The 61,182-nt window shown below is 32.3% G+C and overlaps 2 protein-coding genes and 2 pseudogenes across 2 annotated transcripts; all 4 read right to left on the minus strand.

The window, feature by feature from the left end:
* Positions 1 to 4,714: 4,714 nt before the first annotated feature.
* LOC121391920 (receptor-type tyrosine-protein phosphatase eta-like) lies at positions 4,715 to 5,904 on the minus strand. Its single transcript, XM_041523378.1, has 3 exons — positions 5,748 to 5,904; positions 5,387 to 5,544; positions 4,715 to 4,813 (listed from the first exon to the last, which is right to left on the minus strand). The coding sequence occupies exons 1-3, from the start codon at positions 5,902 to 5,904 to the stop codon at positions 4,715 to 4,717; spliced, it is 414 nt and encodes a 137-aa protein (XP_041379312.1).
* A 20,687-nt stretch (positions 5,905 to 26,591) lies between these two features.
* Positions 26,592 to 36,457, minus strand: LOC121391921 (receptor-type tyrosine-protein phosphatase S-like). Its single transcript, XM_041523379.1, has 5 exons — positions 36,415 to 36,457; positions 33,934 to 34,007; positions 33,336 to 33,519; positions 26,817 to 26,908; positions 26,592 to 26,756 (listed from the first exon to the last, which is right to left on the minus strand). The coding sequence occupies exons 1-5, from the start codon at positions 36,455 to 36,457 to the stop codon at positions 26,592 to 26,594; spliced, it is 558 nt and encodes a 185-aa protein (XP_041379313.1).
* A 3,493-nt stretch (positions 36,458 to 39,950) lies between these two features.
* Positions 39,951 to 51,286, minus strand: LOC121391922 (annotated as a pseudogene).
* Positions 51,287 to 51,825: 539 nt separating this feature from the next.
* LOC121391923 lies at positions 51,826 to 55,982 on the minus strand (annotated as a pseudogene).
* Positions 55,983 to 61,182: the final 5,200 nt, after the last annotated feature.

Below are 61,182 nucleotides of genomic sequence, written 5' to 3' on the forward strand. Positions count from 1 at the left end.
TTTGTTTATGTTGAGAATGTCTCCTTTATAATATTCAAATTAATGTTAATATAATATCTGTTCTTACCTTAAAACATATACTAGTAATATTAGTATTAGTATTACAAATAGTACTACAAGTATAGCAGCAATAGCTCCTCCTACTATTCAGCATAATATCTAATAATAATATACATTTGAAAAATGAAGCATATGATAAATATTTGATTACTATTCTGTTTAGAAGTTGATGGTGTTAATACAATTGATGATGTTGGTACTAATGAATGGAGTGGTTGGTACAGTTGATGAAGACACTACTGAATGAAATCTAACTTTTTTGTTCATAAAGAGTGACAATGTACTTACCAGTTCCAATCTGTACTTCAACAGGATCACTAAAGGGACCTCTTCCAATAGAGTTCACACCAGCTACACTTATGTTATATACATTACCAAATACTAGATCATTCACAATGACATATCTCTCACTACTAGTCAGGTTGTATGTCAGACTATTGTTACTAATCATCACAATATACTGAATGATTCTACCATTACGTAGATGACAATCAACCTCTTCCCATGTGATTCTGTTTGATATCAAACTAACAGATGAAACCTTGATCAACTTTGGTGATCCCATAGGTTCTATATGTTTCATAAGTTTCTATTAAAACATTAAAAGTATTATTTACCTGTTGGTTCTGTTTCACCTAATATCATTACTGGACTAGACTCTCCTAATATATTACCAGCTCTCACTGTAATGGTATAGTTCATACCACTGAACAATTCTCTTAATATATACTGAATGTTATAGTGGACTGATGAGGAGTAACAGAGATTAATGTCACATTAACTGATGATAATCAGGACAAGATGGAATATAGGAAATGTTGTAGTATGTTACATAGTTACCATCTTCACTACTGGGACTAGTCCAATTCACTCTAATAGTAGTGGTTGAGACATCACTCACTGACAGATTAGTTACTGGTGTAGGAAAACTAGACAATGAAATAAAGTCACATTGTGTTATAGATTAGAAACTGAGTAGAAAAAAAATTATTATCACTTATCATTAAAATTGATAATGCAGTTACCAGTTCCAATCTGTACTTCAATAGGATCACTGAAGGGACCTCTTCCAATAGAGTTCACACCAGCTACACTCATGTTATATACATTACCAAATACTAGATCATTCACAATGACATATCTCTCACTACTGGTCAGGTTGTATGTCATACTATTGTTACTAATCATCACAATATACTCAATGATTCTACCATTACGTAGATGACAATCAACCTCTTCCCATGTGATATTGTTTGATGTCAAACTAACAGATGAAACCTTTGATCAACTTTGGTGATCCCATAGGTTCTAAAATTATTTCATAAGTTTCTATAAAAACAATAAAAGTATTATTTACCTGTTGCTGCGTCTGTTTCACCTAATATCATTACTGGACTAGACTCTCCTAGTATATTACCAGCTCTCACTGTGATGATATAGTTCATACCACTAAACAATTCTCTTAATATATAACTGAATGTTGTAGTGGACTGATGAGGAGTAACAGAGACCAATGTCACATTTACTGATGAGAACTCAGGACAAGATGGACTATAGGAAATGTTATAGTATGTTACATAGTTACCATCTTCACTACTGGAACTAGTCCAATTCACTCTAATAGTAGTGGTTGAGATATCACTCACTGAGAGATTAGTTACTGGTGTAGGAACTAGACAATCAAATAGAGTCACATTGTGTTTATACAAATATTAACTCACCATCAAACCTTAACAATCTTTGTGTACTATTAATTGAAGGAAGATCTTTATATGAGTACACACTGATCTCATAATATCTACTTAATATTAGTCCATTGATTAGAACTTCATCTTCTCTAGTAGATAATATCTTGTTGGTACTTACTCCAGTAGTAGAGTTAATGACAATCACATATCCAGTAGTCTGTGATGACATAGTCCAGTTGACTTTGATACTACTCTCATTTAAAATATATGCCATCACATTAGATGGAGGACCACTGGGAACTAGAAAATTGTAAGCTTAGTTTAGATGAACAACTAAATTTTACATACCTTCTAATATCACAGTGTCACTGTAGCTTACTCCTTTATACATTGCTATACAGGTAACATTAACTGACACTCCCAGTGGATCAGGATATACCAGTAGTGTGTTGTTGTATATGAGGAGATCAGAATTAATTGATGTATACATTGAGTTGTACTTCATCACTCCATTCACTAACCAGTAAACATCAGTAGTAACATTGACAGTAGTTGTGATACAGCTAACAGTGTTTTGAAGTGCAGTAGTTAACAAATTCCAACTAATAGATGATATACCTATAGTTATAAATTATTGAAATAATAATACACCAAAATCTATACCTGTAGTTAGATTTATATTAGTTTGTACACTGATTACATTACTAGCAGGTCCCAGTATATCTTGATAGGCTCTGACTGTGATGTTATAAGTTGTTTCTGGTATCAGTCCCTTCAGTGTAATCTCATTCTGACTACCTCCCTTTACCTGTTGTGTCACAGTATGTGTGTCACTAGTGGCATTGACTACATATCATCAGCATCTGATGGAACAGGTGTCCAACTGACAGTGATAGTGGTAGCTGTCTTGTTGACAAGAGTAGGAAGAGAGGGAATGAATCCTGGAGCTAAGGGGATTACATATGACATCATGTAACTATAGTAGTAAAAGTACTTACCAGTTACTGTAAGATAACGATTTCTTGTAATGTCTGCAGCTGCTACATTACACCTATATACATGATCACCATTATTGTTTGATTGACTATTGATCACATCTGTACTCCAAGTAACATCAAGTGTATGAAAATGTGTTTCATTTTGACTAAAAAGGGTCTGTCTGGAACTGACAACACAACTGTATCCATTTGGTGGTGATGCACAATTTAATATATTATTATTGTAGTACCACTGAATTGTAGGAAATGGCCATCCAGTATATACACATTGAAGTGTGTATTGTTGTGGAACGACTGTTATATTAGAAGGAACTTCAACAACACTGAAGTCTGCGATCTCTACATGTCCTATAGTAAATCAGTAACAAGTGACAGTGTGTACTAGTACAATGAGATATAACTTACTGAATATATGAACAGTGATAATGTTGGTAGTAGGATCAGAACAATTACTGGGTAGACAACATTTAAAATCATCACCACCCAAAATCAGATTCATGAAAATTATCAGCACCAGGTCTGTATACAGTGATGTTAGCTGGAGTATCAGATTTAATACAGCGGAGAGGATTAGTTCTATTACTGTATCCACAGTTGACAGGTTGTCCATTAGGATTAACCCACTCTCCTCCAGACAAAGTGGAATTAGGTAACACACATTGGAGTGGTGAATAGTTAGTTTGTCCTGGTGTGATGTAATTATGATTGATGTAGGAGCCATTAGGATAACAATCTCCATTGAACATCAGGTAGATACCTAGAACATTGTTAATAAATGATGTACTACACATCGATTCACTTACCTGAGTCTGGTGGACAGTTACTAATAACTTCACTCACACCATAACAAGAAGATAGTAGCCAATAGTAGTACAGACATTGTCTCACCAGCTTTTTTCTCTCTTAACTTTCCAGTAAAAAATGGATGAACAAATGATGACATAATTATGAGTAATGATGATGACGTCACTTCGTTAATCATATTAACTATTGGAACAAAATATAAACTTCCTGTTGGACTCTAGAAGCTTGGAGTTAATTGGCTACGAAAATAGAGTCAGTATCTAAATAATTGCCTCAGTATAATATAGTGTGGTTTTATTGAATACCATTAACTATATATAGATCATTTAACATCAAATGTTGGTTATCTGACTGACAAAATACATCTAATAGACAAACATATATTTTAGTGATTGCTATTACAATGGAGTTGTAATAAATAGAGAATGGGGGGGTTAGAGAGACTGGAAAACGACAACTACTGAACTCATAACTGACATAACCGATAGCTTTAATATGGAAAATGAATTATTTTATACATACATACATACATATTTTTAACCTATTCATCTATTACACATTTTCAATATATATATAAAACTTTGAAAAGGACACTAACTATTATCTGTCTAGCTGGTAGAAGTACATCGTATCAAAGATTACAATATTATTCTTACAATAACTTTATTAAACCTGACATTATTATTTCTGTTCAATTTATTAATTATGAACTATAAACAGAGGGATATATACATAGTATTTGTAAGAATATACAGCAATAGCAGCTCAATACAGCTATAGTAACTAAACTACTACTATATTTATGACATTAACATTATAATGATTGTTTATATATACTGTTATTGAAAGTTAGCATATGTACTGTTCATTGCTAGATATATCTTGATGACATCATAAATGGAAGTATATTGTTCCTGTACAAGACAAAATGAGACATCAGTCTATTATTAATAAAATACTCTATTATTACCAGTGTAGTCACAGCTCTGGTTTTCTTCTTTTAACAGCTTTGATCACTTGAAATACATCTATTACACCTTCTGTCTACATTGTTCTAGAGCAATACTTACTGAACAGTATACTCCACAACGACTCACTGTGTCACTAGAGAGAGGAAGAGAGTAACTATTACTATGTGTACAGTCTATGTACTGCAGTGTACAACTATTGGTCCTCCTCCAATATTCTGTTGTCTTCTAATGACTTCCTCAATGACTTGGAGGATAGTTTTAGGTTTTCTAACATGTCCATCTTCAGACCAATCTGTCATTTGAAATTGTACAACATTCAATGAGATTGTCTATCTTTACATGAATGAATCTCTCTGTGCATCAATTATGCCTTTTTTTTAAGAAATGCTTTCAACAAAATATTCTCCAAATTTAAGAGATGACATAGTATAGATAATATGTGGTGACAATATTTAAAAAAGATGCATGAAATATAACCGTGTGCCTCACGAAGTGTAAACAAGGATCTCTCAGCTTTAAATAAATAATAAGTACATATAAAAATATGATCAGGTAAATAATATTCTTGTAAGTACTCATTGGAACGGTTCTTGTCATTAGGAGTTCTTGCTGTAGTACAATAAACATCATCAGGATTAGGAGTCACTTGATACAAGAGATTGAATTGTGACTCAAAACCTGTCTGGTGTGTTCTAGGATCATACTCTTTAAAGTTTCTATAGTTCAGACTGATACTTGTCTGTGGAATCTCTGTCTCTCCACAAATTACTCTTTCTAGTACAGCATCATGAATAAAAGCATATTGATCCTATGAAGGGTATATCATTGTATTAAGGGACACTTCAACATTAACACAATGACTTACTGCTGTCTGGACCATCTGCATTCTCTGTTCTCTAAGTCTCTTGATAATACCAGCAATATCTACTACTCCGTCTTTACTAGCTTGTTCCAGAGCTATATCCACAGCAATAAATGTACCAGTACGACCTACACCAGCACTACAGTGGACTAAGATGGGACCTTTAGATGGGAGACTATCTATTAGTCACTCATTTGTGATGGCTTATTAGAGGGGTAGCATAGTCAGGTACTCCATGATCAGGGCCAGGAGGTAAGATGATATTGTGTTATGTTATGAGTAACATTAGATCCATCCTCTATCTAATATTAATAAAATAATAATCTAATACTCTCTTAAGATCATTTAACCTTTATGTTCATACTTTGAATATCAAAATCTGGTAAAACCTGTTCATCCACTAGTGTGACAATAAAAGGTCCAAATACCATATATGACTCAGGCCAATATTGTTCACACTTAGTCTTAGATCCCTCCTTAAGATTGGTTACTATGACAATGGCATTGGGGTCTCTTGCCATGTTTTCTTCAGTGGTCCTGTACAAATATTATTTATATTTTATGATAATGTTATTAATACTTACCTTGTGCAATTACAAAATTCTTGGAATGCCCATAACCCTATAAGGAAAGACAATGTAAACATTTGTAATATACATGTGATTGTAGTTATGATAAGGTACATCATCAAAGTGTATAATAGGATTCTTTGTTAACATACATCAACATAGCTGGCATTAACATAATCTTTGCTGTGTTTTTCAAACTTAGGGCCAGTTGGAGTAAATTCTATTTTCATCATCTGTATTGACATTAAAAGTCATATATCAATAATATTATATAATAAAGTACGTACAAGGTGTTATGTTTTTGAATCGATTATAAGGTTTGTTCACATCACTAAAAACCTACAGTACATGGCTTGTCTTCTCCTGTGTACAGTGCCTAAATATACAATAACAGTTATCTAGTTTAAACATCACTCCTTACTTTATATTGTTCACTAAAAGCTGCATTGCCATCACTATGACAACTGGCTACATGAGTACCAAGATTGTCAAGTGATATGGCAAGAGACGGAGGGATTTTAAGATCAAAAGGACATGGAGAGAAGGAGGGGTAGCATAGATGGAAGATGAACCTTTTTCTGTCACATTAGCATATGTTGGTTCACTAGTTATGACTGCATATTTATCATCAGTGGTATGTGAATTGGTCATATTTGTCATTGCTTCATACTCTATAGTAGTTAATGACAATTTATAATATAATAATTAATGTATATGTATAGAAGATTATTACCTGGTTCAGTTGATTGTACTTTCTTTTCTAAGAGTGGAAAATCATTTTGTTGTCTGCTCTTCTTAAAATTAACTATTCTTTTTTGTTTTTGTCGAGAATATCTCCTTTATGATAACTCAAATTAATGTTAATATAATATCTGTTCTTACTTTAAAACTATACTAGTAATATTAGTATTAGTATTATAACTAGTACTACAAGTATAGCAGCAATAGCTCCTCCTACTATTCCAGTATTAATATCTAATAATAAATATATATTGAAAATAAATCATATGATAAATATCTGATTACAATTCTGTTTAGAAGTTGATGGTGTTAATACATTTGATGATGTTGTTGTTACTACTGAATGGAGTGTTGGTACAGCTGATTACTAATTTACATATCGTGGATGGAACTGATAGTGTTATATTATCAGTTACTGTAATCATCCTCACACTGATACCAGGAGCTAGTCCAGATGTTGATGTAGTAAATAAATATACAGATATTAAATAAATCAAATTAAACAATTCTCTTAATTTATAGCTAAATGTCATAGTGGACTGATGAGGAGTAACAGAGACCCAATGTCACATTAACTTATGATATAATATTGTATGTTTTTCCAGTTTTGTAATGGATGACAAAAATGTCCAACTTGATTAATGAATAACTGGAAAATAACTTGATAATGAGCAAATTTATAGACATTACAATACCTAATGAAAGCTGATTGCATTACTAAGAGGTCCTAGTATATCTTGATAGGCTCTGACTGTTGATGTTATATCAGTCCTTCAGTGTTATCTCATTCTCACTACCTCCCTTTACCTGTTGTGTCACAGTGTGTGTGTGTGTCACTAGTCACATTGACTACATATCCATCATTATCAGATGAAACAGGTGTCCAACTGACAGTGATAGTGGTAGCTGTCTTGTTGACAAGATAGGAAGAGAGGGAGTGAATCCTGGAGCTAAAAGGGCTACGTATGACATCATGTAAGTATAATGTTGAAATTACTTACCAAAATTGCAAAGTGATTGGAATCAAAATTAAATTCAGTATTCTCATAATACCACTTGAACTCTCAATACCATCAATTATATACACAGTGAAGTGTGTATTGTTGTGGAACAACTGTCATATTAGAAGAAAACCCAACAACACTGAAGTCTATGATCTCTACATGTCTATAGTAGATCAGTAACAAATGACAGTAGATCAGTAACAAATGACGGTGTGTACTAGTACAATGAGATATAACTTACTGAATATATGAACAGTGATGATGTTGGTAGTAGGACCAGAACAATTACTAGGTAGACAACACTTAAACATATCACCACCTATACTCTGTAAACCACTTATACTGACTTCATAAATTCATGTCAGATTGAGAACACTAATGAACCCAACAATAAAAATTCTATCATTTCTTTCATGAATAGCACCTGTAGTTAATAATAATATAATAATATTAAGTTATTACATCATGTACACCACTTAAATGGTCCTTGTTTAGAAGGTAGTTTACAAGGATCAGGTTCTAAATACATTAGTAATAAATACTGTAATGTACTGTACTCTTCTCTTACTAGGACAATCTCTGAGATAAACACAACTATTATTTAATTCATTAATAACTTGACCTTGTGGATAAACTACAACCTGGTAGATTGTTAATGATACAATGTAAGTGAAGATTACTACATGGCCTAGACAACTACAACATGGTTCTTCATATATTTGACCAACAATATCACCAATCTATATACAAAAATACTTACAATATTAACTTATAACATATAAAATACCTGTAACAATATAAACAATATAAACATTACATTGATCTTAGTTGATGTAATAATATGTGTACCAATTATTGGGTACTGGATCACATGATGGACATGGACACTGATCTTTATAAACACATCTCTTATTTGTAGTATCAACTATAGAAATGAAATAGTCAAATAATAGTTGAGTTACTTCATTGGAGTATTAAATATTAGGAAGACAGCAGTCTTTACTTTGGTAGTATGAGCTATGTAAATGTCTCCACAATTATATCATTATAGATCTACACTTTGTAATACAGCTGGTTTATTAGAAGAACAATCAACTATATAATGAGAATATTAATATGTTATAATGAGCAATATTGTAACTTTAAATCATTAATCATAAACCTGACATACTATATCAAGATGACCAGGACATGATCACTATGACAACTCATTAAAGAACTGTTAATACAGCCTATATGTAATGATTTGAAAAATATTTTTTTTTATTTGTTATTATTATTATTAATGTCACACACAGAAGACTCCCCAGCCACCAATATGGCTGAATTCATTTGATAAAAATGATAGTGAGTTTGTCTGTGTGGGGAAGTGAGTAAAAGGATGGTACTTTGGAAATGATTGTATTGTAAAGTTTGAGTCGTATGTTATTGTACTTTGGACAGAACAGGACAAAACAAGGTACATCTTCCACTGAATTTGTTTACAAAGGGTACATAGTCTATCCTTTAGAAGTAGCTTAGGTACATGAAAATGCCCCCTCTCAACTGCTAGGGCAGACACCCCCATGTATGGCCACCATAGTCTAATGTCTCTTCACGGTCATGTTGGCAAGCACATAACACCTGTTGTAGTTGTCTATATATTACTAACTTACCTCCTGTCTCAGATGAAGGGGAAACTAAAGGTTTATTTAGTTGAGACTGCCAGTCCTCATTGGCTATAGTGTGTATTATATTATGTAGTTCTTAAGGTATTGGGTTTATGCTATTATTATATCCTCTTATTTTACACATTAATTTCATGCAATGCCAAGACCAAGTGTGTTTTTCCTAAATTACCTAAGTCAGTAGATTGTTTGAATAGACTCTGTAGTAAAAGGTTACATGTATTACTTTCTAATATGTATAAAGAGCTTAAGAATGATATTCATTTGTCTACAATGGGTGGGAAGCCATCCCATTTCTCCTGTTTAAAGCACTAGGGGCATGGTCTTATTACATCCTAAGAAGAAGCGCATTGAATTTGTTTTGTACAATGGTTAACTGGGGATTCTTGGTAACTCCATATACAAGCACCGTAGTCTAATATTGGAGTTACTAATGATTTATATAACAATGTACATGTCCTGATAAAAAAAGCCTTTAGAACGTGCACAAACTCCTGCCAGAGCTTTCCTGGCTGATCTTGCAGTATGTTCTAAAGTTTGTTTACAGTCCAAATTTTCATTTAAACCATATTCCTAAGTATTTATATTCATTACAATAGTCTATGATAGTACTATTACAAGCAAAGGGAAAAGATGATCTGGCTCTTCTTTTTGGTCTAATATGTAGTACTTTAGTTTTATTGATGTTCATAGCTAATGATTCTTGTTCACCCATGTAGCTAATATGCTGTTGTAAATCATTTTCATTATTGGGCAAACAGTGCAATATCATCAGCATACAGAAGGATACACATAACTATGTCCTCTCTGTATTTACTCCTAAATTTAAATTTTAAACATAGGGAACAGGTCATTAATATAAATTAAAAAGTCCTGGTAATAGGAGGTGTAATATATTGTAATTGTATTTTACTGAGCACTTACTTATGTGTATAAATTATATCTTTTTGTTAGGTTTGATTTTCTGTGCATTTGTTAATAGGTGCGCTGCTATATTTCTTTGTGTTATAGGTGACAATGTTAGTTGTGTTAATACTCTTTTTTATGCTATGTGTTACTTTTTAGTTACACCTTTCTTTGGTGAGTTTTTTTCTATTTAAACTTGCTTGCTGTTGTTATGATAGAGAGAGATTTATTTTCAAATTATATTTTGTGAATTCAGTGGTTTAAGTTACCACAGGAGGCAAACCCTGTTTGACACCCTATTTACTGTAAACCACTCAGTGCCAGTACCATTTATTTCTAAACAATAATTTTACTAAAAATAGAACAACATTAACTTGAGATTAGTCAGCAATTCAGTTATAAAATACGAATGAAGTTTGTAGTAATCATTATGACTAAGGTATGTGTTTGTTATAAAGGATTATAGTACAACACAATTTGAATTAAAACACTACTATTGTTATAATCATATTGTATGTAATCTATAAGTCTCTATTTATAAAGACATAAAGATATGATATTATAATTTGGATATACTACAACTATTGATACACTCTTTTAAAAACCAATTGTGTTTGTATTTTCAAAAACATTCTCTGTAAAAAAAAAAATTGGCATTGTCTTGAGGTAGAGTTATAAAAACCATTATGAGTGCCTCCCATTATAAAGTTTGTTGATGAGGGGAAGTTTACCAAGTCAAGTCATATACATACCTTCAAAACAGTTTTTGATGCTTTCTTTGATAGTAAAAAAAACAATTTTTAAAAATGTTTTTACTTGTTACAAAAATATTATTTTTTAAATAACAATAACAAAATATACTACTAATAAACTACAATATTTGTTTTAAGATACATTAACTAAAATAACTCTGTATAAAACTAAACATAACAATTAAAACATGTTACTGATATATTACATACACTTATATACACTGGTATCTACTGATAGTTGACACTCACCATAAATATCATTCAGTTGGTTTAGACTGATTGTAGACTGTAGGGCTCACAGACTTTCATTTCAATATCTTCAATCAGGGTCTATAGATAGACAGTATATTTGTTAACAAGATAACAGAAATATGACAACTTACCTACTGTTTGTTTCTTTAACTGTATGTTATTAAAATGATTTGAGTCTGTAAAAGTGAAAATTCTTAATAACTGTAAACATTATAACACAAACTAATAGAATATGGACAACATAATATGTTTGTTCCTTTAATTGTATTAGTTCCCAATGTTTTTCAATCTGCAAAAGTGAAATTGATAACTAATAAATTATATCTTTCACATACTGTCTGATATATAATAATAGTAGTATAATGAAGATGAAAACAAGTTATCACTACAATCAACAGTATACCAACTAGTACACCCAGTACAGTAATCGTACTAGTGGTAGAATGAAATGACTGTAGAGACATCATAAACATAGTGATTATTTCTGAAATTCTACATACCTTTAACAGTAGCACCTAATGTTGGTTGAGGAGATATTATTGACACAATAGTAGCAACTGGTAAAGCTGACGAAGACACTAATGAATACATTTTTACTAACTTACATATTATTGGAGGTTCTGAAAGTGTCATATCCAATTACTGTTTGTAGTCCATAACCATTAACAATGTAACCATGTACACCAAACCAGATACAGCTGTTACCTATCTGATCACTTATAGTCACATTTATACTACTGTATTAGTTTTCATCATTGAATTAAACTCATTCACTAGGAAAACAACTACCATTAGACTGATGAGTAGTGTACCCTATCTCATATGTGATAATAGGATAGTCCTACAGGAATATAACTAGGTACATTCCATGAGATAACAGCCCATGTAGTAGACATCAAACTGGATAGTGTACTAACTGGACCAGGAACTGAGACAAAGTATAATTGTTGTTCACTAGAACTGACAATGTACTTACCAGTTCCAATTTGTACTTCAATAAGAGCACTGAAGGACCTCTTCCAATAGAGTTCACACCAGCTACACTCATGTTATATACATTACCAAATACTAGATCATTCACAATGACATATCTCTCACTACTTGTCAGGTTGTATGTCATACTATTGTTACTAATCATCACAATATACTTAATGATTTACCATTACGTAGATGACAACCAACTAAAACTACTAGACAATCAAATAAAGTCACATTGTGTTTATACAAATATCAACTCACCATCAAACTTTAACAATCTTTGTATACTATTAATTGAAAGAAGATCTTTATATGAGTACACACTGATCTCATAATATCTACTCAATGTTAGTCATTGATTAAAACTTCATCTTCTCTATAGATAATATCTTGTTGGTACCTACTCCAGTAGTAGAGTTAATGACAATCACATATCCAGTAGTTTGTGATGACATAGTCCAATTGACTTTGATACTATTCTCATTTAAAATATATACCGTCACATTAAATGGAGGACTACTGGGAACTAGAAAAGAGTAAACCTTGTTAAGATGAACAACTAAAGTTTCACATACCTATAATATCACAGTGTCGCTGTAGGTTTGCTCCTTTGTACTTGCTATACAGTAACATTAACTGACACTCCCAGTGGATCAGGATTACCAGTAGTGTGTTGTTGTATATGGGAGTTCAGAATCAAGTAATGTATACATTGAGTTGTACTTCATCACCCAGATGACATATTCATTTGTGTTTCTAGTACTTGTATAGTTTTACATCATTGGATTAATCATCATTAAAATCATCATACTCATCACATTGATAACTATGTACCACTAAGGAAGATTAGAAAGACCTATGTAGATATAAAATATACACATAGGTAGTACTATTGTCTATCCCCTGACTGGGACAAATCAGGAAAGGAAATTCATCAGGGTGGTATAAATTTCAGCATAAAATATAGTTTCTAATTTTGTATTGAATTGAAAGTAAAACATCAATACAAATATAAACTAACACAGTTCATTCTTAGACTAACTAATAATTACCTCAGTATAATATAATGTGATGGTTATTGAGTAAACTAAAAGTTAGATCATTTAGCATCAAATGTTTGTTATCTGATGATAATATAACTATGGACTACAGATATGTTAGTGACTGGTATTACAATAGAGTGTTGGTAAGTGGAAAAGGAGTTTAAATGTCTTTTGAAAGTGGTGACATAGGTGATTAGAAGGCTTAATAGAAGGATATAGTTCATAATATAATCAAATACTATGCAATAAATATCATTCACATATCATATAAACTACAGTTACTACATACATAAAAATAGCTAGCTTTATTTTTTCTCAAAGTATTTCAAATACAAATACAAATACTTCCTGTTTCAAAACTTCAAAATACAAATACAAATACAAATACTCAAAAAAAGTATTTAAAACGTACAGCTAAATACAATACTCATGTATTTGACCCCACCCTCTACATACATTAAAATAGCTAACTTTATAAAACCTGACATTATGACTTCTGTTCAATTTTTAATTATGAACTAAAACCGAGCGATATATACATAGTATTGTAAGACATATACAGCAATAGCAGCTCAATACAGCTATAGTAATTAGACTACTATTATATTATGACATATTAACAATATAATGACTGTTTTTATATACTGTTATTGAAAGTTAGCATATGTACTGTTCATTGCCAGATATATCTTGATGACATCATAAATGGAAATATATTGTTCCTGTACAAAAAATAACATGAGATATCAGTCTATTATTAATAAAATACTCTATTATTACCAGTGTAGTCACAGCTCCTGGTTTTGCTTCTTTTACAGCTATTGATCACTTAATACATCTATTACACTTTCTGGTCTTACATTGTTCTAGAGCAATACTACGAACATGGTATACTCCACAAGACTCACTGTGTCACTAGAGAAGAGGACAGTAACTATTTTATTATGTTACGTCTATGTACCTGCAGTGTACAACTATTGGTCCTCCTCCAATCTTTCTGTTGGTCTTCTAATGACCTCTCAATGACTTGGAGGATAGTTTGAGGTTTTCTGATACGTCCATCTTTAGGCCAATCAGTTACTTGAAACTGTACTACATTCCAAGGTCACTTGTGTCCTTTAGACTAACATTAATGATCCTCTCATATGTCCAGTATGCCTTTTTTCAGAATGGTGTTTCAACAAACATATTCTCCAATTTAAGTTAATTCAGAGTTGACCAATATTGTACAGGACTCCTATGTTATATAAATTTAATAAATATGGTTATTATAAGTTACCTCTCCATTCTCTTCTAATTCACCATAACATCACAATAGCGACACTTTATAATCCATTATCATCTTCCAAAAGTCTCTGCTAGTGTTCTCCATTGGACTCTGAGCTATAATAAATGCTTTCTTCTCACGATAACCCTATGTAATAACACAGTAAAGATAATATGTAGGTAACAATGAACTAACATTTCAAAAAGATGCGTGAACATAACCATGTGCCTCACGAAGTGTAAACAAGGACTCTCAGCTTTAAATAAATAATAAGTACACATAAAGATATAATCAGGTAAATAATATTCTCACGTGGTAAGTACTCATTGGAACGTTCTTTTTCTTTATGAGTTCTTGCTGTAGTACAATAAACATCATCAGGATTAGGAGTCACTTGATACAAGAAGATTGAACTGTGACTCAAGATGCTGTCTGATGTGTTCTAGGATCATACTCTTTAAGTTTCTTCAATTCAGACTGGTACTCGTCTGTTTGGAATCTCTGTCTCTCCACAAATTACTCTTTCTAGTACAGCATCATGAACAAAAAGCATATTGATCCTAATAAGGGTAAAATCTTTATTGTATTAAGGACATCTCTTTAATTATAAACAATGACTACCACTGTCTGTACCATCTGCATTCTCTGTTCTCTAAGTCTATGATTAATACCAGCAATATCTACTACTTCTCTCTTTACTAGCTTGTTCCAAAGCTATTGGTCACATGGCAATAAATGTACCAGCCGTACGACCTACACCAGCACTACAGTGGACCTAAGATGGGACCTTTAGATGAAGACCATGTATTAGTGACCACGTTTGTGAAGGCTCATTAGAGGGGTTAGCATAGTCAGGTGTACTCCATGATCGGCAGGAAGTAAGATGATATTGTGTTATGTATGAGTCACATTAGATCATCTTTTAGCTATTGAATATAATAATCAACTGATTTATTATTATTATAAACATGGATAGATTCATCTAATAAATTAATTTTATGATTTATTATTATTATAATCTTACTTTTAACTTGAAGACTCCGAATAGTGAAATCTGGTAAACCTGTTCATCCAGTAAGTGGACAGTAAAAACTCCAAAACTCACATCTTCTTTATAAGAACTGGGCCAATATTGTTCACATTTACTTTTAGATCCTTCCATAGATTAGTTATCATGACAATTGTTTGAGGTCTCTCTTGCCCATACTAGACACCAAAAATCAATCAATGTCTTCTTCATTGGTCCTGTAGCAATAGGTTGATATTTTAAACATATACATTTTTTATGTTACCTTGTGCGCTATAAACATCTTAGGATGACAATATCCCTATTATCACGACAAAGTATACGAAAAGTATTTAATACAACATCTTACATTTATATAGCTTGCATTGACGTACTCTCTCTGGCTATAATTACCCAAGTTAAGATCAGTTTGGAGTACAATCTCTTGTCATCATCTGTGTTAATGTAAGTAAGTAATTAAGTGTAGTTTGAGAGAATACATACAAGGTATGATATGTTTTTGAATCGATTAAATGGTTTGTTGTTGTCACTAAAACCTACAGTATATAGGGTTTATCTTCTCCTGTGTACAACCAACTAAATAAACAAAGTATGAAAAACAATAACAATCATTAGATGTATTTGATAACAAAGCTAATGGAATCATATATTATTATTACCTTGTATTGTTCACTAAAAGCTGCATTACCATCACTATGACAACTGGCTACATAGTACCAAGATCATCAAGTGATATGGGGTAGAGTAGGAGGGATCTGAGGATCATAACCAGAAAACTTTTATAAACTGAAGAAGAGACATTGTTAAAACATCATAAGTTGAAGTATTCTCAGTTATATTTGTATAGTCAATGATAGAGTCAGGAATAGAAGGACTTAGTGGTTCCATATTAGTAGCAAAATCATATACTAATTAAATACTAAGATCATTATTACATTATAGTATGACTTACCAGGTTCATTCTTTACTATTTCGTAAGTGGGTACTTTTGTTGTTGATTGATATTAAGATTTTTACTATAACCAATACTGCTGTGTCTATAATACATGTGATATTACTCTGTTGTTAAATGTATATATATTAAGTTTACCTTAATACACACTGTAACAGTTATGACAATCAATATTACCATTATCACTAAAGAAATAGTCACAAATAATACCTCCTGCTATAGCTTCACTTATTATCATCTAAATACGTCAAAGTAGAAATGTTAATATACTGGTAAGAGATTTCAATCATAATTTACTTGGTTTACCTATTGGTGGTACTGTACTTAAGAAAAGGAGAAAATAATAATATTAGCATAACTAAAGAGTTTACCTGTCTCATCTAGTGTTTGATTAGCAATTATTGTCCATAGTCCATAATAAAACATTAATAGTGTAACCACCACGTACACCAAACAGATAACAGGTGTTACCTTATCATATAACTTATGTTCACATTCCACCACTTGTATTAGTTTTTATCATGATTAAACTCATCACTAGGAGAACAACTACCAGACTGATGAGTATGTACCCTATCTCATATGTGATAATAGGATGAGGTCTACAGGAATATAAATAGGTACACTCCATGAGATAACAGCCCATGTAGTAGACATCAAAACTGGATTAATGTGACAATTTGAACTATAAGAGGCCATGTTTATGAAAAAATGATACTTCATACCAATTCACAAAGACTGACAAATACTTACCATTCCCATCTGTACTTCAATAGGATCCGAAGGACCTCTTCCAATAGAGTTCACGCCAGTACACTCATGTTATATACATTCCAAATACTAGATCATTCACAATGACATATTTGTCAATACTGGTCAGTTTGGTATGTCATACTATTGTTACTAATTCATCACAATATACTCAATGATTCTACCATTACGTAGATTGACAATCAACCTCTTCCCATGTGATTTTGTTTGATGTCTTATTTAATTGAAAAACAATAATTGATGTAGGTGATCCTCCTGGACCTGTGAATTATTGTCAAACATTACACCAGTCATATTGTCATGTAAATTACTTGATGTTGGGTCTGTTTTCACCTAATATCATCAGAGGACTAGACTCTCCTAGTATATTACCAGCTCTCACTGTGATGGTATAGTTGGTACCACTAAATAATTCTCTTAATACATAACTGAATGTGTGTAGTGAATGATGAGGAGTAACGAGACCAATGTCCACATTTACTGATAGAACTGAGGACAAGATTGACTATAGGAAATGTTGTAGTATGTTACATAGTTACCACCTTCCATACTGGGACTAGTCCAATTCACTCTAATAGTAGTGGTTGAGACATCAATCACTGACAGATAAGCTACTGGTGTAGGAACTAGACAATCAATAAAGTCACATTGTGTTTATACAAATATTAACTCACCATCAAATCTTAACAATCTTTTGTGTACTATTAATTGAAGGAAGATCTTTTATGAGTACACATTGATCTCATAATATTTACTAAATGTTAGTCCATTGATTACAACTTCATCTTCTCTAGTAGATAATATCTTATTGGTGTCTACTCCAGTAGTAGAGTTAATGACAATCACATATCCAGTAGTCTGTGATGACATAGTCCAGTTGACTTTCATACTACCTCATTTAAAATATATGTCATCACATTAGATGAGGACCACTGGGAACTAGAAAAGGGTACACCTAGTTTAAGATGAAAAACTAAATTTCACATACCTTCTAATATCACATTGTCACTGTAGTTCACTCTTTTATACATTGCTATACTATACAGGTAACATAACTGACAGCTCCCAGTGGATCAGGATATACCAGTTAGTTGTGTTTTTGTATATGAGGAGATCAGAATCAATTAATGTATACATTGAGTTTGACTTCATTAACTCCATTCACTAACCAGTAAACATCAGTAGAAACATGTATAGTAGTTGTCATACAGCTAACAGTGTTTTGAAGTGTATTAGTTAACAAAATCCAACTGATGGATGATATACCTATAGTCATAAATTATTGAAATATAATAATACACCAAAATCTATACCTGTAGTTAGATTTATATTAGTTTGTACACTGATTACATTACTAGCACGGTCCCAGTATATCTTGATAGGCTCTGACTGTGATGTTATAAGTTGTTGCTGGTATCAGTCCCTTCAGTGTAATCTCATTCTGACTACATCCCTTTACCTGTTGTGTCACAATGTGTGTGTCACTAGTGGCCTTGACTACATATCCATCAGCAATCAGATGGAAACAGATGTCCAACTGACAGTGATAGTGGTAGCTGTTCTTGTTGACCAGAGTAGTGAAGCGAGGGAATGAATCCATGGAGCTAAGGGGATTACTATGACATCATGTAACTATAGTAGCAAAAGTACTTACCAGTTACTCTAAGATAATGATTTCTTATAATCTCTGCAGCTCTTACATAACATCTATGTACATGATCACCATTATTGTTTGACTGACTAAATATTCCAATATTGATCTTCTCTGCATACAAGTAACAGTAAATTTATGTAAGATCTCACTGTTATTCTTTGCTTGTTGTTTTGGTGTTGGATTAATGTTACAACTGAATCCATTTTGTGGTGATCCACAGTTTAGTTTTCATTATTGTTATTATCCATATGAATTCCTTGATACCATCCACTATATACACATGAAGTCTGTATTGTTGTGGAACAACTGTCATATTAGAAGGAAGTTCAACAACACTGAAGTCAATGATCTCTACCTGTTCTATAGTAGATAGTAACAAATGACAGTGTGTACTAGTACAATGAGATATAACTTACTGAATATTGAACAGTGATGAATGTTGGTAGTAGGATCAGAACAATTACTGGGTAGACAACACTTGAACACATTGTCCATTCTCATCTGATTGGTATCATTAAATGCTTGTCCGATAGGTCTATATACAGTGATATTAGCAGGATTATTAGACTCAATACAGCGGAGAGGAATCCATTGTTATTATTGCTGTTACAGTTGACAGGTTGTCCATTAGGATTAACCCACTCTCCTCCAGACAAAGTAGAGTCAGGTAAACACACTGAGATGTGATATATAGTTTATTCCTGGTGTGATGTAAATATGATTGATGTAGGAGTCATTAGCATAACAATCTCCATTGAACATCAGGTAGATACCTAGACATTGTAATAAATGATGTACTACATATCAACTCACATACTTGAGTTTGGTGGACAGTACTAATAACTTCACTACAGATACAAAAAGATAGTAGCCAGTAGTAGTAGTACAGACATTGTCTATAAAAGAGCAACTATAGCTATATGCAATGATGTTTGCTGCTAAAGTGACAATTTATTTTAGTTTACAGTATAACAATGATAGTATAATCACTTTCAGTTCATTATTGCATTCTATAAATAGACCATGTTTATGAGTCAAGATGATGTAATTAAGTCATCAACAATAAGTGATAGAAGTACCAAAGTAATATTTGTTTAGCTTTGATTGCTGTGTAATTTCAATTGGTTGATCTACAAGTGAACACAAACATGACAGATATTTTAAGTAATGGGAGTAAGCTAAAGGGAAAGTCTTTTGTAATTATGATAAACATTAGAATGATAGTAGTTAGGAAATTGTTCAATCAAACAAGTGTTATATATCAGATCACTTATATTCATTCATATTATCTTTCTAGTACTTATACATGTATAGCTGTATAGCTTTTCATCATTGAAAACTGCTGCTAAACCACTAAAATGATTCTTTATTAGTTTTTCAGTATAACACTGCTAATGTAATAACGTTTAGTGCATTATTATAAATACACCATGTTATGAGTCAATGAGTAATTAAGTAATTACTCATCATTAAAATCATCGTACTTATCACATTAATAACTATATTAATGAAGAATTAGGGCAGCTAGGACCTATGTAGATATAACTATACACATAGGTAGTACTAATGTCTGCCACCTGATTGATAAAGATAAGGTATCACAATATATATATATGATACTAAATTTACTTACTTTAAGTAACAGTGAAAGTGTTCTCTAAAATTTGTGACAGTTTTTTTTTTTTTTTTTTTATTTCCAAAAAGACCACTTCTGTCAAACATTTGTGACCTGATTGTGAACAAAACCACTATTAAAACATCAAAAACATCTCAGCTTTGTATCCATACAGTTGCTATATATGCATAACTATTCTATATGTATGCAAACTGTTTTCTAATATGTTTAAAGTGTTTTTTTTCACAAATCAGGTCACAAATGTCTTAACAAAAGTAGACCTTTTTGCAAAATCAGGTCACATTTTAATAGCTAAATAAAGAGATATTCATGCAAACAATATACCACCAGTGTGATATATTTCAGTATACAATTTAACTTCTAAATCTTCTATTAAATAAAAGTAAACATCAATACAAATAGAAACTATAAACACAGTTCATTGTTACACTAACTATAATAACTGATGTAGACAATTTAATGAAGTTTGAAATTTGAATATGTACAATTCGTTTCTAAGTAAACTTCAATCACATTGTACACTGAACAGTACTGATCCTATAAGTATTATCATATTATTATTATTATAAGTGGAGTAGTACATACCAATGTAGTCACAGCCCTGGTTTGTTCAATATAAAGCTTTGATCACTTGAATACATCTATTACACCTTCTGTCTTACATTGTTCTAGAGCAATACTTACTGAACAGTATACTCCACAACGACTCACTGTATCACTAGAGAGAGGAAGACAGTAACTATTACAATATGTATGGTCTATTTACCTGCAGTGTACAACTATTGGTCCTCCTCTAATCTTCTGTGTCTTCTAATGACCTCATCAATCATTGGAGAATAGTTTGAGGTTCTCTGACATAACTATCATCAGACCAGTCCACAACTTGGAATTGGATACAGTTATGACTCAAACTCTGTTAATTATAACAATAGCAATAATTGTCTAGTAACCAGTAAATCAACTACTACTCTTTTCTTCTCATTAAGAACACAAAGATTTCTTTGAACAAATCCTCTTTTTACTTCATTAGAAATACAATTTACATGATATTCTCCCATATTTCATTACATTTGATGTACACCAATATTCATAACACATTTCCTGTACAATTTCTTTATCTAAATATCATTTTATAACTATACACTTATACCTCTCCATTCTCTTCTAATTCACATAACATCATAATAGCACACACTTTATAATTCATTATCCATCTTACAAAAGTCTCTATATAATAAGCTATAATGAATGCTTTCTTCTCACGATAACCCTATAACATTACATAATATATTTGTCAGTTAAATTAATGACGTATATTGACAAATGTAGCATTAATATAACCATTTGCTTCTTTTAGTGGTACAAGGTTCTTGTCAGCTACAAATAACAACAACAACAACAATAACAACAATAATAATAAAGTACTAATAATTATTAAACTTACATGGTAGTATTTTTGATTTCTGTTTTTTCTTCATATGACTTTGTGCTATATTTTGATTAATATCATCATGATTTGGTGATAACTTTGATAATAACTCAAACTGACACTCAAAACCACTTTTACCACTTTTACAATCTCTTTCTTTTAATTTATGGACATCTTCACAGTACCTATCACTAGATATCTCGTTTCTCCACAAATAACTGCCTCTAAAATAACATCATGTAAAAATACATACTGTTCCTAAAAAGAAAATATTGTTAATATAATTGTTTAGTTTAAAAGTCTCACTTACCACTGTTTTGGACCATCTTCATTCTCTGTTCTCTAAATCTATTGATAATACCAGCAGTATCTACTACTCCCTCTTTACTAGCTTGTTCAGAGCTATATCCACACCAATAAATGTACCAGTACGACCTACACCAGCACTGCAATGGACTAAGACGGGACCTTACGATGATGTTCCAGTTCTTTGTTGCCCGTTTGTGTAATCTTAACAATGGACTCACCATATTCTGGTACACTATGATCTGGCCCAAGATGTCATATGATATTGAATCAATTCATGACTTTCATTTAAACCATCAACAGATAACTAGAATATCAACATTATTAAAATAACATAGATGATATAACTAACCTCTATTGTAAGTCTACGAGTAGTAAAATCTGGCAAAAACCTGTTCATCCAGTAATGTCACTATGAAAGAAACACGTTTGTACAATCTTTTGGCCAATATTGTTCACATTTACTCTTTTGATCCTTCCTTTAAGTTGGTTACCATCACAATAGAACATGCTTCTCTTGCCAAACTAAACGCCAAAAATCAATCAATGTTTTTATCATTGGACCTAACAAAGTAGATATCATTAGAGTACATGTTAAAATTATTAATAAACTGTTGTACCTTGGACAGCAAGAAATTTTTGGCACAAAGAAAGCCCTATTTGTATAACAAACAATGTCTGTATTATAGAGAAACTAATGAATTAAAACTTACATCAATAGGACTTGCATTGATGTAATCATTCTCATAATTCCCAAAACTCTTTAGAATAATTCTATTATTATCATCTGTTGACAAGTAAGACATCAAAACATCTGTTATTAATAGAAATAAACATACACACTGTGATATTTTGGAATGATTTAAAGGTTTGTTCTTTGAACTAAAACCAACAGTACATACTCTATCATTTCCTGTGTACGAGGGATCTTATGATTGAATAAGGTAAGGAGGTTGTGGTTTTTTTTTAGTATTATCAAGTAAACTTGTTTCTATAACTTCATATGTAATTCTACAGTAAATCCTTTGATCTAATATCATTATCAGATGTAATTGTAGATAGAGGTGTTAATGGTTTGAGAGTAGATTTGACATTTGCATATACAACTTCAGACTTTGCTAGTTTCACTATTTCATATTGTGAGTCATCCATTGCATAGTAGAAATACCAATATAATTTAGTTAATCAATAGTTCTTTGTTGTACCTGGTAATGTAGTCACACTATATGTAGGTTCCTTAGATCAGTGAGAGAGATATCAGTAGATTTGTTTATATTGAACTTGATTTTTCCTGATGTATTTTTGATATCTAAAATTATGTGATTTAATAATTAACTAATGTATGTAGTACTTGTGTACTTACCCAATGATCATTGATATTACAGCAATAATGAATACAATTAATATTATAATCATTGTAACACTGATATTGACAGCTAATCCAGATGTTGATATAGTAACTGTTTTAAATTAGATATTAAAATAAAAAATTAACTATATAAAGAAGAAAAGAAATAATAAAATTACCTTCATCTGAACTGTTTAATGTTGGCACTGTTGTTAATGGTGTCATAATAGCAGTTACTGAATACATTAAATAAATCAAAATTAAACTAGTATATCCAATCTCATAGTGTGTAATGTAATACTCCTTACTGTGTAGTCTGGTAGACTCCAAATATATAACAATCTATTTATCAAATATATGTGATAGACTAACATGACCTGGTACTGTAATATACAGAGATATCAATTATTATATGAATACTTGATATTAAACTAACCATTTCCAATTTCAAAGCTCACAGGTTCACTAAAAGGACCCATTCCTATGTCATTATTCCAGCTACACTTATATTGTAGACTTTACCTAACACCAGATCACTTGTCAGTATGTAGACTGTAGTACTACTGATATTAAACTCAATAATTAGTGATATGTCCATTACGTTGATAACAATCTATTTCATTCAGGTGATATGTTGAAGGTTCTACTGACAAAGAGGTAGGAGGTCCACTAGGAGCTGTGGAAACAGGCATAAGCATAAAAAGTGGAAAAGAATTCTAAATTACCTATCATTAATGTGGTCTTATTAATCATCATGGACTAGACTCTCCTAGTATATTACCAGCTCTCACTGTGATGGTATAGTTCATACCACTGAACAATTCTCTTAATATATAAGGAGTAACAGAGACCATTCACACTGACTTGAGTCATCATCACATTCACTGATGATGACACAAGACAAGATGTACTATAGGAAATGTTGTAGTATTGTTACATAGTTACCATCTTCAATACTGGGAATAGTCCAATTCACTGTATAGTAGTAGTTTTGACATCACTCACTGACAGACTAGTTACTGGTGTAGGAACTAGCAGTAGTGTGTTGTTGTATATGAGGAGATCAGAATCAATTAATGTATACATTGAGTTGTATTTTATCACCAGATGACATATTCATTTGTGTTTCTAGTACTTGTATAGTTTTCATCATTGGATAATCATCATTAAAGTCATCATGCTCATCACACTGATAACTATGTACACTAAGGAAGGATTAGAAAGACCTATGTAGATATAAATATACACATAGGTAGTACTACTCTCTACCCACCTGATGGACAAATCAGGAAAAAAAATTCATCAGGGTGGTATAAATTTCAGCATTAAATATAGTTTCCAATACTGTATTGAATTGAAAGTAAACATCAATACAAATATAAACTAATACAGTTCATTCTTAGACTAACTAATAATTACCTCAGTATAATATAATGTGATGGTTATTGAGTTAACTAAAAGTTAGATTATTTAACAACAAATGTTTGTTATCTGATGATAATACAAACTAATGGACTAACAGATAAGTTAGTGAACTGGTATTACAATAGAGTGGTGATAAATGGAAAAGGAGTTAAAATGTCTTTGGAAAGTGGACATAGGTGATTAGAAGGCTTAATAGAAGATACAGTCCATAATATATTAAAGATTACACACACTATGCAATAAATATCATTCACATATCATATAACTACAGTTACTACATACATAACAATAGCTAACTTTATAAAACTGAAATTATGACTTCTGTTCAATTTATTAATTATGAACTAAAACCAGAGGGATATATACATAGTATTTGTAAGAAGATACAGCAGTAGCAGCTCAATACAGCTATAGTAAATAAACTACTACCATATCGTGACATTAACATTATAATGACTGTTTTATATACTGTTATTGAAAGTTAGCATATGTACTATCATTGCTAGATAATCTTGATGACATCATAAATGGAAGTATATTGTTCCTGTATAAGACAACATGAGATATCACTCTATTATTAATAAACTACTCTATTATTACCAGTGTAGTCACAGCTCCTGGTTTTCTTCTTTTAACAGCTTTGATCACTTGAAATACATCTATTATACTTCTGTCTTACACTGTTCTAGAGCAATACTTACTGAACAGTATACTCCACAACGACTCACTGTGTCACTGGGAGAGAGGAAGACAGTAACTATTACTATGTCTACAGTCTGTACCCCTGCAATGTACAACTATTGGTCCTCCTCCAATCTTCTGTTGTCTTCTAATGACCTCCTCAATGACTTTGAGATAGTTTGAGGTTTTCTGATACGTCCATCTTTAGGCCAGTCTGTTACTTGAAACTGTACAACATTCCATTGGTCACTTTGTTGTACACTGAAACATTAATGATCCTCTCAATATATCCATTATGTACATTTACAGAAGTGGTCTCAACAAAAATACTCTCCAAATTTAAGTACGTCAGAACTTGACCAATATTGATAACAAGACTCCTATGTTATATAAATTTAATAATGTTTGGTTATTATAAGTTACCTCTCATTTTCTTCTAATTCGCATAACATCACAATAGCAGACACTTTATAATTCATTATCATCTTCCAAAAGTCTCTGCTAGTGTTCTTCATTGGACTCTGAGCTATAACGAATGCTTTCTTTTCACGATAACCCTATGTAATGATACAGTAAAGAATATGTGAGTAACAATGAACTTACATTCAAAAAAGATGCATGAACTATAACCATGTGCCTCACGAAGTGTAACAAGGAATCTCTCAGCTTTAAATAAATAATAAGTACATATAATGATATGATCAGGTAATGATTATTTCTCAGTGGTAAGAACTCATGGAAACGGTTCTTCTCACTATGGTTCTTGCTTGTATTACAATAAACATCATCAGGATTAGGAGTCACTTGAGAAAGAGATTGACTTGTGACTCAAGACCTGTTTGGTGTGTTCTGGGATCATGCTCTTTAAGTTTCTGTAGTTCAGACTGATACTTGTCTGTTGGAATCTCTGTCTCTCCACAAATTACTCTTTCTAGTACAGCATCATGAACAAAAGCATATTGATCCTATAAAGGGTAAAATCATTATATTAAGGACATCTCTTTAATATTAACATGATGACTTACCACTGTCTGTACCATCTGCATTCTCTGTTCTCTAAGTCTATTGATAATACCAGCAATATCTACTACTCTCTCTTTACTAGCTTGTTCCAAAGCTATATCCACAGCAATAAATGTACCAGTACGACCTACACCAGCACTACAGTGGACTAAGATGGGACCTTTAGATGGAGGACCATGCATTAGTGACTCGTTTTGTGAAGGCTCATTAGAGGGTTAGCATAGTCAGGGTACTCCATGATCAGGCCAGGAAGTAAGATGATATTGTGTTATGTTATGAGTCACATTAGATCCATCTTTTTAGCTATTGACATGTAATAATCAATAATGTATTATTATTATAATATTAGATTCATCTAATAAATTAATGATTTATTATTATTATATACTTACTTTTAATTGAGACTCCGAATAGTGAAATCTGGTAAAACCTGTTCATCAGTAATGTGACAGTAAAAAACTCCAAACTCAGCATCTTCTTTATAAGAACTGGGCCAATATTGTTCACATTTACTTTTAGATCCTTCCATTAGATTAGTTATCATGACAATTGTTTGAGGTCTCTCTTGCCAGACTAGACACACAAAAATCAATCAATGTCTTCTTCATTGGTCCTGTAGCAATAGGTTGATATTTTTAACATATACATGTTCTTTTATGTTACCTTGTGCAGCTATAAACATCTTAGGATGACAATAACCCTATTATCATGACAAAGTATAAGAAAAAGTATTTAATACAACATCTTACATTTATATAGCTTGCATTGACGTACTCTCTTGGCTATAATACCCAAGTTAAGATCAGTTTTGGAGTACAATTCTATTGTCATCATCTGTGTTACTGTAAGTAAGTAAGTAAGTGCAGTTTGATAGAATACATACAAGGTATGATGTTTTTGAATCGATTTAAATGGTTTGTTGTGGTCACTAAAACCTACAGTATATGGTTTATCTTCTCCTGTGTACAAACCACTAAATAACAAAGTATAAAAACAATAACAATCATTAGATGTATTGTGATAACAAAGCTAATGGAATCATATATTATTATTACTTTATATTCTTCACTAAAAGCTGCCATTACCATCCACTATGACAAACTGGCTACATGAGTACCAAGATCATCAAGTGATATGGGTAGAGTAGGAGGGATTTGAGGATCATAACTAGATCTTTATATAACTGAAGAAGAGACATTGTTAATACATCATAAGTTGAAGTATTCTCAGTTATATTTGTATAGTCAATGGATAGACTTTAGGGATAGAAGGACTAGTGGTCCATATTAGTAGCAAAATCATATACTAAATTAAATACTAAGATCCTTATTACTTATAGTATGACTTACCAGGTTCATTCTTTACTATTTCAGTAAGTGGGTACTTTTGTTGTTGATTGATATTAAGATTTTTACTATACCAACAATACTTGTGTCTTATATACATGTGATATACTCTGTTGTTAAATGTAATATATATTAAGTTTACCTTAATACAACTGTAACAGTTAGTACAATCAATATTACCACTATCACTAGAGAAATAGCACCAATAATACCTCCTGCTATAGCTGAACCATTATCATCTAAATCTTTCAAAGTAAGAAGTGTTAACATAAAAGATTTCAAATAATTAATTACTGGTTTCTCTACTGGTGGATCAAGATCTGAGTAGAAATATAATTGTTGTATGTAAGAACGACAATGTCACTTACCAGTTTCCAATCTGTACTTCAATAGTAATCACTAAAAGGACCCTTCCAATAGAGTTCACACCAGCTACACTCAGTTATATACATTACCAAATACTAGATTCATTCACAATGAAATATCTTTCACACTACTGGTCAGGTTATATGTCATATACTATTGTTACTAATCATCACAATATACTCAATGATTTCTACATTACGTAGATGACAATCAACCTCTTCCCATGTGATTGCTGTTTGATATTAAACTAACAGATGAAACCATAAATCAACTTTGGTGATCCCATAGGTTCTAAAATTATTTCATAAGGTTTCTATAAAAAACATAAAAGTATTAGTTTTACCTGTTACTGGTCTGTTTCACCTAGTACCATTACTGGACTAGACTCTCCTAGTAATATACCAGATATCACTGTGATGGTATAGTTCATACCACTCAACAATTCTTTTAATGTATAATTGAATGTTATAGTGGATGATGAGGAGTAACAGAGACTAATGTCACATTAACTGATGATAACTCAGGACAAAATGGACTGTAGGAAATGTTGTAGTATGTTACATAGTTACCATCATCACTACTGGGACTAGTCCATTTCATTCTAATAGTAGTAGTTGAGATGTCACTCCTGACAGATTAGTTACTGTGTAGGAACTAGATAATCAAATAAAGTCACAATTGTCTTTATACTAATATCACTCACCATTAAACTTTAACAATCTTTGTATACTAGTAATTGAAGGAAGATCTTTATATGAATACACCACTGATCTCATAATACATACTCAATGTTAGTCCATTGATTACAACATCATCTTCTCTAGTAGATAATATCTTGTTGGTACCTACTCCAGTAGTAGAGTTAATAACAATCACATATCCAATAGTCTGTGATGACATAGTCCCGTTAACTTTGATACTAGTCTTATTTAAAAAATAAATCATCATATTAGATGGAGGACCACTGGGAACTAGAAAAAGTAAATATAGTTAAGATGAACAACTAAATTCACATACCCTTCTAATATCACAGTGTCAATGTAGTTCAATCCTTTATACATTGCTATACAGGTAACATTAACTGACACTCCCAGTGGATCAGGATATACCAGTAGTGTGTTGTTGTATATGAGGAGATCAGAATCAATTATGTATACATTGAGTTGTACTTCATCACTCCATTCACTAACCAGTAAACATCAGTAGTAACATTGACAGTAGTTGTGATCCAATTAATATGATATTGAGTGTTTTGAAGTTCAGTAATGGATGAGACAAACGTCCAATTGATGATGAAATAAACTGAGAAACAATTAGTTGATATTAATAGTTCTTTTTAGACATTACAATACCTGATGATAATGTCTGTATACTAATTGCATACTAGCAGGTCCCAGTATGTCTTGATAGGGCTCTAACTGTGATGTTATAAGTTGTTGCTGGTATTAGTACCTTCAGTATCGTCTCATTCTGACTACTCCCTTACCTGTTGTGTCACAGTGTGTGTCACTAGTGACATTGACTACATATCCATCAGCATCAGATGGAACAGATGTCCAAACTGACAGTGATAGTGGTAGCTGTCTTGTTGATCAGAGTAGGAGGAGAGGGAGTGAATCTGGAGCTGATAGGATTACATATGACATCATGTAACTATAGTAGTAAAAAGTACTACCAGTTACTGTAAGATAACGATTTCTTGTAATGTCTCCAGCTGCTACATAACATCTATGTACATGATCACCATGATTGTTTGATTGACTAAATATTCCACTACTGATCTTCTCTGCATACCAAGTAACAGTAAATGTAATAAAGATCTTATAGTTAATGGGCTTTATGATTTGAATGGTGTTGGGTTAATGTCACAACTGAATCCATTTTGTAGTGATCCACAGTTTAGTTCAGTATTGTCATAATACCACCTGAATTCTCTATAAAATCCACTATATACACATTGAAGTATGTATGTTGTGGAACAATGTCATATTTAGAAGGAAGTTCAACAACATTGAAGTCTATGATCTCTACATGTCCTATAGCAGATCAGTATCAATGACAGTGTGTACTAGTACAATAAGATATAACTTACTGAATATATGAAACAGTGATGATGTTGGTAGTAGGTTTAGAACAACTACTGGGTAGACAACACTTAAATTCATTATTTACCACTAAACTCAGATTCATGAAAAGTGTCTCCATCAGGTCTGTATACAGTGATGTGGCTGGAGTATTAGATTTAATACAGCTAAGAGGATTATTGTTAATACTGTTGTCACAGTTGACAGGTTGTCCATTAGGATTAACCCACTCTCTCCTGACAAAGTAGAGTCAGATAACACACCACTGAAGATGTGATATATAGTAAGTTCCTGGTGTGATGTAAATATGATTGATGTAGGAGCCATTAGGATAAACAATCTCCATTGAACATCAGATAGATACCTAGAACATTGTCAATAAATGATGTACTGTACATATCAAGTCACTTACCTGAGTCTGGTGGACAGTTACTAATTACTTCACTCACACGTAACAAGAAGATAGTAGCCCAGTAGTAGTACAGACATTGTCTTATCAAAAGAGCAACTAAAAGCTATATTCAATGACTTTTGCTGCCAATATGATTGTTTTTATTATGTTTCAACATAATAACTTTCAGGGTATTAGTATATTATATAACTTATGAGTAACATGATGTAATTAGGCCTAAGTCATCAACAATAATAAGTGATAGAAGGGCAAAAATAATGTTGTTCTTTGATTAACGCATTTGGTTGATACTACAAGTGAACACAAACATTGACAGATATTTTAAGTAATGGAGTAAGTAAAATGGCAAGTCATTTATAATAACATTAGAATGATAGTAGTTAGGTTATTGTACAATCAAATTGATTATTATTCATATTGAAAACTGCTGCTAAATGCTAAAAGGATTCTTTATTAGTTTTTCAGTATAACAATGCTAATATAATAACTTTTAGTGCATTATTGTATTATATAAATAGACTGTGCTATGAGTCAGCATGATGTATTAACTATTTAATCATCATTAAAATCATCATGATTATCACACTGATAACTATGTACACTAAGGAAGGATTAGAATAGGTAGTATTACTGTCTGCCCACCTGATTGATTAAGATAAGGTATTGTATCACTGTATATATAATGTGATACTAAATTTTACTTACTTTAACTAACTGTTAAAAGTGTTCCCTAGAATTTTAATTTTAATAGATTAATAAAATTCATATATTTCAGTATAATATTTAACTTCTAAATCTTATATTAAATAAAAGTAAACATCAATACAAATAGAAACTATAAACACAGTTCATGTTACACTAACTATAATAACTGATGTAGACAATTTAATGAAGTTTGAAATTTGAATATGTACAATTCATTTCTAAGTAAACTTCAATCACATTGTACACTGAACAGTACTGATCCTATAAGTATTATCATATTATTATTATTATAATGGAGTAGTACATACCAGTGTAGTAAACAGCTCCTGGTTTGTTCATTCTAATAGCTTTGATCACTTGAAATACATCTATTACACCTTCTGTCTTACATTGTTCTAGAGCAATATTTACTGAACAGTATACTCCACAACGACTCACTGTGTCACTAGAGAGAGGAAGACAGTAACTATTACTATGTCCTACAGTCTATGTACCTGCAATGTACAACTATTGGTCCTCCTCCAATCTTCTGTTGTCTTCTAATGACCTCATCAATGACTTGGAGGATAGTTTGAGGTTCTCTGACATAACCATCATCAGACCAGTCCATAACTTGGAATTGGATCACATTATGACTCAAACCCTGTTAATTATAACAATAGCAATAATTGTCTAGTAACCAGTAAATTAACTTACTCTTTTCTTTTCATTAAGAACACAAAGATTTCTTTGAACAAATCCTCTCTTTACTTCATTAGAAATACAATTTACATGATATTCTCCATATTTCATTACATTTGATGTACACCAATATTCATAACACATTTCCTGTACAATTTATTTATCTACATATCACTTTATAACTAACCTATACCTCTCCATTCTCTTCTAATTCACATAACATCACAATAGCACACACTTTATAATCCATTATCATCTTCCAAAAGTCTCTGGTAGTGTTCTCCATAGGACTCTGAGCTATAATAAATGCTTTCTTCTCACGATAACCCTATATAACATTACATTAATATCTTGTCAGTTAAATTTATGACATACATTGACAAATGTAGCATTAATGTAACCATTTGCTTCTTTTAGTGGTACAAGGTTCTTGTCAGCTACTACAAATAACAACACAACAACAAACAACAATTAATAAAGTACTACTAATAATTATTAAACTTACATGGTAAGTATTTTTGACTTCTGTTTTTTCTTCATATGACTTTGTGCTGTATCTTGATTAATATCATCATGATTTGGTGATAACTTTGATAATAACTCAAACTGACACTCAAAACCACTTTTACCACTTTTACAATCTCTTTCTTTTAATTTATGGACATCTTCCAGTACCTATCACTAGATATCTCAGTTTCTCCACAAAATAACTGCCTCTAAAAATAACATCATGTAAAAATACATACTGCTCCTAAACAGAACAAAAATATTGTTAATATCTTTGTTTAGTTTTAAAAGTCTCCACTTACCACTGTCTGAACCATCTTCATTCTCTGTTCTCTAAGTCTATTGATAATACCAGCAATATCTACTATTCTCCCTCTTTACTAGCTTGTTCCAGAGCTATATCCACACCAATAAATGTACCAGTACGACCTACACCAGCACTACAGTGGACTAAGATGGGACCTTTACTGATGTTCCAGTTCTTTGTTGCTCGTTTGTGTAATCTTAACAATGGACTCACATATTCTGGTACACCATGATCTGGCCAAGATGTCATATGATATTGACTCAATTCATGACTTTCATTTAAACCATCAACAGATAACTAGAATATTAACATTATTAAAATGACATAATGATATAACTAACCTCTATTGTAAGTCTACGAGTAGTAAAATCTGGTAAAACCTGTTCATCCAGTAATGTCACTGTGAAAGGACCATATTCTTTAGGTTTCATACAATCTTTTGGCCAATATTGTTCACATTTACTCTTTGATCCTTCCTTTAAGTTGGTTACCATCACAATAGAACATGCTTTCTCTTGCCAAACTAAACGCCAAAAATCAATCAATGTTTTTGTCATTGGACCTAACAAAGTAGATCTCATTAGAGTACATGTTAAAATTATTAATAAACTCTTCTACCTTGGACAGCAAGAAATTTTTTGGCACAAAGAAAGCCCTATTTGTATAACAAACAATGTCTATATTATAGAGAATATAATGAATTAAACTTACATCAATAGGACTTGCATTGATGTAATCATTCTCATAATTCCCAAAACTCTTTAGAATAATTCTATTATCATCATCTGTTGACAAGTAAGACATCAAAACATCTGTTATTAATAGAAAATAAACATACACACTGTGATATTTTGGAATCGATTATAAGGTTTGTTCTTTGAACTAAAACCAACAGTACATGCTCTATCATTTCCTGTGTACAAGTTCTTTTAAGATATAAGAAAACAATACAATCAATTTAATATTTATATTACCTTATATTCTTCATCAAAGGTCTTGTTATCATTAAGATGAAGGTGGTTACATGATCTCCTAAATCATTGATGGTAATGGGTAATGTACGAGGGATCTTAGGATTGAAATAAGGTAAAGGAGGTTGTGGTTTAGTTGATTTCTTTTTAGTATTATCAAGTAAACTTCTTTCTATAACTTCATATGTTAATTCTACAGTAACATCCTTTGATCTAATATCATTATCAGATGTAATTGTAGATAGAGGTGTTAATGGTTTGAGAGAAGATTTGACATTTGCATATACAACTTCAGAATTTGTTGGTTTTTCTTTCACTATTTCATATTGTGAGTCATCTATTGCTAAGTAGAAATACAATGTAATTTAGTTGATCAATAGTGTCTTTGTTGTACCTGGTAATGTAGTCACACTATATGTAGGTTCCTTTAGATCAGTGAGAGAGATATCAGTAGATTTGTCTATATTGAACTTGTTTTTTCTGATGTATTTTTGATATCTATAAAAATTATTGTGATATAATAATTAACTAATGTATGTAGTACTTGTGTACTTACCCAATGATCATTAATATTACAGCAATAATGAACACAATTAATATTATAATCATTGTAACACTGATACCAGCAGCTAGTCCAGATGTTGATGTAGTAATCGATATTAGATAACTGAACTATTTAGATTAAATATTACCTTCAAGAAAAATTAATGTCATAATACAGTTACTGTAATCATCTGAACTGTTAGTATATGTATATATTACTGAAAATATTAATAAATCAAAATTAAACTAATATATTTATATAATATTATTATAAACTAACTTGTTGGTGGTTCAGGTAGTGTTTTATTATAGTTACTGTCCATAGTCCATAACCATTAACAGTGTAACCACGTACACCAAACAGATAACAGCTGTTACCTATCAGATCACTTATATTACTTGAACTTGTTGTATTTGATTCATTTAAAGTTGTATTAAATCTGATGACATCATTTTCTCCCAAAAGAACAGTTCTCAGATTGTACTATTCCATAACCAATCTCATAGTGTGTAATGTAATACTCCTTAGGTATGTAGTCTGGTAGACTCCATGATATTAAGACCCATGTTACATCAAATATATGTGATAGACTAACATGACCTGGTACTGTAATATACAGAGATATGAATTAATATTTGAATACTTCATATTAAACTAACCATTTCCAATTTCAAAGTTCACAGGTTACTAAAAAGGACCCATTCCCATGTCATTTATTCCAGCTACACTTATATTGTAGACTTTACCTAACACCAGATCACTTGTTAGTATGTAGACTGTAGTACTACTGATATTAAACTCAATATCATCTCTACTTATTAGGTATAACATAACTAATGATATGTCCATTACGTTGATAACAATCTATTTCATTCCAGGATATATTATAAAGTGATATGTTGACAGGTTCTACTGACAATGAGGTAGGAGGTCCACTAGGAGCTGTGGAAACAGAAAAACATAAACAGGAAAATAAGATTATTTTTAATTACCTGTCATTTGTGTTACATTATTTAATGTTGATTGGACTAGACTCTCCTAGTATATTACCAGCTCTCACTGTGATGGTATAGTTCATACCACTGAAACAATTCTCTTAATATATAACTGAATGTTGTAGTGAACTGATGAGGAGTAACAGAGACCAATGTCACATTTACTGATGATAACTCAGGACAAGATGGACTATAGGAAATGTTGTAGTATGTTACATAGTTACCATCTTCAATACTGGGACTAGTCCAATTCACTGTAATATTAGTGGATGAGACATCACTATCACTGACAGATTAGTTACTGGTGTAGGAACTAGACAATCAAATAAAGTCACATTGTGTTTTTATACAAATATCAACTCACCATCAAATCTTAACAATTTTGTCTACTATTAATTGAAGGAAGATCTTTATATGAGTAAACACTGATCTCATAATATCTACTCAATGTTAGTCCATTGATTACAACTTCATTCTTCTAGTAGATAATATCTTGTTGGGTACCTACTCCAGTAGTAGAGTTATGACAATCACATATTCCAGTAGTCTGTGATGACATATGTCCAGTTAACTTTGATACTACTCTCATTTAAAATATATGTCATCACATTAGATGGAGGACCACTGGGAACTAAAAAGGAGTAAAATTCTAGTTAAGATGAACAACTAAATTTTCACATACCTTCTAATATCACAGTGTCACTGTAGTTCATTCCTTTATACATTGCTATACAGGTAACATTAACTGACACTCCCAGTGGATCGGATATATCAGTAGTGTGTTGTTGTATATGAGGAGATCAGATCAATATTGTATATACATTGAGTTGTACTTCATCACTCCATTCACTAACCAGTAAACATCAGTAGTAACATTGACAGTAGTTGTGATACAATCAATATTATATTGTGTTTTGAAGTTCAGTGATGGATGAGACAAATGTCCAATTGATTGATGAAATAAACTAAAAATAAGTTGAAAATAAGCAATATTTATAGTGAATTACATACCTGATGATAATGTTGTATACTGATTACATTACTAGCAGGTCCCAGTATATCTTGATAGGCTCTGACTGTGATGTTATAAGTTGTTGCTGGTATCAGTCCATTCAGTGTCATCTCATTCTGACTACCTCCCTTTACTGTTGTGTCACAGTGTGTGTGTCCACTAGTGGCATTGACTACATATCCATCAGCATCAGATGGAACAGGTGTAACTGACAGTGATAGTGGTAGCTGTCTTGTTGACCAGAGTAGGAGGAGAGGGAGTGAATCCTGGAGCTGATAGGATTACATATGACATCATGTAACTATAGTAGTAAAAGTACTTACCAGTTACTGTAAGATAACGATTTCTTATAATCTCTTCAACTCTTACATAACATCTATGTACATGATCACCATTATTGTTTGACTGACTAAATATTCCACTACTGATCTCCTCTGCATACCAAGTAACAGTAAGTGTATGAAACTTTGTACTATTACCACTATATAGATTTTGTATTCCACCAATTTTACAGCTGTATCCATTTTTTGTTGTGATCCACATTTTAATTCAGTATTGTTATTATACCACTTGAACTCATTATAACCATCCACTATATACACATTGAAGTCTGTATTGTTGTGGAACAACTGTCATATTAGAAGGAAGTTCACAACACATTGAAGTCTATGATCTCTACATGTCCTATAGTAGATCAGTAACAAATGACAGTGTGTACTAGTACAATGAGATATAACTTACTGAATATATGAACAGTGATGATGTTGGTAGTAGGATCAGAACACAACTACTGGGTAGACAACACTTGAACTCATTACCACCTATACTCTGTGATCCTTATACTGATTCATAAAATTCTTGTCCATCAGGTCTATATACAGTGATGTTAGCAGGATTATTGGATCAATACAGAGAAGAGGATCACTGTCATTATTGCTGTTACAGTTGACAGGTTGTCCATTAGGATTAACCCACTCTCCTCCAGACAAATTAGAATTAGGTAACACACACTGAAGATGTTGGAATATATAGTTGATGAGCCTGGTGTGATGTAATTATGATTGATGTAGGAGCCATTAGGATAACAATCTCCATTGAACATCAGGTAGATACCTAGAACATTGTCAATAAATGATGTACTACACATCAACTCACTTACCTGATTCTGGTGGACAGTTACTAATAACTTCACTCACACATAACAAGAAGATAGTAGCCAGTAGTAGTACAGACATTGTCTTATCAAAAGAAACAACTAAAATTATATACAATGACTTTTGCTTCTAAAATGACTATTTCTTCTTTCAGTATAACAATGTTAATATAATAACTTTCAGTGCATTATTGCATTATATAAATAGACCCCTTATGAGTCAAGATGATGTAATTAGTATTTAATCATCATTAAAATCATCATATTCATCACACTGATAACTATGTACACTAAGAAAGGATTAGAAAGCTAGGACCTATGTAGATATAAACTATACACATAGGTAGTACTACTGTCTGCCCACCTGATTGATAAAGATAAGGTATTCACAATATATATATATGATACTAAATTTTACTTACTTTAACTAGAGATAAAAGTGTTTCCTAGAATTATAATTTTTAATAGCTTAATGAAAGAGACATTCATGTAAACAAACATCATCATAGTGACATATATTTCAGTATAATATTTAACTTCTACATCTTCTATTAAAATAAAAGTAAACATCAATACAAATAGAAACTATAAAACACAGTTCATTGTTACACTAACTATAATACTGATGTAGACAATTTAATGAAGTTTGAAATTTGAATATGTACAGTTTCATTTCTAAGTAAACTTCAATCACATTGTACACTGAACAGTACTGATCCTATAAGTATTATCATATTATTATTATTATAATGGAGTAGTACATACCAGTGTAGTAACAGCTCCTGGTTTGTTCATTCTAACAGCTTTGATCACTTGAAATACATCTATTACACCTTCTGTCTTACATTGTTCTAGAGCAATACTTACTGAACAGTATACTCCACAACGACTCACTGTGTCACTAGAGAGAGGAAGACAGTAACTATTACTATGTGTACAGTCTATTTACCTGCAATGTACAACTATTGGTCCTCCTCCAATCTTCTGTTGTCTTCTAATGACCTCTCAATCACTTGGAGGATAGTTTGAGGTTCTCTGACATAACCATCATCAGACCAGTCCATACAACTTGGAATTGGATCACATTATGACTCAAACCCTGTTAATTATAACAATAGCAAATTGTCTAGTAACCAGTAAATTAACTTACTCTTTTCTTCTCATTAAGAACACAAAGATTTCTTTGAACAAATCCTCTCTTTACTTCATTAGAAATACAATTTACATGATATTCTCCATATTTCATTACATTTGATGTACACCAATATTCATAACACATTTCCTGTACAATTTATTTATCTAAATATCACTTTATAACTAACCTATACCTCTCCATTCTCTTCTAATTCACATAACATCACAATAGCACACACTTTATAATCCATTATCATCTTCCAAAAGTCTCTGGTAGTGTTCTCCATTGGACTCTGAGCTATAATGAATGCTTTCTTCTCACGATAACCCTATAACATTTTATTAATATCTTGTCAGTTAAAAATATGACATACATTGACAAATGTAGCATTAATATAACCATTTGCTTCTTTTAGTGGTACAAGGTTCTTGTCAGCTACAACAACAACAACAACAACAATAATAATAAAGTAATAAATAATTATTAAACTTACATGGTAAGTATTTTTGACTTCTGTTTTTTCTTCATATGACTTTGTGCTGTATCTTGATTAATATCATCATGATTTGGTGATAACTTTGATAATAACTCAAACTGACACTCAAAACCACTTTTACCACTTTTACAATCTCTTTCTTTAATTTATGAACATCTTCACAGTACCTATCACTAGATATCTCTCAGTTTCTCCACAAATAACTGCCTCTAAAATAACATCATGTAAAAATACATACTGCTCCTAAAAAGAAAAAATATATTAAATATCATTGTTAGTTTAAATGTCTCCACTTACCACTGTTTGGACCATCTTCATTCTCTGTTCTCTAAGTCTATTGATAATACCAGCAATATCTACTACTCCCTCTTTACTAGCTTGTTCCAGAGCTATATCCACACCAATAAATGTACCAGTACGACCTACACCAGCACTACAATGACTAAGATGGGACCTTTACTGATGTTCCAGTTCTTTGTTGCTCGTTTGTGTAATCTTAACAATGGACTCACATATTCTGGTACACCATGATCTGGCCAAGATGTCATATGATATTGAATCAATTCATGACTTTCATTTAAACCATCAACAGATAACTAGAATATCAACATTATTAAAATGACATAATGATATAACTAACCTCTATTGTAAGCCTACGAGTAGTAAAATCTGGTAAAACCTGTTCATCCAGTAATGTCACTTGAAAGGACCATATTCTTTAGGTTTCATACAATCTTTTGGCCAATATTGTTCACATTTACTCTTTTGATCCTTCCTTTAAGTTGGTTACCATCACAATAGAACATGCTTTCTCTTGCCAAACTAAACGCCAAAAATCAATCAATGTTTTTGTCATTGGACCTAACAAAGTAGATCTCATTAGAGTACATGTTAAAATTATTAATAAACTGTTCTACCTTGGACAGCAAGAAATTTTTTTGGCACAAAGGAAGCCCTATTTGTATAACAAACAATGTCTATATTATAGAGAATATAATGAATTAAACTTACATCAATAGGACTTGCATTGATGTAATCATTCTCATAATTCCCTAAACTCTTTAGAATAATTCTATTATCATCATCTGTTGACAAGTAAGACATCAAAAATCTGTTATTAATAGAAATAAACATACACACTGTGATATTTTGGAATCGATTTTAATAGGTTGTTCTTTGAACTAAAACCAACAGTACATGCTCTATCATTTCCTGTGTACAAGTTCTTTTAAGATATAAGAAAACAATACAATCAATTTAATATTTATATTACCTTATATTCTTCATCAAAGGTCTTGTTATCATTAAGATGACAGGTGGTTACATGATCTCCTAAATCATTGATGGTAATGGGTAATGTACGAGGGATCTTAGGATTGAAATAAGGTAAAGGAGGTTGTGGTTTAGTTGATTTCTTTTTAGTATTATCAAGTAAACTTCTTTCTATAACTTCATATGTTAATTCTACAGTAACATCCTTTGATCTAATATCATTATCAGATGTAATTGTAGATAGAGGTGTTAATGGTTTGAGAGAAGATTTGACATTTGCATATACAACTTCAGACTTTGTTGGTTTTTTCTTTCACTACTTCATATTGTGAGTCATCTATTGCTAAGTAGAAATACAATGTAATTTAGTTAATCAATAGTGTCTTTGTTGTACCTGGTAATGTAGTCACACTATATGTAGGTTCCTTTAGATCAGTGAGAGAGATATCAGTAGATTTGTCTATATTGGACTTGTTTTTTTCTGATGTATTTTTGATATCTATTAAAATTATTGTGAGATAATAATTAGCTAATGTATGTAGTACTTGTGTACTTACCCAATGATCATTAATATTACAGCAATAATGAACACAATTAATATTATAATCATTGTAACACTGATACCAGCACTAGTCCAGATGTTGAATGTAGTAACTGTTTAGATTAGATATTAGATAAATAAAAATAAACTATTATAAAGAGAAAAAAATAATAATTACCATTATCCTTTATGGTTAATGGTGTTGTTAGCACTGTTGTAATGGTTGTGTCATAATAGCAGTTAGTCCAGATGTAACGTTGATGTAGTAACTGTTTTAGATTAGATATTAGAATAAATCAAAATTAAACTAGCATTATTTATATAATATTATTATAAACTAACTTGTTGGTGGTTCAGGTAGTGTTTTATTAATAGTTACTGTCCATACTCCATAACCATTAACAGTGTAACCACGTACACCAAACAGATAACAGGTGTTACCTATCAGATCACTTATATTACTTGAACTTGTTGTATTTGATTTCATTTAAAGTTGTATTGAATCTGATGACATCATTTTCTCCAAAAGAACAGTTTTCAGATTTGCACTATTCCATAACCAATCTCATAGTGTGTAATGTGTAATACTCCTTAGGTATGTAGTCTGGTAGACTCCATGATATTAAGACCCATGTTACATCAAATATATGTGATAGACTAACATGACCTGGTACTGTAATATACAGAGATATGAAATTAATATTTGAATACTTCATATTAAACTAACCATTTCCAATTTCAAAGCTTCACAGGTTTACTAAAAGGACCCCATTCCTATGTCATTTATTCCCAGCTACACTTATATTGTAGACTTTACCTAACACCAGATCACTTGTTAGTATGTAGACTGTAGTACTACTGATATTAAACTCAATATCATCTCTACTTATTAGGATAACATAACTAATGATATGTCCATTACGTTGATAACAATCTATTTCATTCCAGGATATATTATAAAGTGATATGTTGACAGGTTCTACTGACAATGAGGTAGGAGGTCCACTAGGAGCTGTGGAAACAGGCATAAACATGAAAATAAATTATTTTTAATTACCTGTCATTTGTGTTACATTATTTTAATGTTTGGACTAGACTCTCCTAATATATTACCAGCTCTCACTGTGATGGTATAGTTTCATACCACTGAACAATTCTCTTAATATATAACTGATGTTTGTAGTGAACTGATGAGGAGGTAACAGAGACCAATGTCACATTAACTGATGAGAACTCAGGACAAGATGGACTATAGGAAATGTTGTAGTATGTTACATAGTTACATCTTCAATACTGGGACTAGTCCAATTCACTCTAAATAGTAGTGGTTGAGACATTACTCACTGACAGATTAGTTACTGGTGTAGGAACTAGACAATCAAATAAGTCATATTGTGTTTATACAAAATATCAACTCACCATCAAACCTTAACAATCTTTGTGTACTATTAATTGAAAGGAAGATCTTTATATGAGTACACACTGATCTCATAATATCTACTCAATGTTAGTCCATTGATTACAACTTTCATCTTCTCTAGTAGATAATATCTTCTTGGTATCTACTCCAGTAGTAGAGTTAATGACAATCACATATCCATTAGTCTGTGATGACATAGTCCAGTTCACTTTGATACTACTCTCATTTAAAATATATATATCATCACATTAGATGGAGGACCTGGGAAACTAGAAAAAAGATAAACCTAGTTAAGATGAACAACTAAATTTCACATACCTTCTAATATCACAGTGTCACTGTAGTTCACTCCTTTATACATTGCTATACAGGTAACATTAACTGACACTCCCAGTGGATCAGATATACCAGTAGTGTGTTGTTGTATATGAGGAGATCAGAATTAATTATTGTATACATTGAGTTGTACTTCATCACTCCATTCACTAACCAGTAAACATCAGTAGTAACATTGACAGTAGTTGTAATACAGCTAACAGATTTTGAAGTGCAGTAGTTAACAAAATCCAATGATAGATGATATACCTATAGTCATAAATTATTAAATTATCAAAATAATACATCAAAATCTATATTATGTAGTTAGATTTATATTAGTTTTTGTACACTGATTACATTACTAGCAGGTCCCAGTATATCTTGATAGGCTCTGACTGTGATGTTATAAGTTGTTGCTGGTATTAGTCCTTTCAGTGTCATCTTATTTTGACTACCTCCCTTTACTTGTTGTGTCACAGTGTGTGTGTCACTAGTGACATTGACTACATATCCATCAGCATCAGATGAAACAGGTGGTGTCCAACTGACAGTGATAGTGGTAGCTGTCTTGTTGACCAGAGTAGGAGGAGAGGGGAGTGAATCCTGGAGCTAAATAGGATTACATATGACATCATGTAACTACTATAGTAGTAAAAGTACTTACCAGTTACTGTAAGATAACGATTTCTTATAATCTCTTCAACTTTTACATAACATCTATGTATATGATCACCATTATTGTTTGACTGACTAAATATTCCACTACTGATCTTCTCTGCATACCAAGTAACAGTAAATGTAGTGTAAAAATCTCTTTGTACTGTATTGGACTTTATTGAGTGTTGGATTATGCCACAATTACAGCTGTATCCATTTTTGTGGTGATCCACAGTGTTAGTTCATTATTGTTATATACCACCTGAATTCTCTGATACCATCCACTATATACACATTTGAAGTGTGTATTGTTGTGGAACAACTGTCATATTAGAAGGAAGTTTCAACAACACTGAAGTCTATGATCTCTACATGTCCTATAGTAGATCAGTAACAAATGACAGTGTGTACTAGTACAATGAGATATAACTTACTGAATATGGAACAGTGATGATGTTGGTAGTAGGATCAGAACAATTACTGTGGTAGACAACACTTTAAACTCATTACACACACCAAAATCCATACTGATTCATGAATTGTTCTCCATTAGGTCTATATACAGTGATGTTAGCAGGATTATTAGATTCAATACAACGGAGAGGATTATTTCATTATTACTGGTCCACAGTTGACAGGTTGTCCATTAGGATTAACCCACTCTCCTCCAGACAAATTAGTAGAATCAGGTAACACACACTGAAGATGTGATATATATAGTTACTCCTGGTGTGATGTAAATATGATTGATGTAGGAGCCATTAGGATAACAATCTCCATTGAACATAGGTAGATACCTAGAACATGTCAATAAATGATGTACTACACATCAACTCACTTACCTGATTCTGGTGACAGTTTACTAATAACTTTCACTCACACATAACAAGAAGATAGTAGCCAGTAGTAGTACAGACATTGTCTTATCAAAAGAGTAACTAAAATTATATACAATGATACAATGACTTTGCTGCTAAAGTGACTATCTTTCTTTTCAGTATAACAATGTTAATATAATAACTTTCAGTGCATTATTGCATTATATAAATAGACCTGTTATGAGTCAAGATGATGTAATTAAATATTTAATCATCATTAAATCATCATATTCATCACACTGATAACTATGTACACTAAGAAAGGATTAGAATAGCTAGGACCTATGTAGATATAAATATACACATAGGTAGTACTACTGTCTGCTCACCTGATTGATAAAATAAGGTATTCACAATATATATATGATACTAATTTTACTTACTTTAACTAACAGTAAAAGTGTTTCCTATAATTTTAAATTTAATAGCTTAATAAAAGAGACATTCATGTAAACAAATACATCATAGTGACATATATTTCATATAACATTTAACTTCTAAATCTTCTATTAAAATAAAAGTAAACATCAATACAAATAGAAACTATAAACACAGTTCATTGTTACACTAACTATAATAACTGATGTAGACAATTTAATGAAGTTTGAAATTTGAATATGTACAGTTCATTTCTAAGTAAACTTCAATCACATTGTACACTGAACAGTACTGATCCTATAAGTATTATCATATTATTATTTATTATAATGAAGTAGTACATACCAATGTAGTAACAGCTCTGGTTTGTTTCTTTTAACAGCTTTGATCACTTGAAATACATCTATTACACCTTCTGTCTTACATTGTTCTAGAGCAATACTTACTGAACAGTATACTCCACAACGACTCACTGTGTCACTAGAGAGAGGAAGACAGTAACTATTACTATGTGTACAGTCTATTTACCTGCAGTGTACAACTATTGGTCCTCCTCCAATCTTCTGTTGTCTTCTAATGACCTCATCAATCACTTGGAGGATTGTGTTTGAGGTTCTCTGACATAACCATCATCAGACCAGTCCATAACTTGGAATTGGATCACATTATGACTCAAAACCCTGTTTATTATAACAATAGTAATAATTGTCTAGTAACCAGTAAATAAACTTACTCTTTTCTTTTCATTAAGAACATAATAAAGATTTCTTTGAACAAATCCTCTCTTTACTTCATTAGAAATACAATTTACATGATATTCTCCATATTTCATTACATTTGATGTACACCAATATTCATAACACATTTCCTGTACAATTTATTTATCTACATATCACTTTAGAACTAACCTATACCTCTCCATTCTCTTCTAATTCACATAACATCACAATAGCACACACTTTATAATCCATTATCATCTTCCAAAAGTCTCTGGTAGTGTTCTCCATTGGACTTGAGCTATAATGAATGCTTTCTTCTCACGATAACCCTATAACATTATATTAATATCTTGTCAGTTAAAAATATGACATACATTGACAAATGTAGCATTAATATAACCATTTGGTTCTTTTAGTGGTACAAGGTTCTTGTCAGCTACTACAAACAACAACAACACAAACAACAACAATAATAATAAAATAAAGTATTACTAATAATTATTAAACTTACATGGTAAGTATTTTTGACTTCTGTTTTTCTCTTCATATGACTTTGTGCTGTATCTTGAATTAATATCATCATCATTTGGTGATAAACTTGATAATAACTCAAACTGACACTCAAACCACTTTTACCACTTTTACAATCTCTTTTCTTTTTAATTTGTGGACATCTTCAGAGTACCTATCACTAGATATCTCAGTTTCTCCACAAATAACTGCCTCTAAAATAACATCATGTAAAAATACATACTGCTCCTAAAAAGAAAAAAATTGTTTTAATACATTGTTTATTTTTAAATGACTCCACTTACCACTGTCTGGACCATCTTCATTCTCTGTTCTCTAAGTCTATTGATAATACCAGCAATATCTACTACTCCCTCTCTTTACTAGCTTGTTCCAGAGCTATATCCACACCAATAAATGTACCAGTACGACCTACACCAGCACTACAATGGACTAAGATGGGACCTTTACTGATGTTCCAGTTCTTTGTTGCTCGTTTGTGTAATCTTAACAATGGACTCACATATTCTGGTACACCATGATCTGGCCAAGATGTCATATGATATTGACTCAATTCATGACTTTCATTTAAACCATCAACAGATAACTAAAATATTAACATTATTAAAATGACATAATGATATAACTAACCTCTATTGTAAGCCTAACGAGTAGTAAAATCTGGTAAAACCTGTTCATCCAGTAATGTCACTGTGAAAGGACCATATTCTTTAGGTTTCATACAAATCTTTTGGCCAATATTGTTCACATTTACTCTTTGATCCTTCCTTTAAGTTGGTTACCATCACAATAGAACATGCTTTCTCTTGCCATACTAAACGCCAAAAATCAATCAATGTTTTTGTCATTGGACCTAACAAAGTAGATCTCATTAGAGCACATGTTAAAATTATTAATAAAATGTTTCTACCTTGGACAGCAAGAAATTTTTTTGGCACAAAGAAAGCCCTATTTGTATAACAAACAATGTCTATATTATAGAGAAACTAATGAATTAAACTTACATCAATAGGACTTGCATTGATGTAATCATTCTCATAATTCCCAAAACTCTTTAGAATAATTCTATTATCATCATCTGTTGACAAGTAAGACATCAAAACATCTGTTATTAATAGAAATAAAAAACATACACACTGTGATATTTTGGAATCGATTATAAGGTTTGTTCTTTGAACTAAAACCAACAGTACATGCTCTATCATTTCCTGTGTACAAGTTCTTTTAAGATATAAGAAAACAATACAATCAATTTAATATTTATATTACCTTATATTCTTCATCAAAGGTCTTGTTATCATTAAGATGACAGGTGGTTACATGATCTCCTAAATCATTGATGGTAATGGGTAATGTACGAGGGATCTTAGGATTGAAATAAGGTAAAGGAGGGTTGTGGTTTAGTTGATTTCTTTTTAGTATTATCAAGTAAACTTCTTTCTATAACTTCATATGTTAATTCTACAGTAACATCCTTTGATCTAATATCATTATCAGATGTAATTGTAGGTAGAGGTTGTTAATGGTTTGAGAGAAGATTTGACATTTGCATATACAACTTCAGACTTTGTTGGTTTTTCTTTTCACTACTTCATATTGTGAGTCATCTATTGTTAAGTAGAAATACAATGTAATTTAGTTAATCAATATTGTCTTTGTTGTACCTGGTAATGTAGTCACACTATATGTAGGTTCCTTTAGATCAGTGAGAGAGATATCAGTAGATTTGTCTATATTAAACTTGCTTTTTTCTGATGTATTTTTGATATCTATAAAATTATTATGTGATGTAATAATTAACTAATGATGTAGTACTTGTGTACTTACCAATGATGTTAATATTTACAGCAATAATGACACAATTAATATTATATCATTGCACTGATACCAGCAGCTAGTCCAGATGTTGATGTAAGTAACTGTTTAGATAGATATTAAATAACCAAATTAAACTGTATAAGAAGAAAAAGAAATAATATCATTACCTTCATCTGAAATAGCTTGATGTAGTACTGTTGTTAATGGGTGTCATAGTTATTGAAGAGTATTAAAAATCAAAATTAAACTAGTATTATATTATATAATATATTATTGTAAACTAACTTGTTGGTAGTTCAGGTAGTGTTTTATTAGTAGTTACTGTCCATAGTCCATAACCATTAACAGTGTAACCACGTACACCAAACAGATAACAGCTGTTACCTATCAGATCACTTATATTACTTGAACTTGTTGTATTTGATTCATTTAAAGTTGTATCAAATCTGATGACATCATTTTCTACAAAAGAACAGTTCTCAGATTGCACTATTCCATAACCAATCTCATAGTGGTGTAATGTAATACTCCTTAGGTATGTAGTCTGGTAGACTCCATGATATTAAGACCCATGTTACATCAAATATATGTGATAGACTAACATGACCTGGTACTGTAATATACAGAGATATAAATTACTATTTGAATACTTCATATTAAACTAACCATTTCCAATTTCAAACTCACAGGTTCACTAAAAGGACTCATTCCTATGTCATTTATTCCAGCTACACTTATATTGTAGACTTTACCTAACACCAGATCACTTGTTAGTATGTAGACTGTAGTACTACTGATATTAAACTCAATATCATCTCTACTTATTAGGATAACATAACTAATGATATGTCCATTACGTTGATAACAATTTATTTCATTCCAGGATATATTATAAAGTGATATGTTGACAGGTTCTACTGACAAAGAGGTAGGAGGTCCACTAGGAGCTGAGGAAACAGGTATAAACAGGAAAATAAATATTTTTAATTACCTGTCATTTGTGTTACATTATTTAATATCATTGGACTAGACTCTCCTAGTATATTACCAGCTCTCACTGTGATGGTATAGTTCTACCACTGAACAATTCTCTTAATATATAACTGAATGTTGTAGTGGACTGATGAGGAGTAACAAAGACCAATGTCACATTAACTGATGATAACTCAGGACAAGATGGGACTATAGGAAATGTTGTAGTATGTTACATAGTTACCATCTTCAATACTGGGACTAGTCCAATTCACTATAATAGTAGTAGTTTGAGACATCACTCACTGACAGATTAGTTACTGGTGTAGGAACTAAGCAATCAAATAAAGTCACATTGTCTTTATACAAATACAAACTCACCATCAAATCTTAACAATCTTTGTCTACTATTAATTGAAGGAAGATCTTTATATGAGTACACACTGATCTCATAATATCTACTCAATGTTAGTCCATTGATTACAACTTCTTCTATAGTAGATAATATCTTGTTGGTACCTACTCCAGTAGTAGAGTTAATGACAATCACATATCCAGTAGTCTGTGATGACATAGTCCAGTTCACTTTGATACTACTATCATTTAAAATATATATCATCACATTAGATGGAGGACCACTGGGAACTAGAAAGGGAAACCTAGTTAAGATGAAATAACTAATTTCACATACCTTCTAATATCACAGTGTCACTGTACTTCACTCCTTTATACATTGCTATACAGGTAACATTAACTGACACTCCCAGTGGATCAGGATATACTAGTAGTGTTGTTGTATATGAGGAGATCAGAATCAATTAATGTATACATTGAGTTGTACTTCATCACTCCATTCACTAACCAGTAAACATCAGTAGTAACATTGACAGTAGTTGTCATACAATCAATATGATATTGAGTGTTTTGAAGTTTAGTAATGGATGAGACAAATGTCCAATTGATTGATGAAATAACTAAAAAATTAATTTAAATAATCAATATTTGATAAATATTAGAATACCTGACAATGTTTTGTATACTGATTACATTACTAGCAGGTCCCAGTATATCTTGATAGGCTCTGACTGTGATGTTATAAGTTGTTGCTGGTATCAGTCCCTTCAGTGTCATCTCATTCTGACTACCTCCCTTTACCTGGTGTGTCACAGTGTGTGTGGTCACTAGTGGCATTGACTACATATCCATCAGCATCAGATGGACAGGTGTCCAACTGACAGTGATAGTGGTAGTTGTCTTGTTGACCAGAGTAAGAGGAGAGGAGTGAATCTGGAGCTAAGAGGGTTACATATGACATCATGTAACTATAGTAGTAAAAGTACTTACCAGTTACTGTAAGATAACGATTTCTTATAACTCATCAACTTCTTACATAACACCTATGTACATGATCACCATTATTTGTTTGACTGACTAAATATTCCACTACTGATCCTCTCTGCATACCAAGTAACAGTTAGATTATGAAAATAAAGATATTAATACTTGAAACAGTTTGACTCTTCATTACTACAACTGTATCCAAAGTTATGTGTCACAAAACAATCCATTTGGTGTACTATAACTATTTTTCTGTTATATTATTATACCACCTGAAATGTCTTTGACCATCCACTATGAACACAATGAAGTAGGGTATGTTGTGGAACAACTGTCATATTAGAAGGAAGTTTCAACAACACTGAAAGTCTATGATCTCTACATGTCCTATATAGATCAGTAACAAATGACAGTGTGTACTAGTACAATGAGATATAACTTACTGAATATATGAACAGTGATGATGTTGGTAGTAGGATCAGAACAACTACTGGGGTAGACAACATTTGAACTCATTACCATTGTTCTGTTTGGGAATAGGAAAGTGATGTTCACCAGGTCTGTATACAGTGATATTAGCGGATTATTAGATTCAATACAGTGGAGAGGATCATTGTTATTGTGGTTGTGGTACAGTTTACAGGTTGTCCATTAGGATGACCCACTCTCCTCCAGACAAAACATAATTAGGTAACACACACTGAAGAGGTGATATATTAGTGTGACCTGGTGTGATGTAAATATGATTATGTAGGAGCCATTAGGATAACAATCTCCATTGAACATCAGGTAGATACCTAGAACATTGCCAATAAATTGAGGTATTACATATCAATTCACTTACGCTGAGTCTGGTGACAGTTACTCTAATAACTTCACTCACATATAAAAAGAAGATGATCTCCAGCAGCCTCATTGTTATCTTGTAACACTAAGACAGTAGACCTAAAGTAATTTATTTTAAATACTTATCATGTGCTGTTTACTTTTAGAAAAATCCATAAACACAATATCATATCTTTTGTACATAATATAGACTACCTAATAGATTAGAATATTAATAAAGAAATAACTCTATGCCTGCCAAGACACACCCATATTCCACAAACCTTTTGTATGTTTAACCACAAATTAACAGTAGTATAACAGCAATAATAATAGTAGAGACTATAATTAGTTGTTCATTCCCAAAAAGTGTAAGTTTATATAGATCTACTTAACAATAGCAGACTGTTATGTTTTAAATAATCAAAGCAACCTAGCTAGTGGTCACAAATTGTCCATCAAATACTATATCAGTGCTGTGTAGTAATTGTCCATTAATATACTATATCAGATGCTTAATGTTCATAATACTAGGTACATTATTATTAGGAATTCATTCATATAATATGATGTTCATTATAACATAATAACTTTATTATCATGTATTAATAACATAATCATTATCTTCAACTAGCAGTTACAGTTAAAGGTGTCGGAGAGATCTTCGTCTAGGTACAAGGACTCTCTCCTTAGGTCGAGGGAGAGGTAATTCTTTACTTTTGATTTCATGTCACCAGTCATACTCGAATTTGACTGAAATAAGTTTTTAGCTAAAATGTGTCTGTGTTTAATTTTTCTCTACAAATTGAGAACCATAAGCCTAGAGTGAGTGAGTCAGTGAGAGAGATATAGAGAGAGAGAGAAGAAAGAATAGTGTCAAAGAAGAGATAAACTAACATTACAGGTATAAACATGATGGTATATTATTATAACTATTTTATAATATTATTATAGTATTAACATTCAAACCTGTTCTGGATCTTCTAACTTTACATGTGCCATAGCTTCATCTTTAGTCAGTAAAATACAGTTCCATGGACTCCATGTTGTCTGATATCCCAACGTACAATAATGAGCTCAAACAGATCCTTCTCAGCACTCATTGCACTCTGACCTGCCCAAATATTCTCCACTAAATAATGAAGATCAGGCTCCTGTAAAAGAAAATGACATATTAAAGACATGGTTTTATAAGTTGTACAAATTGGAGTTAGTCTTATAACTATAACTATAACGTACTATCCCTGCCCACCTGTATCAAGAATATGATATGAGAGTCATCTTGATAACTCTCTTCTGTTTCTGTATTGTTTTAAGCATTGCACGATAAAGAGGTATAGTCTTCACGAGCTCTGGCTTTGTTGTCTAACTTCTCTGCATAGACGACAATGACCAACAACACTACAAAAGGAAAAGAAGTTACATATCTAGAAATGATCTCTCAGTATAACATTATGTTAGTTACCGTGAGTTTGTAGATAACTCAAAGTCTGTAGAAGGTAAGTATTGACAACAACTACGACAATAGTAAATGTTTGTTCTCAATACAGATGGATCTTGTGGAACCTACATATGTAGATAGAGTAATAATGACACTACTTCCCAGTACTCACTTTGATATGTTTAGCAGCTTCAGGATTGAAAAGAGGAGTCTTGCAATATTGGAAAAAGAGAGTAGCAATTCTCTTTCTTAAACCTAACCAACTAATACTCATACTATATCCAGTCAATGATCTTACCTTAAGAGCTAGTGGCTTTGTATCTCTAACTAGTAAATCTGCTTCTCTATCAAACTATTCTACTATCTCTCTTGTTACTTACAATCATGTTCCTAATAAATAATTGATGATAGAAATTACTAGAGGTTAGAATACTTACTCTAACAGTTGCTTTGAGAGTCAACAAGGCATCAAGTCTTTCATCTTTAGCTAAAGATTTCATTGTGATGGTCTCATATAAGTCTTTTAAGTGAGCAGCTCTTAATGTATAAGGTGTGTCCATTTCTGTTGGTTGACCATCATATGCTATCCACTTCTTGGTGCAGAAGTCTATGAGATAATTAAAAGCTTTGATTTGATATTGTATACTAGACTTACAGCATTAAGAAAATTTCTAATTTGTTTTTTCCTGGTTTTCTTCATCAGCAATAATTTTGTGTCGTCCAACAGAAGCAATCAAATTGGCCTCTTGTTCTAACAGCATACAGAGGGCAGCCTTTCTCTCAGGACCACTAGTAGTAGAGTTGATCCTCTCTAGTTCATCTTGACGCCACACTAGAGAGAAAGAACGCATCACATTATTGAGTATTAATATCTTACTCTCTAGTGCATGATAAAGGAGATCAAAGTCTTCTTTTGTACGAGGATTCATACGACGATTGAACTCTTTCTTTGTCTCTCTTCTTTCTCCTTCTGTTTCCTTTCTGCCTCCTATGAACCAGTTAATTAGTACATGTATTGTAATAGACTTACTTCTCTTTCCCAAATCATTCTTTCGTGTTTCTCTTTCCTCAGAGCAGTGACATATTTTGATGAAAGCCAGCGACGCCAATAACTCTGTAGTATTATTATCTATATTACATGTAGTAACAGTGAAAGAGTGTGATATAGTTGTAAGAACCTTTTCTAATATTTTAGCATGATATTCATCAGCTGTTTCATATTTTCTTGGATAAAGGATTTTGTCAGTTTTTTGTCAGTGATATAGCATCCTATTTGATTCTGAAATTGAAATTGTTATCATTTAAATTATTGTAGAAATGTAAATGATTAAACTGTAACCACAAACAACAGAACAGTTTGAAATGGTTCACTGACCATTTGTGTTGTAGCATCCATAGTTACTTGTTGATAGCGATTACGAGTAATAACTGTTTGTGTGTCACGTTCAAACTTGGGTATCTGTTATCAATAAATAGCACCATATATATATATATATATATATAATATTAATGAAAGGGCTTACTCCATTGTCTACTTTTCCTTTAGGCATAGTCTGAACAGTAGCATGATGATACTCTAATCCAGTTTACTTTGTTACGATATCCACCAATAAAAGGTTTCTTTACATTGGACTTCTCTACTGTTACCAATAACTCTTTAACCTCTTGACCTATAGTAGTATTTAGAACTCTTAACTAATACATCAATACAGTATTAGAATATGATACAAATATAATCATTTGTGTACAGCAGTTATATGAAGAACTCTCTTAAATCCATCTTAGTGACATAATTTTAGTACATCATAAATAGCATATAACATTGTACTCTAGATAGTCTCTTACTATTCTCACTTACCTACTCTAACTTGTACAGTGAATGCACTAGGTAGATGACCACTCCTTCCTTCTCGTTTAGCAGTGATAGATGGAGAGGTTTGTTCATCTTTGATAACAGGAGGTTCCAGAGGTGTTAGTAGTTTGACATGTAATTCTATTGATGATCCTGCTACTGCTCCTAACTCCTCAATAGTGGTAGTATTAGAGAGTGTTTCACCTAACAGATTAAGTTATAGTACATGTATGTATACACAGTATTACTGACCACTTAGTGATATAACTAGTGTTTCGGATGACATAGCCATTTTCTGGATAAGTTGTCCTTCAACAGTGCTACTGAATCTGATAGTTTGAAATGGTCTTTTATTTGTTCACCATTCTGTTCTTGAACAAATATGACTATGAAGCAAATTATAAAATAAACCTTTAAACTGTTAATCTCTACCTTCTACTCTGTCTTGAACACTTTCCTCTTGATTCTGTATCTCTTCTACGTCCCCAGTAGAATAGATGCCTCTACAGCTGCCATGACTTGAGATTCAGCTAGTGCAGTGTATATTCCCATGTTGTTTGTCAAATGGTTGCTTAGCAACTACTCGTTGCTAAGCAATGATGCCTAAAGGAATAAAATGGCTGACTAAACCAAAGGTTGCTTCTAGTTTTTGATTTAGTTTCCTTTTGACATAAAATTCTTACAAACAAGAAGACAAAGAAAATTTTTACAAACTTCCAATAACATTGTGTACACTTTGTGGGATGGCTACCAGTGAGAAGGTAATTTCACTAATTTTATGGCAAAGATCTAACTGCACTGTACTTTAGGTCTTACCTACCCCAGTTCCACTGTGGCCAAACTTCACCTATTCCCAAAGCTCCATTACTTACTGGTAACTCACTGGTCTCCAACTGGGAAATATGAAGGCGCTCTTTTGTATCATTATCGTCGGAACCAAAAAATCCAGGCTGCAGTATCAAAATTAATGTATGCAAAATTTGCCACTTAAATACTTTTATGATCAATACTAGCTCACTGCTCTATAGTTTAGCCATTAAGTAAACTATAAATAGTTGTATTATAATATGTCGTAATCTACATTACATCTTTTCTTTGTATTCAGTGAAGAGCGAGCAGCTAAGAACTTGTTAACTACTGCACAACATAACAGAAGAGTAGGACATGGTCATGATGAACCAGCCTTTCCTGATCAAATGATGAGTAAAGATCGCAAAACTAGAGTATGCATAAAATAGATGGATGGATGGATCATGGGTGACAGAGACAGACAGATGGACACAGGGTGTCTTGATGGATGAATGGTCAAAGATACAAATTACAAATTGGATGGATAGATAAGAACTTAATAATGAAAAAATTAAGAAATTAAAAGTTAATATTTCTTTCATGTAGTTGAACTATGAGTTTCCTACGTAAATGTGTGGCCTCAGCTCCTGTGACTCCAATGTTACCCAAAACATGGAACATATTGTCTCTCTTGTCCCTCGTCATTGTCTCACTAATCCTCTCACTAAACCTCTACTACCACAATACACAAAAGTCACTACCACCACTATGAAGATACTATAAGACAAACAACAAGTTAGAGAATTTAGTTGTTCAAAATAGTTCATTTGTCTCTTGTTAGTTCGTATGACATTAGTCAACCATCAGTACATGGATTAGAACCTGAAACTCCTTTATATTCTGAGCCTCGTAAGTGAGAGAACTGATTGCTACAATAGAAGCTATATTTATTCTACTAACATCTCCTTGATCATTTAGGGGTCTTGATTTCTCTACTACTTGGAGAGATCGATATGAAGAAGCTAGAGATTTCATTAGCTAATATTCTACATATTGTTCATCCTGTGATGCCTGCCATATTAAGATTGTGGGAACAACAGAACATCAAATTACTCATTGATTTGTCAGACATCAGGTATGTTACCTGCAATCTATATGGGGTGCTTATATCAAAGCTACTTTTTAAGGTCCAAGTGTCCAATGGAATTGGAACATTTTCGTAATGTTGTTCTCTTTGGACACTCACATGCAGAGGAGAAACTAATGAACAGTTGGTACATTAAAGTGATAGCTCTGTTCAGTGGAGGGGAAAGTTGTGAACCACATACCATCAGGACAGAGTGAAGCATTTTATGATTGTGTCAGCACACTCTTATTGGTAATCATATGAGGTGAGAAATGACATATTGAGTGTTAAATATTTATTATTCCATCTAGGTCTCTCCTAAGTCAAACATTGGAGGCATTTGTCAATCTCTTTCCTACCATCTAACACAGCTTATTTGCCCATTCTTTAGACTGGAACTATGTCTTGAGGGGAGCCATGTTCTTCTTTCCTAGTGTGGCTGATTTAGAGGCAGCCATGCAATTTACCACAGAAACCATTTCAGGTGCTCTACAAAATGTAGGCAAGATACAGGTACTGTAATATATAATCCAGTGAGCTCTAGTAGTCCATCTTTTCTACTAGTACTGGTTATCTGGTGCTAGTCCATGTCCATCTATCCCAGCTGAAGTAGATCCAGCAGTTATCAAGTCATGTTCTACTCAATTGAAGGAAGCTCTATATAGAGAACTTCAAGGAGCTATGGAACATAAAGACTCCTACAGTTAGGCATAGAATATATATGTATATTCAATATTGTTGGTGTGTAGGTAAATATAACTATCTAATATCCGGAGAAGCAGAGTCTGAGATCAATACTTTTCCTAATGAAGATCATCCACTTCAAGACTACAAAGAAGTTAGTTGTAAAAATGTCACTGTTAATGTACATGTTGTATAGAAAAATTGAGAAGTTTAATTCATTGGCTCAAGAGATTTTTGGTCTTGATGACTTAGTCCTCTATCAGAATGTTTCATCTGGAGTGTCATGACATCAAGAGAGGATTAATTGCTCAGGCACAGACATTTGCTGATACTATTGTCATCATTTAGCTGATCTCCATAGAAAAAGAGAATGCTAGGTGTGTGTACAGACTATTTTATAATGCAGGATAATGCAGTCTTTTTTTAGGATTGTCAACGAGTATGAGACTTTTAAGAGGAGAAAGCACTTAAAATACCTGAAGATTCTCGTGAGATGATGGAACTGATTTGATTATATGGCAGAAGCTCAAGCTAAGCTTGTGGTTGACCTCAAAATAATGTAGAGGTCAGCTAAGATTCTGTTTGTCTTAAGACAGTATGATCTGTTGCATTGTAGGGACTCTTGAAATGTCTCCAGTATCTACTAACTGTGTACACATTCCCTGAAGAAGAAAGAGAATTGAACAAGACCACATTGACCTGGTCTCATAAACTAGCTCCAATCTTTGAACAAAATGAACAGGCAAGCAATTTATATTCCCAAAATACTCTCTATCTTTTTGTATAGATAATTGAGGAATCTAAACATCGTGGGAGAAGGAACTCACTGAACGTCAAGAAGGTTCAAATAGAGATAGAGAAATGTCACAGACGAGTGGAAGAGCTCTCTGAGTTTTCTGATTTAAACCATGTTGTTCATTATTGCAAAGATGTCACACAACTACAACGTCGATTGGTTGAGATCCAGAACAAATAAACCAAATTATAAAGAAGAAGAATTGTTTAAATGGACACCAACAACCTATCCAGAGTTAGATCGGATCCACTCATCCCTAGACCATACCAAGACTATTTAACACAATATTGAAGTCAGAACATATATTCAAAGGTAGAAAATAGCTCAGTGAGACTTCCTCTCTCTAGGTGGCAGAAGACTGAGAAACGTCTTATGGATGGAGCATTTCTGGAGCTCATGCTGAGACACAGAGGCTGAAGTTGAAGAATTTAGTCTGACATGTACAAGTTGTTCAAGGTCTTCAATACAAAAGCTAAACAAATGAAAAAGGACAGAGATGTTGGTGAGGAGTAAGTTATCAGTTGTACATGTAAGATATTTTATTGGTGGTGGTGGTAATAGGTATGTCGTGCTACTGAACAAGTTCAAGAAGAGGAAATTTTTGCTCCTGTAAAACTTGCTCAGACTGTACTGGATCAAGTGAAGGAATTCAAAGAGTATCTACCAGTCATACATATCCTTTGTAATCCAGGTCTTCGTCAACGTCACTGGGATAAGGTAGAGACAGGGAGGGACAGAGAGAGACCAGCACAGAAATGATTATTGTCTTTTTTCGTTTAGTTTTCTGATATTATTGTTTTAATGTCACACCAGACTCTGGTACTTCACTTCGTAAGGTCCTGAAATATAATCTTGAACCTTACTTGGAACAATTTGAGGCTATCAGTGCTGCAGCTAGCAGGTATGATTATAATGTAATAACTGATTTAATTAATATACTTTAATAACAGGAGTTCAGTTTGGAGAGAGCAATGGATAAGATGGTAGAAGATTGGGATGATGTTGTCTTTATACTGTCATGTATCGAGACTCTGGTGTGTCCATTTTAACAGCTATTGATGACATACCAACAAAACTGGATGATCAGATCGTTAAGACACAAACAATGGGGGGGTCACCCTTCATTAACCCTTGAAGAAAGGATAAAGGTGCCATAAAAATTGTAATATTTTTTGGACTATTTTATTCTACTGTAATTCTCAGTCATGGGAGGAGAGATTACTGAAGATACAGGATACATTAGATGAATGGTTTGAAAGTACAATCACAATGGCTTTATTTAGAGCCTATCTTCTCCTCTGAAGATATCATGCAACAAAATGCCTGAGGAAGGAAAACTCTTTCAACAGGTAACAAGTACTAGTTATTATTAATAATATTGTAATACAAACACACACAGGTGGATAAATCTTGGCGTGAAGTCATGCGTAACACTGTTAAGATCCCAAAGTCCTCAAAGCTACTGCATTCCCAGGATTGCATGAGAAAACTTCTCAGTAGTAATGAACTGTTGGATAAGATCCCAAAAAGGACTAAATGCTTACTTTGGAAAGAAACGACTCTTTTTTTCCTCGTTTCTTTTTTCTCTCCAATGACGAAATGTTGGAGATACTTTCTGAAACTAAAGATCCCACAAGAGTTCAACCTCATTTGAAGAAATGCTTTGAAGGAATTGCTAAACTAGAGTTTACAGATACTCTAGATATTACTGCTATGTTTAGTTCTGAGGGAGAAAAGGTAAAGATGATCAGAATAAGATGTAATGATATCTTTACTCTATAGGTTAGTTTGAGTCAGACTATCTCTACATCTGCTGCAAGAGTGCTGTTGAAAAGTGGCTATTACAAGTTCAAGATATTATGATAATGAGTATAAGAGATGTACTAGAAATGGCCAAAGATGTAAGCACTAATTTAGGAAACTCTAATTGATATATGTCTCATTATAGGCATATGTGGAACATCCTAGGATAAAGTGGGTGTGTGAGTGGCCTGGTCAAGTAGTTCTCTGTGTCTCACAAATCTATTGGACCTATGGAGGTCCATGAGGCAATACGTAGTGGTCCTCAAGGAGTTAAGAGTATCATGAAAAACTGACAAAGCAACTGAAGGGATTGTTGAAATGGTACGAGGGAAAACTACCTAAGCAAACTCGGACAACTTTGGGAGCTCTGGTAGTTATGGATGTACATGCTAGAGATGTTGTTGAGGAGCTAGTACATAAAGTTAGATACAGTGGGACTTGAAGTATTAGTTCACATATTTTCATGCATTTATTTCATCCAGGTGTGACTAGTGAGAATGACTTCCAGTGGTTGTGTCAACTACGATATTATTGGGAAAATAATAGTGTTATAGCTCGTATTATTAATGCTACAGTAAAATACGAGTGTGAATATCTTGGTAACTCAGGCAGGTAAGTGACATTGATAGTCACTTATCAATTGCTGTGTTGTTTTCAGACTGGTCATTACTCCATTGACTGATCGATGCTATCGTACACTAGTTAGTGCATTTCACTTCATCTGGGCGGAGCTCCTGAGGACCGCAGGAACAGGAAAAACAGAGACAGTCAAGGTGTGCTAGCTTACTTTCTTAGTTTGACTGTGTTGGGTTGGTTCCATTCAGGATCTTGCTAAAGCCTTAGCAGTTCAGTGTGTAGTGTTCAATTGTTCTGATGGTCTAGATTATTTAGCTATGGGTAAATTCTTTAAGGACTAGCTAGTGCTGGAGCATGGGCTTGTTTTGATTATTCAATCGTATTGAACTGGAAGTACTCTCTGTTATTGCCAACAGGTAAGTAGTGTGTTAAGGAGTTCTCTACTTAGCTCTGTTCTTGTAGATATTAACTATCCAACGTGCAGTAATAGCTGAAGTTCTCAGTGTTCACATTGAGGAACTTCTCTTTGACTCTTAATCCATCTTGTTTTGTATGCGTAACAATGAACCCAGGTTATGCTGGACGCTCTGAATTACCTGATAATCTCAAGGTGTTACATTAATCATTGTATTACAATGTAGTACAATGCTCACTTTAGGTACTATTTCGTACTGTGGCTATGATGGTACCAGATTATGCCATGATTGGAGAAATTATGCTTTACTCCTATGGTTTGTGGATGCTAGAAACTTAGCTGTTAAAATTGTCACTACATATCGACTTTGTTCAGAACAGGTACATTTAAGAAATAAAACAAATATTACCGCTCTTTTCTCTCTCTCTCTCTCGCTCTCTCAGCTCTCCAGTCAGTTTCATTATGATTATGGTTATGCGTGCAGTTAAGGCTGTACTTGCAGCTG

Source organism: Gigantopelta aegis, unplaced genomic scaffold (genome assembly GCF_016097555.1).
Source record: "Gigantopelta aegis isolate Gae_Host unplaced genomic scaffold, Gae_host_genome ctg3105_pilon_pilon, whole genome shotgun sequence".
In the NCBI taxonomy this organism is placed as follows: domain Eukaryota; kingdom Metazoa; phylum Mollusca; class Gastropoda; order Neomphalida; family Peltospiridae; genus Gigantopelta; species Gigantopelta aegis.

Coding starts and splice junctions, on each gene's coding strand:
- LOC121391920 (XM_041523378.1), bottom strand. CDS start 5,904: ATGGCAAGAGACCCCAATGCCATTGTCATAGTAACCAATCTTAAGGAG. Junction 5,545..5,747: donor ACCAGATTTTGATATTCAAA/GTATGAACATAA, acceptor TCCCATCTAAAG/GTCCCATCTTAGTCCACTGT. Junction 4,814..5,386: donor TGCAGATGGTCCAGACAGCA/GTAAGTCATTGT, acceptor TTCAAATGACAG/ATTGGTCTGAAGATGGACAT.
- LOC121391921 (XM_041523379.1), bottom strand. CDS start 36,457: ATGTATAAAGGAATGAACTACAGTGACACTGTGATATTAGAAG. Junction 34,008..36,414: donor TGACACTGTGATATTAGAAG/GTATGTGAAAAT, acceptor ACTTGTCAACAG/ATGATGATAATAGAATTATT. Junction 26,757..26,816: donor TGCAGATGGTACAGACAGTG/GTAAGTCATCAT, acceptor TACCCTTTATAG/GATCAATATGCTTTTGTTCA.